Source organism: Schistocerca gregaria, chromosome 2, assembly GCF_023897955.1.
Source record: "Schistocerca gregaria isolate iqSchGreg1 chromosome 2, iqSchGreg1.2, whole genome shotgun sequence".
NCBI lineage: Eukaryota > Metazoa > Arthropoda > Insecta > Orthoptera > Acrididae > Schistocerca > Schistocerca gregaria.
Genome location: NC_064921.1, coordinates 258875776 through 258947864, shown reverse-complemented (window position 1 = coordinate 258947864; position 72089 = coordinate 258875776). Strand labels below are relative to the sequence as shown.

Here is a 72089-nt window from a genome sequence, read left to right as displayed (position 1 = left end):
GGTCGGAATCTTTCCTCATGTCAGCACGTTGTAGGTGTCGCCACCGGCGCCAACCTTGTGTGAATGCTCTAAAAAGCTAATCATTTGCATATCACAGCATCTTCTTCCTGTCGGTTAAATTTCGCGTCTGTAGCACGTCATCTTCGTGGTGTAGCAATTTTAATGGCCAGTAGTGTAATTAATATAGAGTAAGGGAATTTCGGCGATACATTTGTCTAGCTAACATATTTGATTGATTAACAATCCAGGACCACAGCATAATGTAAGTGCGAGATAAGCCATTCCAAATGTGAAATGCTGGTACATTAATAACCGGTGTAACGGCCAGAATGTTGAATGCATGCATGCAAAAGAATATGGATTGCGTTGTACAGGTGCCGGATGTCGGTTTGTAGGATGGAGTTGCATGCCTGTTGCACTTGGTCGGTCAATAGAGGGACAGTTAACGCCATTTGTGGATGACGCTGGAGTTGCGTCTGATGTCCCACGCGTGCGCGATTGGAGACAGAGCTGGTGATCGAGCGGGCCAAGGCAGCACGTTACGTTACAGCAGCGGTATGTGAGCGAGAGTTATTCCGTTGGAAAATGCCCCCTGCAATGTTGTTCATGAATGGCAGCACAAGTCGAATCATCAGATTGTCGTACAAATTTGCAGTCAGGGTGCGTGGGATAACCACGAGACTGCTCCTGTTGTCATACAAAATCGCGCCACTGACCGTACCTCCAGATATAGGAGGTTGTTTGCAGGACCTCAACTGGCCTACATGTAACCAACACACGGCCATCACCAGCACCGAGGCAGAACCAGCTGTCATCAGAAAGCACAAATGACCACCCTGCCCACCAATGAGCTCTCACTTAACACTGAAGTCGCAAATGGCGACGGTTTGGAGCCAGTGGAAGGCACGCTACAGGGCGTCTGACTCGGAGCTCTCCTTGAAGTAACCGATTTGTAACCGTTTGATGTGTCACTGTGGTGCCAATTGCTCCTCAAATTGCTGCTGCACATGCAGCCAGAGCCAGTACGCCGAATACGACGGTCTTCTATTTCTGTAGTGCCACGTGGCCTTCCGAAGCCAGAACTTGCGACCGTACAACTGTAAGTAGGCTGTTTAGGTTTTTATGTCGGTAACGCCACGTAGCGCTCTGTATCAAAATCACTGACTGTGCTGTGTGCAGGCTGTGGCTGGTTTGCATTGTTGGAATATTTGTTCTTGTAGTATTGGGCAGTTGGATGTGAACAGCGCGTAGCGTTGCGCAGTTGGAGGTGAGCTGCCAGCAGTGGTGGATGTGGAGAGAGAGATGGCAGAGTTTTAAGAGCGGGTGATCTGGACGTGTGTCCATCAGAAAGAGTAAATTTGGAAGACTGGATGTCATTGACTGATACAAAAAGGTACGGCCAAACTTTCAGGAAACATTCCTCACACACAAAGAAAGAAAATATGTTATGTGGACTTCTCTTTAAATCACATTAATCGTGGAATGGAAACACACAGCAACAGAACGAACCACTGTGACTTCAAACACTTTGTTACAGGAAATGTTCAAAATATCCTCCGTTATCGAGGATACATGCATCATACGAGCACGAAGAGTCTCTACATTTGATGCCGGGGTTGCGTTTCAAATGTCCCCATAAATGAAAGTCAAGAGGGTTGAGATTAGGAGAGCGTGGAGGCCATGGAATTGGTCCGCCTCTACAAATCCATCGGTCGCCGAATCTGTTGTTGAGAAGCGTACGAACACTTCGACTGAAATGTGCAGGAGCTCCATCGTGCATGAACCACATGTTGTGTCGTACTTGTAAATGCACATGTTCTAGCAGCACAGGTAGAGAATCCCGTATGAAATCATGATAACGTGCTCCATTGAGCGTAGGTGGAAGAACATGGGGCCCAATCAAGACATCACCAACAATGCCTGCCCAAACGTTCACAGAAAACCTGTGTTGATGCCGTGATTGCACAATTGCGTGCGGATTCTCGTCAGCCCATACATGCTGATTGTGAAAATTTACAATTTGATCACGTTGGAATGAAGCCTCATCCGTAAAGAGAACATTTGCACTGAAAGGAGGATTGACACATTGTTGGATGAACCATTCGGAGATGTGTACCCGTGGAGGCCAATCAGTTGCTGATAGTGCCTGCACACGCTGTACATGGTACGGAAACAACTGGTTCTCCCGTAGCACTCTCCATACAGTGACGTGGTCAACGTTACCTTGTACAGCAGCAACTTCTCTGACACTGACATTAGGGTTATCGTCAATTGCACGAAGAATTGCCTCGTCCATTGCGGGTGTCTTCGTCATTCTAGGTCCTCCGTGCTCCCTAAGACGCCGATCAATTGCTTCGAACGTCTTCCTGTCAGGACACCTTCGTTCTGGAAATCTGTCTCGATACAAACGTACCGCGCCACGGCTATTGCCCCGTGCTAATCCATACATCAAATGGGCACCTGCCAACTTTGCATTTGTAAACATTGCACTGACTGCAAAACCATGTTCGTGATGAACACTAACCTGTTGATGCTACGTACTGATGTGCTTGATGCTAGTACTGTAGAGCAATGAGTCGCATGTCAACACAAGCACCGAAATCAACATTACCTTCCTTCAATTGGGCCAACTGGCGGTGAATCGAGGAAGTACAGTACATACTGACGAAACTAAAATGAGCTCTAACATGGAAATTAAGCGTTTACGGACACGTGTCCACATAACACCTTTTCTCTTTATTTGTGTGTGAGGAATGTTTCCTGGAAGTTTGGCCGTACCTTTTTGTAACACCCTATATAATGATGACTTTTGAACATTATTAAGGTAAATACATTGTTTGTTCTCTATCAAAATCTTTTATTTCCTAACAATGCCTATCAGTAGTTAGTGCCTTCAGTAGTTAGAATCTTTTATTTGGCTGGCAGTATTGGCGCTCGCTGTATTGCAGTAGTTCAAGTAACGAAGATTTTTGTGAGGTAAGTGATTCTTGAAAGGTATAGGTTGTTGTTAGTCAGGGCCATTCTTTTGTAGGGATTATTGAAAGTCAGATTGCGTTGTGCTAAACATATTAGTGATGATCAGATTAAGTAAACAGAGAAATGTCTGAGTACGTTCAGTTCTGCTCAGCTGTTTGAAAAACAAATAACGTAAGGTGTTTACCAGCACAGTAATTCATAAATTTTTCTAAGGGGACGTTTCACATTCTCGTGACTACCTCTGCCAGCAGTCATGTACAGTGGCTACATTCCTGCGAGTCTTTCTGCAAATCTCGCAAAGGAAACATCCAGCTTCTCGTAGCCCCATTACACGACGTCATTCACGCTCAGTGAGGTGTTGATAATGGCGCCTTTGTCGCCTTAAAGGCACTCTTGACTAACTTCAGCTCATCATGTCCAGGCTCGGTGCATCTATTTAAAGTAAACCTGATTTGCATCCTCATAGTGGCGCTACTATCACAGTTCTTATGCGAATGGTGAGAAATGCAAGTAGACATCTCAGATGTTGGAACACGCCTACCAACTTTCGTTTATGTCGCACCGCTCCTTCCTGGTGTTGCGATTTTCCAGTCAGTGTATTATGGAGGCTATGCCGATTTCTGCACATATATTGTATTATGTTTGGACCTGAAGTGTTTCCCTTTATTTGACAGATCCATTAGTTTTCGTTCTTTTGTCTATTATTTCCATGCGCTCTCCTGTACACAGCGTCCAATTTTTAATACACTGTGCTGGGCATAATACAGAGTGGCGCACGAAATGTGTTACCATTTTGTTTTTGAATATAAACTTTATTGTCAATAGAATATGAAAGGAACATACACTAAAATGAAGAGCCGTCCATGGAGATTTTTTCTAACTCAGCACATGCTCAATATGTTCACCATTTCGTTTCCTAACTTCCTTCAAACTAACACTGAAGTTAGTGATTACCCTACGGCACATGTCTTCCGTAATTTCACTGCAAGCTTGAAGAATCTTCTGAGCTCCATTAAATTCCACAGCTTCTTGCTACTGCCTTGCCCTTCAACACGCAGTAGTTCATGCAAGATGGAGAAAGGCCTCATACTGCAAACACTGTGTTGGAGTTTTTTCACGAGCGTTTAGACATGCGGATCATTTCACTCAGGTTTCCAAGTCGCTTCAATGACGGACAAAATTGGCCCCCCAATAGTCCAGACTTCAATCCATATGACTGTTTTCTTTGGGAGTACCTAAAGGAAAAATTTTCCCGAAAGGGCCAATCGATTTAATTGAGCTCAGAAGACTTATTCTTCGGGCTTGCAGTGAAATTACAAAAGACATGTGCCATTGGGTAATCACTAACTTCAGTGTTAGTTTGAAGGAAGTTAGGAAACGAAATGGTGGACATATTGAGCATGTGCTGAGTTAGAACAAATCTCCATGGACGGCTCTTCATTTTAGTGTATGTTCCTTTCATACTCTATTGACAATAAAGTTTATATTCAAAAACAAAATGGTAACACATTTCGTGCGCCACCCTGTATTTTCTAGTTTGCTTGTTTTAACTCACGCAAGACGAGTCAGGAGGAAAGTACATCCTTTGAGGGGTGATTGCGCTATGGAATTCAAATTGGAAGAGCGATCAGGCCCGCCATGCGTGCAGTATCTTCCGTTTCCAAGAAAATATCATCTACCCTTGTCCTATGAGGTCGAACTTTATTGTCCATCAATACGAAGTCTAAGCTCACAGCTCTTCGCAACAACCGCACGTGAGGTCCCAAAATCTCGTCACGATACTTGGCAACACTTAAAACTTACCGATTCACCCGTATAGTTTCATGAAGAGCTGTTCAAGTGGTCAGCATAAACCTTGCCCGCACCATTACGGATCCTCCTCGATATCGGTCTCTTTCCACACTGTTTGGGTCTCGAAATCGTATTTCACGTTCCCTCTAGCAGGGAATCCGTCGAGAATCAATCTCCTCCTCCCCTCGTATATCCGTTAACTATGTGCCGTACAACTTTATACACACATAAAAAAAAATTGCCTCGCAGAGAGACAGGAATTGTCGATGACATGCCTCGCTGAGGCCGCCAAAGGGCCACTACTGCAGTGGATAACCGCTACTTACGGATTATGGAAACCTGACAGCAACGCCTCCATGTTGAATAATGCTTTTCGTGTAGCCACAGGACGTCGTGTTACGAGTCAAACTATGCGCAATAGGCTGCATGATGCGCAACTTCACTCTCGACGTCCGTGGCGAGGTCCATCTTTGCAACCACGAAACCATGCAGCACGGTACAGATGGACCAAACAACATACCGAATGGACCACTCAGGATTGGCATCACGTTCTAAACAAACAGTCTACAAGACCATCGAGAACATCGAATTTGCTACAACAGCTGGAGACAAGAAGAATCGTATTCCAGTTAAGTCTGTCGCTGCACAAGCTCTGCTGGATGGTCCTGCTGTTTTCGTCGGTTGTAGACTTAATTTTAGTTTAGATATAAACGATACGTTTGGTCATGGTAACGGATGGTTTACTGTTGCCATTGTTCGAGGAGGTACTGGAGTACCAAGTGTTCCTGGACTTGAAAGTTTTGTTGACAGAGACATTATTGCCTTTCGCACTTACCATATTTGCCTTCAACCAGAAAATCGTCGGAGATGTGTTTGGAGGCAACCTGAAAAGGCTGAACGCTTTAGTCACACGGTCCAGCAAGTGCAGCACGGTGGAGGTTTGCTGCTGTTTTGGTGTGGCATTATGTGAGGCCGATGTACGCCGCTGGTGGTCATGGAAGGCGCCGTAATGGCTGTGCGATACGTAATGTCATCCCCCGACCGATAGTGCAACCATATCGGCAGCATATTGGCGAGGCATTCGCCTCCATAGACGACAATTCGCGCCCCCATCGTGCACATCTAGTGAATGACTTCCTTCGTGATAACAAAATCGCTCGACTAGAGCGGCCAGTATGTTCTCCAGACACGAACCCTATCGAATATGCCTGGGATAGATTGAAAATGGCTGTTTATGGACGACGTGACCCACGAGCCACTCTGAGGGAGTGTGGGGCGGCGAAGAAGTTGTCGAATGAGTTGTTTGAATGTTCATTTCACGTAACAGACTATTGCCGATGCAACATATGTGGGACGGCGAAGAAGTCGTTGTTTAATGTTGAATGAAAGTTGAACATTGCCACCTTAAATCACGCGAGCCTGGCAACTAATTTGGTGGCCAGTCAGAAAGCGAAGGGAAACTTACTGACCTTAGTTCCCAGTCTGCACGGCCACATTCCTGTACAGCCCAGCTAAACGAAAAATATCCATAGTTCTTCACGGGATTAGGGCTGCTTCAATAAAATTTAAAGTTCCAAACAAGATTTTATTATCTTAAAGGCTCACACAAATTACTCGAAACTTCTGAAAATGCTAAAGACATTAAATATTGTTAATTCAGCCAATCGTTTAATAGTTCAGAGGCGACTTCTACAGCAAGTTCCTCCCGAATAGTTCATTACTCTAACTAACGGTGCTCTATTAATAGTTCGCAATAATGTTAAAAAAAAAATTAATGCTCGCCTTAAAAGTGGAGTTAGTCACCACTTGCCACGCGGAATTATACTTCACACGGACGGCACAATAACAGTTTGTTACCGAAGTCTAAACGATCCAGGACGGTGTACAGTCCTCGCGATTTTCAATGTCCGTTTTCATTGCTAAGTACGCGCATGTCACAGCCCGCTATGACGTCACCCGAGGCGAGGCGCGATCGGACGTTAAGCTCGCGTGGACTAGGCGTTGGTCTAATGCGGAGTGAGCCTACTACTGCCTCTGCCGCTCTTTTTATATAGCTCCGGCGCGTACCGCCAAGAGAGCATCTGTTCTTTCCGTTCCTATGCAGATGCCTGCAGCCTCCAAATGATCGCTATCTCAGGCACATAATCTTAAATATCACATTTAATAATAGCTTTACAAACTTCTCAATTTTTGTATACATACATCTGAGCAGTACAGAAGCACGTAGAAAATCTCAGCCCGCTAAAATTAAAACTTTACTCTCTAGAATTTTTACAATGGAACTAACGGTAGATTGTTACCTCTGAACCATAGCTTTATCAAGACTTGTATCAGCTGTTAATTATGCTACAAGACTAAAACTTGGTGTAGCTTTGTTAATTGTCCTATCTGATCATTGGTCTTAAAGAATTTGTTTTATCATTAAAATTTAAAGTACTTAATCTATAATGCTTATGTACATTTTACTCACAAAAGTAGTTTTTACTAAATTACTAAAAAACTAGAAGAGGTAACTGATTGTGGTATTTCCATTATTATTATTAGGGTGAACTGAAGCATCCTACCAATTTTCAATATTGTAGCTCTATTATTTCGCGCCTCTGATTTTTCCGAAAAACGCGGATTCTGGAGTCAATTTTAGTTTTATGGTTTTGGAAACCAGCACCACTCATTAATGACTTCTTACTGCACCTTCTCACCAAATTTTGGCTTCCTAGCGTCATTATTTAGCGCCTCCTATTTTTCTTTCAAAACGTGAATTTTACGTAAACTACTAATTTTATAACATTAAGATTTGTTACCTGAAACATTATTACATAGAACTATACTTTAACAAAGTTTTACACACAAATCTTAATTTTTACTTTTATGTTAAATGTGGTGCAATACTATATGCAGGCGCGTTACGATGACGTGACGCTACTAGCAGTGAACTAGGGTAAGTCCCGTGCACTCGCTCGCCTCTGTATCTTATACATGATACAGCGCTTGCTTTGCTTCATCACCCCCTTTTTAATTTTCGTGAAAATCTGTTTTTGAACAAAATTAAATTTCTAAAAGAACAAACAAGCGATGGATTACTTTAGTATACCTCTTTCAACTTAAGTTGCTTCTTCTTAGGAAATTCCTTATTACTACATACACAAAATAACCATACTCATATACACATAGAAAACCTAGTACAGAAGACATTCACAAATTATTTACATACATTTACATGGAAATATAAATTTTTCAATAGTTACAAAATAGTTATTTTTTTTTTCTTTAAAATCAGTCTCTTCCTGAAAAAGAAAATACACACGACTTTTATCACTGCAACGCACTCACATTTTTCTTTTACTATAATACTCGGCACTGTGGTGGGTGTCCTATTGTAACACTCATTTAATTTCACTGATTGACAAAATTGTGGGAGGAAATTGTATTCACTGTGGTTTGCGTCTCTACTTCCAATCTCCCTACCGCTTGTTGTCAGTCATTCATGCAGCCTGCATGTCCCTGAGAAACAGACAATACAGTCTAAGTTTCTGTTTTCAACTTATATCTAAGGTAGGACAAAGTACATTTTATAATTTATATTCTGGCACTATTTTACTAATTGTGAAGTTGTCAGAAAGACATTTAGCACTAAGTCGTATCTGATACAATAGCTCCTACTTTCTTCTTTCATAAATAATCTTTTAGGTTCCTAAATAGTGAAAATTCTTTTAGCAAATTAATATATTAAGATCTTGCTTCAACTTAGAAAATTGAGTAACCTTTTAGTTTTAATGTACTCTGGCTTAATTATCGTATGGATTAGTTCATCAAAGAAGTCATTTGCTGACCAGCACTTTGCTTTATTGTATGAATTACTAAAGAAATTAGTTATTTTCAGTATACCGATTCCAAATTTCTGCATTTTCCAATATTTGTGTGTTTCTGTTGTCTGTTTAACTATTTATTTGCCTCAAGCAAGATTTAGCGTTTTTCACCATTTCACGAGACGTGAGGGAATTATTCTTTAATCCTACATCATTTACTTCAACTTACTTACTTCACTTCTTCACCTTATTCATTTTCTCCCTTTTCTTCCAGATTCAAAATACTTCATTTCTCCACTTCTTTCTCCCTTTTCCTTTTGTCAGCCTATTGACGTCCTGTTTCTATATATTTGGTGCGATCCTCACACCACTTCCACACATCTCCATTTATTTAATTCTAAAACGCCATCGCTTGCCTCTATGAGCATTACCTTCTTACGCTGTTTTCCTTCAGACAACCTTATTTCTAGCAACACACTACCTTCTGCATAATCTCATGGATTATTCATATTCATACCGTACTTCGTATACTGCAAAGTGTCTCTCTTAGTTGTAGTTTCTAACCCTTTACAATTACATGAAATATTTTAATTTATTTATTTTAGCCATGTTTGCCTCTTATTGGTACTCAGACTTTTGTTTTGCCATTCACTAGGTAGATCCTTATTAAGAATACTTAAAACCTAATAGCATATATACAACATGAAGACATATGTGATTCTTACCTGTTATGATAGACCAGAAGAAGGGAATGAAACTTGAAAAGGAAATAAAGTTTCACCCAGCTGGGACTGCACGGTACGCCAAACCGTGTATCCGCCAAAGAGTGGCAGGCTCCCTACAGTAATTAATTACTGTTAATTTTAAATTCCTTTAGGATGTGTCTCTCTTCAACCTTAGCACTTTCCTCATTCTCACTGAAAACCAAATTTTCCTGCAAGTATCCTTTATTCTTTATTACTCTAATAGGCAGTTCCCAAGTTTCATTACTACCGCCTATATGACTTCCTATAAAAGACTCTCTTATCACTTTAGAGTCAGGTAAAGTTAAAATTAAGTTGTTCTGATCAAAATTGATCTTTCCCTGGTACTTTGATAAGAAATCAGTACCAATCAACATATCAACACTTAAGCCTAGCACAATCAAACAAGGATGATCTATTACTACGTCATTTATACCAATGGGTATCAAAGCTTCGTGTTGAACTGGTCTAGAGACTTTTCCAGTAGCACCTATAATCTTTAAGCCACTTACTTCCATAACTGTTAACTTCTCTTTATTGGGTATGGTGTCAAAAAATGTTTGTGATAAAGCACTTGCTTCACTGCCACTGTCAAGCAGACAACGCACAGTGACTCCTGATATGTTTACTTTGATAACAGGGTGAGTTATTTTACATTGAACAGGTTGCTCACACACCTCGTCTAATAAATCTCGTTCTATGTTCTTCCAGCTAAAGTAATTCTGATCAGTTGCAATTACATTTACATTTACATCCTGGGGCTCATCATGCTCTATAATCCTAGCTGCTTTCTCTAATCTGTCCACTAACTTTAAATCGAAGCATCTGACGACTTTTTCTACTTTTGTTTGCTGCACATCAGCCAAACTATCCTCTACCTCTGAGCAACTGCGTCCCTGCGCAATATTGCTGTTCATAAGAATGTCGTCACCTTCAACCATTTGTGGCACGTTTACACAGCTACTAGATTCTTTCACCTCGTTACTATTTCTACCCCCTTCATTCATCATTTCCTCCTCTCTAAAGTTTTGCAGTACTGATTCTACTTCTGCTACTTCTACTTCAGCTTTTAGATTGCCATTTTCATCGAAGATGTAAGCTTTTACTTCATCATTATTCCCATCAGACTCAAACCCATTATCTATTTCTTCCCCATTATCTACCTTGAGTTCCTGTTCTTCCTTGACCCATTTTTCTAGTGTATCCAAAATACTATCCACTATTTTGTGAGAGTGGCTTAACACATCACTGGTATTATCTGTATTTATTTCGTCATCCATGTTGTCTGTCTGTGTATGTTGGCTGATTGTCTGTGTTTCCGTTACTGGCTGTGTTACTGTTACCGCCTGGTGAGCGCCAGTTTCCTCATAGACGGGATTTAGTTTCCCACACGCGGCCTGTTGTGTTCATCTGTGACACCACTAGATATAGTAGCATCATGACTCCCTTCTTGTCTTAATGGCATAGTATTTACTTCTCCACTTTCGTCATAGTAGTTGTTACGAAAGCGTGGTGAGTATCTACCCCCTCTTCCTCTGCCACGGCTTTGGTTTCGATAGTTTGTTTTGGTGTGCCTAACTTCCATATTTCTAACGTTCACGTTTCCATTATTTTGTACGTGATTGTTAGAAGATTTGTTATTCTGCTGCACCTGCTCCTCAGCAGCAGCTACTCTTTCCACTCTTTCCAGATATTCAATAAATTTGTCTATATTATCTCTAGGGGCGGAAATGATCCTCTTCTGCCAGTACCACGGCAGCTTACCTTCTAAACCCATAATGATCATATCTGGCTTCATCTTTTCTGTCAAATGTGACAGTCTTGAAACCCACTTCCTAGCGAAATCCTTTACTGATTCACGCCCTGGGAAAAACTTCTTACCACTCCAGAATTCCCTTAACACATCATTTTGTTTGTTATGTGACCAGTATTCGTTGAGAAATGCAGACTTAAATTCAGATAAAGTTTTACATTTGATCATTACATCCGCTGACCATCGCAAAGCATCACCTGACAAATGACTTCTTATAAATGAAATTTTTTCTCTTTCTGACCAAGTGTTGGGGAGAACATCCTCAAAGTCATTCCAAAATTCAAGAGGGTGAATGTACTTATCAGGATCAAAGCGCAAAAACTGTCGACACCCTATAAAAGCGGCGTCAACTGAAGTCACATGCTGTACAGTAGAATGACTAGAATTAACAGAGGTTACTCTATTTTCTAGGTTAGCAATGTTAGTATTTAATTCCTCTACTTGTGACTCTACTGCTTCTATCCTGGCAGAACGTCTTTGTTCCACTGCACCACGAATTTCGGTACAGGTTTCTTTTACTTTCTCAATGTTTTTCTGACAAGTATCTACTTTAATTTGTACCTCTTTAACTTTGTCAGGGCAAAGTTTGGACTCGTTGCTCAATCTTTCGGACAACCTCACTTCCAAAAGTTCATCTGCCTCTTGATAATTTTTTTGAATTTGATCTATTTCACATTTGAAAGTACTATGCATTTTAGTTAACTGTTGCCCTACTTTTACTTGAATGTCATGATGAATAGCATCTATCTTATAATTCAAACTATTCCATTTTGATTGCAGTTCTTCTTTTAGTTCTTTATTACTATTTTCAATTTTAGCCTCAATTTTATTTTGGTTTGATTCGAGTTTGGCAAACAGTATTTGTATCCAATCCGGAGCTTCTACCTTGATACTTTGTATCTCTTGACTTGACTGAGCTGGAGATATATTGAGCTCAGTTTCACTACCTGACAAAGTTAGCAACTCTACTGGCTCCCTTTTGACTTCTATTTCACTTATTGATTTCATCCCTGCACTCTCATTTAAATTGAAGTCATAATTTACTGGTGACAAATTACGTTCTAGTTCAATATTTGAGGGATTAATGGCACCATCCTCATTAAACTCAATTCCTGATCCTGAGGATTCTTGGTCAGAGACCGGTTCCCTTCTGAAATGTACACTACTTTCCATATCTTTTAGTTTGTTAGCAGCAGTTAATAAATATTTTAAAAGTCTTTGACTTAACTTAAATGCTTGATTTCGACGAATGATGTCGTCGCGGTGTACCAGCAATCGTGATGCGACGCGTCGCGACGTATTGAAGGCAGCAGCAGCAGCTGTAGCGTCGAGTACCGCCACAGGAATCGCCTACTGCAATAGCTCCAGGGGGGGGGGGGGGGGCAGCAAGGCACCGTTGACCGCTCGGCGCAGCCGGCAGCTGTCTCGCAGATCAGCACAGCTCCGCGATGACGCACCGTCTTCCTTTAGTCTCAGCGCCGTCGGCAGCCGCGATCCAGCATCGTCGCCTTCCTCACCATCGTCACTAACCAACGTACAGCGGTAGACACTTATTGTTTATACACTACATCCGCCTTTACTGGTAACACTGTTCCCACACTAGTTCAATTCAGTGTCCTGTTATTGCCTACCGAGTTCGTTAATTTATACCAATCGCTTTCACACATCGAGCACTTTTATTTGCTTTTAATTCAGTTTTCCCGGCCGATAAGCACCATATGTGGGGCGGCGAAGAAGTTGTCGAATGAGTTGTTTGAATGTTCATTTCACGTAACAGACTATTGCCGATGCAACATATGTGGGACGGCGAAGAAGTCGTTGTTTAATGTTGAATGAAAGTTGAACATTGCCACCTTAAATCACGCGAGCCTGGCAACTAATTTGGTGGCCAGTCAGAAAGCGAAGGGAAACTTACTGACCTTAGTTCCCAGTCTGCACGGCCACATTCCTGTACAGCCCAGCTAAACGAAAAATATCCATAGTTCTTCACGGGATTAGGGCTGCTTCAATAAAATTTAAAGTTCCAAACAAGATTTTATTATCTTAAAGGCTCACACAAATTACTCGAAACTTCTGAAAATGCTAAAGACATTAAATATTGTTAATTCAGCCAATCGTTTAATAGTTCAGAGGCGACTTCTACAGCAAGTTCCTCCCGAATAGTTCATTACTCTAACTAACGGTGCTCTATTAATAGTTCGCAATAATGTTAAAAAAAAAATTAATGCTCGCCTTAAAAGTGGAGTTAGTCACCACTTGCCACGCGGAATTATACTTCACACGGACGGCACAATAACAGTTTGTTACCGAAGTCTAAACGATCCAGGACGGTGTACAGTCCTCGCGATTTTCAATGTCCGTTTTCATTGCTAAGTACGCGCATGTCACAGCCCGCTATGACGTCACCCGAGGCGAGGCGCGATCGGACGTTAAGCTCGCGTGGACTAGGCGTTGGTCTAATGCGGAGTGAGCCTACTACTGCCTCTGCCGCTCTTTTTATATAGCTCCGGCGCGTACCGCCAAGAGAGCATCTGTTCTTTCCGTTCCTATGCAGATGCCTGCAGCCTCCAAATGATCGCTATCTCAGGCACATAATCTTAAATATCACATTTAATAATAGCTTTACAAACTTCTCAATTTTTGTATACATACATCTGAGCAGTACAGAAGCACGTAGAAAATCTCAGCCCGCTAAAATTAAAACTTTACTCTCTAGAATTTTTACAATGGAACTAACGGTAGATTGTTACCTCTGAACCATAGCTTTATCAAGACTTGTATCAGCTGTTAATTATGCTACAAGACTAAAACTTGGTGTAGCTTTGTTAATTGTCCTATCTGATCATTGGTCTTAAAGAATTTGTTTTATCATTAAAATTTAAAGTACTTAATCTATAATGCTTATGTACATTTTACTCACAAAAGTAGTTTTTACTAAATTACTAAAAAACTAGAAGAGGTAACTGATTGTGGTATTTCCATTATTATTATTAGGGTGAACTGAAGCATCCTACCAATTTTCAATATTGTAGCTCTATTATTTCGCGCCTCTGATTTTTCCGAAAAACGCGGATTCTGGAGTCAATTTTAGTTTTATGGTTTTGGAAACCAGCACCACTCATTAATGACTTCTTACTGCACCTTCTCACCAAATTTTGGCTTCCTAGCGTCATTATTTAGCGCCTCCTATTTTTCTTTCAAAACGTGAATTTTACGTAAACTACTAATTTTATAACATTAAGATTTGTTACCTGAAACATTATTACATAGAACTATACTTTAACAAAGTTTTACACACAAATCTTAATTTTTACTTTTATGTTAAATGTGGTGCAATACTATATGCAGGCGCGTTACGATGACGTGACGCTACTAGCAGTGAACTAGGGTAAGTCCCGTGCACTCGCTCGCCTCTGTATCTTATACATGATACAGCGCTTGCTTTGCTTCAGGAGCTACACCGAATCGCCGTTGAGGAGTGGAACAATATGGACCAACAGTGCCTTGATGAACTGGCTAATATGCCACAACGAATACAGGCATGCATCAATGCAAGACGCCATGTTACTGGGTATTAGAGATACCGGTGTGTACAGCAGTCTGCTCCACCACCTCTGAAGGTCTCGCTGTATGGTGGTACATCATACAATGTGTGGTTTTCATGAGCGACAATATGGGCGGAAATTATATTTATGTTGATCTCTATTCTAGTTTTCTGTACAGGTTCTGGAACTCTCGGAACCGAACTGAGGCTAATTTTTTATTTTTTTTGATCGTGTAATTTTGTAAGTATATTCAGTGGCATGTACGGATACTGTGTGCTAAATGTATGTGAATAGAGTTAGTAGCAGATAAATAACAAATTTAAACATCATGACGCCATACCTTATGCATGCTTTACTGCATAAAGAGCGAAAATGTAGTAAGCAATAAACTTTTTTCCTTTAATGCATTGAAGGATTGTCTGCAGTGGCGGGGTGTGAGGCATTCGTAACTGGAATCGCTTTTAAAAATTGTTGAGAGTATCAGTAGTGTTGTAATTATTATCATTATTGTCACTGTTATTATTATTATGCTATTGTCACAATTATCCGAGTAACAGTACTGTTCCTGTAATTATTATTATTATTGTCACTGTAGTTATTATTATGTCCTGGTTTACGATTATTCGTTATTGTGTCAATCGTGCTCGTCGCATAATTGTCACCCTGTATTTACACATATCAAAAAAAGTTTCGCGTCACTTCGGTTCCGAGAGTTACAGAACTTGTACAGAAAATTGGAAGAGAGATCAACATAAACACCATTTGCGCCCTTTTTATTGCCCATGAAAACCACGCTTCGCATATTGCACCACCGTACAGCGAGACCTTCAGAGGTGGTGGTCCAAATTGCTGTACACACCGGTATCTCTAACACCCAGTAGCATGTCTTGTTGCATTGATGCATGCCTGTATTCGTTCTGGCATATTATCCACAAGTTCATCAAGGCACTGGTGGTCCAGATTGTAACCCTCCCCCCCCCCCCCCCCCCACACACTCCCTCCCTCAATGGCAATTCACGTAGATCCGTGAGACTGGTTGTTGGGTCACGTCGTCCGTAAACAGCCCTTTTCAATCTATCCCAGGCATGTTCGATAGGGTTCGTGTCTGGAGAACATGCTGGCCGCTCTAGTCGAGCGATGTTGTTATCATGAAGGAAGTCATTCACAAGGTGTGCACGATGGGGGCACGAATTGCCGTCTATGAAGACGAATGCCTCACCAATATGCTGCTGATATGGTTACACTATCAGTCGGAGGATGGCATTCACATATCGTACAGCCGTTACAGGGCCTTCCCTGACCACCAGTTCCGTACGTCGGGCTCGCATTATTGCCATACCAAATCCGCAGCGAGCCTGCACCTTGCTGCACTCGCTGGACAGTGTCTAAGGCGTTCAGCCTGACCTGGTTGCCTCCAAACACGTCTCCGACGATTGTCTGGTTGAAGGCATATGCGACACTCATCGATGAAGAGAACGTGATTCCAATCTTCAGTGGTCCATTCGACATGTTGTTGGGCCCATCTGTATCGCGCTGCATGGTGTCGTGGTTGCAAAGATGGACCTCGCCATGGACGTCGGGACTGAAGTAGCGCATATGCAGCCTATTGCGCACAGTTTGATTCGTAACACGACATCCTGTGGCTGCACAGAAAGCATTATTCAACAAGGTGGCGTTGCTGCCATGGTTCCTCCGAGCCATAATCCGTAGGTAGCGGCCAGCCTATTGCGCACAGTTTGATTCGTAACACGACGTCCTGTGGCTGCACAGAAAACATTATTCAACAAGGTGGCGTTGCTGCCATGGTTCCTCCGAGCCATAATCCGTAGGTAGCGGCCATCCACTGCAGTAGTAGCCCTTGGGCGGCATGAATATGTCATCGACAGTTCCTGTCTCTCTGTATCTCCTCCATGTCCGAACAACATCGCTGAGGTTCACTCCGAGACGCCTGGACACTTCTCTTGTTGACAGCCCTTCCTGACACAAAGTAACAATGCGGACGCGATCGAACCGTGGTATTGACCGTCTAGGCACGGTTGAACTACAGACAACCCGAGCGGTGTGGTGGAATGACTGTAACTGACCGGTTGTCGGACCCTCTCCGTCTAATAGGCGCTGCTATTGCATGGTTGTTAACGTCTTTGGGCGGATTTAGTGAAATCTCTGAACAGTCAAAGGGACTGTGTCTGTGATACAATACCCATAGTCAATGTCTATCTTCAGGAGTTGTGGCAACTAGTTGATGCAAAAGTTTTTTTGTTGCCTGTATTTCAGTTCTGTTAGTCCATCTCCTCTTTCCCCCTCCTCAGCGTACATCTCCTCTGAGCCGTCTATTAAAGTACAAGGCTCAACCTCGTAAAGATTAGGTCTACAGAGCGATATTGGGTATTCGGAAAATAACTGTTATTGCATCTACACGAATAAGAACAATATTAAAAGTTCCAGTATTCAGTTTCATTTATATTCGCGGTCAATTCTGAGATCCGTCTTGTCGAAAACTTCTATCACAGAGTTGTAGGACGAGTCAAACGGCAATAAAGCAAGTTGAAAGAGTCTGGTTTGCGACTGTGTATTTCGAAGGTCATTTTTTATTCTCTTCAACGTCGAAAATGATCTTTCTGCCAAAGCATTTGTTGCAGGGATGGTTAAAGTTAATTTCATTAGTTCTGCTGCACAAGAGGTGAGATACTCACTTTGTCTAAATACCAGCTGGTTCCAGAATTCGTCTGAAGAATATATCACAGATAGTTACGTTCTTAGTCAAGGGATATCAAAGCGTCCAATGTAGGATACTGGCAAGGAATTAAATGCAGCCTCAGGGAAGTTATCTGCATATTGACTGTACTTTTCATAGTTCATAAATGAAAGAAACTCTAAATTATCCAATTCAGTATACCTGTCAGTTAACCGACGGAAGACAGTATCAACAATTTCACAAAAGAAAGCACGATACGACGTTCTCTGTCAGTCACGCCATCCAAATGCTTTTTTCTTGGAGGCTCACCATCGCTATCTTCTGGCTCGGTTTTAGACCACACTTCTAATTTACCGCGAAGTTCCTGTAACTCAGTCTTAAAGTGGCCTACTTTCTTCAAACAACAGTCCATACCAAGGAGTTTAGTTTGTAGTGTTTTGGAAAGAGCTGCTGACTTTGGAAATATATATTAAGCAAGAAACTGCCTTTGGCACATCCTCGTGTTTCGCAGTGCCATACATTAGAATCGTCGATCACAGACTTGAAAAGCCCCTTTTATTCAGTCCTATAGTTCACCAACAGATCAGTTAAGCTGCATTTTTACAATAGTTGTGTTTCATACTGAAGGGGAAACGTCGTTTCATTAATTCACCCAAAGCGTTGGATGTTTTAGGTGATTTGGAGAAGAAAGAGGCAATACCAGAAATTGTCTGAAAAAATATTTTGCACTCCCTCATATCTTCAACTGACTGTTTCAGTACTAAATTCGGTACGAGGAGAGCTGAGGAGTATTTGCCTATCACAAGTTTTTGTGCGCCATTATGTTGCCGAGCCATAACAGTACAGCCATCGCATGCCTCAGCTACAAGTTTTCTAGCACAATGAAATGCACTTATGCAGCCAAAGACATGCTACGCTATGCTAGCGCAATTCGGTTATCAGTTAACCAATCCGAAAAATCTCTCACACATCATTCAAAACAGCTGAAAGTTGGAACTGGTTTGAAACATCGACCATTTCGTCCAATTGCCGTTTTTTTTTTTTTTTCACTAGAATCGATGACGTCATTCTGTATGTCATTTGAGATACCTTGAAAACAGTTGAAGCCTGCAAGTGATTTCACACACATTCATCTTTTTGTGCTATTAAGTGTGACGGATCAACGTAATTGCTCCGATTATCACTGTCCTGTGTTTCATCGTCTCCTCTGAAAGGAAGCTCTTGTTCAGCTAGGAAACATGTGACATCAGTTAAACAATCCATAACGTGTCTATTTTTCTTCACTTGTTCGTTGTGTTTCTTAACATTTATTATCAAGGCACTATTCAAACAAAAATCTATCCTTGTACTTCCAAATTTAATGATTGTCCACGAAAATATAATGTGGTCCTAGGAATTTTCGTGCCATTTTTTATCCCCAACAATTCAGAAGAAAACAGAACACATGGCTAACAGTACAATTTTTATGACTCTTTACAGCCACATAATCTTTTATAAGAGGAGTATCAAGATTTTTCAAACTCTTGTTACTATATTTAAATGTGGAAGACTTGTTGTACACCGTCCCTGTTTGATCACGGCCGGCCGCGGTGGCCGAGCGGTTCTGGCGCTGCAGTCCGGAGCCGCGGGACTGCTACGGTAGCAGGTTCGAATCCTGCCTCGTGCATGGGTGTGTGTGATGTCCTCAGGTCAGTTAGGTTTAAGTAGTTCTAAGTTCTAGGGGACTTATGACCTAAGATGTTGAGTCCCATAGTGCTCAGAGCCATTTGAACCATTTTGTTTGATCACATAACTTTTTCCCTCAGAGCATGTTTGTATCTTTTGAGGAGCCTGCTACTTCGTCCATATTGCTTCAGAAACCCAACTTCACATTTATGTAAAAACTAATTTAAAATAAAAAAAATATACCTGTTCACTAAAATTACAATGAATAAATAATAATATGCACTACAGCACTATGAAGCACTGAAATATATTCCCTGATTTGCATCTGAACACTTCATCAATGTAGAGCGCAAAATAGTAATACACGGTGTCTTTTAGAAGAACTAGAAAAAAATGGTTCAAATGGCTCTGAGCACTATGGGACTCAACTGCTGTGGTCATCAGTCCCCTAGAACTTAGAACTACTTAAACCGAACTAACCTAAGGACATCACACACATCCATGCCCGAGGCAAGATTCGAACCTGCGACCGTAGCAGTCGCACGGTTCCAGACTGCGCGCCTAGAACCGCGAGACCACCGCGGCCGGCTGAAGAACTAGAGGATCGTCGCGCTACGCCTATTATCAACTGCCTGTAGCCCTTGAGTAATCACAAGGGTTACTTTTTTTTTGTTATGTTGTCGCCCGTACCGGTTTTGCACAGATGTGTATTTTTTTAGCTTCCAGTTCCACTTTAAAGGTCAGTATTTCCCTATTGTTGTGTTTCTATTTCGATACGTAAGTTATTTATTTTTCAATGTTTAATGTCGAAATCATTGAGTTTAAACAAAATATCGTATAATATGCTTAGCATTGCATTTCTATTTCTTACTCTTTTCACATTTTCTTTGATCTTTACAGTTACAATTACTACTGCTAATATTTGGATGTTCGTACCAAATAAAAGAAGGAATGTTGGGATAACTTCAGACCCACCAACATTGTTTGACTGGTTTTACAAACTTCGTTATACAGGGGAGGATCTCATCTTCTTTGATGATAGGTGGTTGATTTGTGCAAGGGGACCAAACAGCGAGGTCATCGCTCCTTCTTTGACGATTCTGAAGGTGAAGAAGACAACGCAGTGCTCAGTGACCACCATCCATCTTCTCAGCAGATGATGTCAGAGGATGAAGAAGAGGATGTTTTAAGTGACGATGCAAATAAAAGCTACTTCTTCGATAAAGATAAGACACAAAATGGCTGAAACATAAGCCCCCAACCAACACAGATACTCGGGCACCCAATAGTAGTCTATCTGCCTGGCTCGCGAAATGTAGCCCTAGAAATCAAACCTGAACCTGGCCTGTTCCGGCTTTTCTTCGATGATAATGTCATTAGAATAATAACCAACTGTAAAATATTTTCAGTTAAACGGTCCGACCACATTTTGGCGGGGGTCGAGATGTCCATTGTACAGAGTCAGAGCATAGTTGAGTTTCTGAATCTTGTGGGCTAGTGGGCACAATGAGACAATCTAGGGAAAACAATCATCAAATTTGGGACAATTCCAAATCATGTTATTTATCAGTGAGTGAACAAAGATCTCGCTTTCTCTTGATATCCTTACACTTTGGTTAGGTAAGAGACAGAAACTTCAGAAAGGAAACTGAAAAGTTAGCTCCCAAAAGAGAGTTGTTTGAAACAATAGTACATAATTTCCTGGAATATTTCTCACCAAGTGAATACCGTACTGGAGAAGAACAAATGTTAACGTTTAGGGGTAACAGCCTTTTCGGCAGTTCATACCTAGCAAACCTGCTAAGTACAGGTTGAAAACCTATGGCGTAGTTGATGCTAAGACAGCATATAAAGTAAATTTAGAAATCTTTGATGGTTCGCAGTCTGATGGACCTTATAAACAAAGCAATAGCCTAAGTGATGTAATAAGAATGGTGGAGCCAAATACAGGTACTAACAGAAATTTAACCGACGGTAACTAATTTTCGACACGTCTTCGTACTGAAAGTCTCAAAGATAAAGGTCTCACGTATGTGGGAAAATTTCGCCGAAATAAACGCGAAGTGCCTCTGGGGTTTCTTCAACGTAAACAAATAATAGAAATCATACTGTCCCAAGAAGAATAAAGCTGTCCTTGGAATTTCTACAGTGCACCAGGGCGATGTTATCGACGGTGACACCAGGGATGCGAAAAAGCCTGAGATGTTAACATTTTACACCATGACAATAGTTGACACGGACTTGGTTGAACAGCTGCCTAAAAAAAAAAAAAAAAAAAAAAAAAAAAGTGATTCGAATTACAATTGTAGTAGTCTACAGTCTATTAAACCTAGCTGCAATAAATGCATTTTCCATTTATAAATTCAATAAAAATGAAGATAAAGCACTGAAGAGAATAACTTTCTTAACTAACTTTACATGAAAACTTACAAAGCTCCAAATAGAAAGGAGGTGTGAGCCACCACCTTTTCTAAGGAGCGTCAGAAGACGTTGACTTCTACTGCTTGGAATGGAAGAGACTGTATACAGGCCGCAAGAGGAAAGAAAGGGGAAAACTGGAAGATGTTACAAGCGTGCTAGATCACGGCACAAATCAGCCAGGAAGTAGCATGTCGGGTGCGATAAGTGGAGCTGTCCTCATCATTTAAAGGAAGTTTGTGCCAATTGTTTGGACAGTTCGGACTGAAATAATACGTAAGTCAGAAAGTAATTTTGGAAATATTTGTTCAACTGCTATATTAGTGAGGCTCATACACAAGTATTGCAGAGTACGGCTCACAAACCACACTTAATCATTTTCACTGTAATAAAAGTTCACTTTTGTTTGTTGTCATATGTTATGTGTGGTTATCATAATTAATATAGTGCATTCAAGTGTAGAGTTGAGTAATTTATTGAATCCCATATCATTACGAAAGCATATATCCAAATTTGTTTCATTATTTTAACAATGAACACACATTTTACAATGAACACAATAACACTGAAAACAATGACGGGTTGCAGCTGTCACCCACGCGACCAATAATGTAACAAAAACTACTGCAGTGGTAACAGCTGCGCAATCCTCCTCCTCTTTCTCTAGCGGCAGCGAGAGAGGGGATGAACTTGCAATGGGATGCGCGCGCAGCGTTAATCCCTGTTACTGGGAAGTTACAGGCCTGGATGTGGTTTTTAGGCGGTTTCCCACATCCCGCTAGGTGAATACCGAGCTGGTCCCCACGTTCCGCTTCAGTTACACGCATTGCAGACATTTGAAACACGTCCGCACTATTTCACGATTTACACTAGACGCAGACAGTTGGGGTACATTGATTCCGTCCTGGGAGGTACGGGGTGACGGCAGGAAGAGCATCCGGCCAACCCTATAACTAACACTGTCATATCCGTTGTAACCACGCCGACCCTGCTATAGCTGCGGGACTATGGCGTAAGCGAAACAATGAAAGACTGGGAAGTTACAGGAGTGTAGCATATAGCTGACCAACCCCTGTGGCACTGACAGCCATTAATCTCTTAAATGTCTGCGGATTAACATTGCTTTTTATAAGTATGCCGGCAACTGGAATTGTAGAAAAAATATACATAAAGAATGTCTAAATATTAAAAAAAAGTGTCTTATCTGTAACCGAAGTCGTCGATTACTGCACTTTCTTGCGCGCCTCACCCCTGGTTGTCAGCGAGAAAAGGTTTCATAAATGTTCCAAATTATGTGTAAAGTTTGTTGCAAGTTAGTAAGTGCTTACTTCTTCAGATACTGGATAGGTTAGAGTAGCCACACATTATGCAACATGTATTAAATGTGCAAAACGAAGTTGACATACGGCGCGGTGGCTGATGGAAGAGACTGCAAAGGCATTTCCCATTTACAGCCCCAAGCATCAGCCGGCGCGCCCAGTGTCAACTTTGTTTGCGCGTTAAATATATTATGCAACAAATTTTGTTGTATGGAGTAAGACAGTATAATCGTATCACGCAACATATATCAACCAAGAGAAGCACTTTCAGAAATACGATGAAGTTCAACAGCTTTTTCAAAGAGAAAATATTTCTCCATAATTCGCGTAATATTCTTCCAATCGATTAAGTACCTTGTACTACACACTTTACACTGAATAGTGCCTGCCTGAAGTCCTACAATCTTTGAAGAACCTATGACCAAAGTCAAGAATGGATACATGGTTCCTCCATAACGACAACGCTCCAGCTCATCGCGCCGAAACATGCATCAAGTATTTGTGGGGTAGAGGACAGAAACTTCTTGAGCATCCACCTTACAGTCCAGACTTCGCTTCTTGTGTCTTTGCGCAGTTCTAGGTGTGAAAAGGAAGCTCAAAGTAGTGCAGCTTTCAAATGATGAGGACCTCCCAAGGGCTTGGTACAACTAGTGTGCCTTACTCCCTACGGAAACTTGAGAGAGATGATTTAGGGATTGGTTTTGGAGGACGGAGAGGTGTATTCAATGCGGCGGAAACTATTTCGAAGAAATTAAAGAAATCAAGCTGTATTGCAAAACGTTCCTAGTTCCATTCGTATATTTAAAAGTTCTGAGTTTTTCACACATCTCAGTGTTCATGACATCATATACTCTGAACTTTGTGTTGTACAATGATATAATTTTGTAAGTATTACATTCATTGGAGATGCAAATAAAAGTGACCTGGTGAACAGAACTCCAGGATACAAAGAAACACAGCAGAGGAATGGAAATACAGTACTAACATGACTACAGCAGGTGTTGATAGTGACCACCATCCATCTGTTGGTGCTTTTGGGGCCTGATCAGCAAGTTGCTGAAGGCAGATCAAGGTTGGACTGCTGGAACTGCTGCAATCTCATCCGAAATGTTCTGCTACATTTCTTAAGACTATTAGGTTTGTCGCAATACACTTAAGACTTGTGGCCACCCAATATAAAATAATCACACACTGACAGATCAGGTGGCATGGGTAGCCAGCTAGGGCTGCGACCACACTGACCTCTGTTAACAACTCTGTCAGGGGTGAAGATTGTGTAAATGTGATTCAAGGTTTGCCTGGCAGTATGGGCAGTTGCTCCATGCTGTTGGAAGTAACTGCAGGTCTTTCCCTGGCACTTTTTGGAGTGTTTTCTTACTTATTCAAAATAGATTCTGTCTGACACCATTTTCAGACTAAGCATTGCATGGCACTCTTCACTGGCACTTTGACACATTAAACTTCCACACCATTTCCACGACTTGGTTGTCACGTAACTTTCCTCAATGGACACCCGCTGCTCCACTGTGAGTATCATCCCGTTTCAACAGCTCCACTCACACTGACACAGCCCACACTACACTCTGAACTGGTGTGAATCATGTGACAGGCATACTGATGGTGTGCATGTTACAGAGAGTGGTTATATGCATACATTCCCGTACAATGGTATCCAATAGTCTAGACTATTGTCATTTGCCACACCTTATCTATGTGAACACTACCTGCAAAATATGCTGCGAACAGTACTAAAGAAGTAATAAATTAAAACGTCATGCCTGATGTGAAAAAATGTATTTAGCGATAAACTTTTTTCCTTTCATCATTATGTGTCTCTCAGCGAGGAAAAGTTTCATAAAGGCTTGAAAATTTGTTGCAAGTCACTTAGTGCTCTCGTTCTTAAATACTGTGTAAATAAAATCTATGTATTTGCATGTCGTGCTCTACACTTCTCTTTCACCACACCCTTACCCCTGTGATACATCCCCTCAGTAATTTTTTCCAGACATTGAGTGATATGTGTACCACATTTGGTTGAAATCAGGCAGATTATTTCGCAGGAGATGTGAAATGTACATACATACGTAATAGGTATGACTGTCTTGTTTCTTGTGATCCAATTTTGATGAAAAATATTGTGTATGGTGCACCTAATTAAACTGAAGTTACCAGTGAAATCCCCACAAAATCTGTGTAGTATTTTTGGAGATTAGCGTGTTCAGAGAGACAGACAAGAAAGTTTTAAAACACAAAGGAATTACAGACATTGGCTGTGGATGGGTAATAATTTAAATCAATGGAGAAAGTTGAAAATTTGTGCCAGACTGGAATTTGGACCCGGATCTCCTGCTTACTAGGAAAATGCACTGACCACTGTGCCATCTAGGCCCAGCAGTCATTGTAGCAGCAGGGACTACCTTATCACAGTTCCCATCAGATCCAAATTCTCAACTTAACCACACACTACCAATTATCAGCATTTTACCAATTCCTGTGAGAATTCAAGCCAGATGTGCATCTGCACTGAGAGATCATTAGCTGTACTCACCTTAATTATATATACACGTGTGTGTGTGTTGTTTCAGAAAACATGCCCATAGGTGCAGAGACCACATATAAAAAAAAAGAAATATAAAAAAAATTGTAAACCTTCTTTAAATCATGGTACCTTCTTTTGTGATTCAGTTTTGATGAACTAACTTCTATATGGTACCCTGACCCACGCTCAAGTTACATTTAAAAACCCACATGAGTTCATCTAGCAGTTTTGGAGATTAGCGTGTCCAAAGACAAACAGACAGCCACAATGGGTTAATTGGTTACAGATTTATTATTAGTATTGATCAATAACACAATGTTTCACTCCAAGGTAACAGGAATAACTCAGAAGGAGTTTAGTTTGAAATATGATGAGTGTTAATTAGCTATCACATCATCTAGGATCTTTCTGTGACTGTAATCAGTTGCATGTACTTGCTTCCTATAGTTAGTGAAGTAACAGAATATCCTTAGTGGAATATAAATAATGGAAGTAGTAAAGGTCATTGTGGTCTGTAGACACATGGACAAAACACAGAAAACTATAAGCTTTTAAACAAGTTCTTTTTCATTTTACGAGAAAACTGCCTTTTGCATGATACTGTTTAATAAAATACTTCTTACATTACGTTTTTATTTATACATTACCTTCAGTAGTCTTGCTATGCTAGTGCTGCAGCATTGTGAGAGAGAGTTTGTAGGATTTGGAAGAAATGTCCTGAAGCATCTGAAAAGTTGAGGATCACCCAAATTGTCCATTATATTCATTGTGCCAGAAGTGCTAGTCCCACAACACCATAGAAGACTGTGGTGTCTGGAAGAAGTATGGAAAAGCTTGTTGAAGTTCCAGGCCACACTGTGATGTATGCCAGGTCACGCAATTGGTTTAACAATGCCCCTGTAATGCATTCTGATGTATTTCAAACTTCCAGAATTCTTGGGTGTTTGTCTGGATCACATTGTAACTTCTTCACACTATTTCAGAAAACAGTCTTGTTGCCATCTTCAGATGGTTCCTAATGACTGCTGCTCTGCTTGCTGATCACTACCCCTGAAAGATGCATTCAAGGTTCAGGTCTCAAACTAATACAGCATTTTAACTAGTCACATGTAACAGACCTAGCATACATTCCATATAATGCACAGAAATTCTACCCCTGTTAATGCACTGTATCTAGAGCAGTAAAATAAACATCTTATTGTGAAATTTTTGACAACAGAAACAAATCCATCTGAAGTTAGTGGCCAGTAGCTTTCATCTGACCTGGAGCAATACATGAACAAAATTACGTTTACAAAGCAATGAAACTATATTTTGTGCTCAAAATCAATAGTTTGTGAGGACACAATTGTTGCAATAAGATGGTGCAAATGATGGTACTAAATCAAACAGGTTTCAGGCTGAAACTAAGAAATACTAATGACTTCTTTTTGATCCTCACAGGATGAAAAATGTGTAGAAGCGCAGTAAGGACACACAGTAGATGACATATTTTAATTCTTTCCCAAAATATTCTTAGAACATTATGAAATGAGTTTTCTTTTACAATGCGTCAGGAAAAATTACAATAGACACTGAGTGATATAGTGACATTACAGGTAAAATTGTTCAGAATGTGTACTGACAGACAAAGAAAGGGTCACTGAAGAACTCAAGACTCTTTGACTGAGCCAGCACTGAACTGCAATTCAACAACACCTGCAGATGGAACCAATACCAATGAAGAAGAAGAAAAAATCGCACATGTTACATATGCTAGAGCTGTTTGTGGGAGGATGGGGGAATTATGATTCCAAATGTATATAAATTTCCAATAAAACTAAGAAATATACTATGTTGTGTGAATTACGTTCTAGGACTCTAAAACCTGGATGCACACCACATGAAATGTCATTGTGATATGTCATGTATTGTACAGACTAAAAGAATAATTGAACAAAGAAGTAAAGAACACAAGCAGTACATCTTTCTAAAGCAGCCAGCTAATTCAAATGTCACTGAACAATCCTAATGGCTCCAGAAAGCAATTGCTGCCCACTGCAAAGCATGTACTATCAAAAATTTGGTTCGAGTCCAAACACCAAGCAGCAAAATCTGAGCTCAACACATGACAAAGACAACTCGAGAAAGTCTTGATATGATAACTTGTTGTAAGCCCCAAAAGAAACTATGTTAGTTTGGATGGAGATACAAGGTTAGGATTCCAAGTACAGATGTCTTAGTGACTTCTGTTCAAGTTTCATTGTTACTTTTAGTTACATATTTTGTAACAGCTGTGACAGAGGAAGTCATGAAGCTTGCAAATGTCATTGTCTTGAATACTTTTTATTTTTATAAGTCCTTGGATTTTCCTTTCCTCGAAACACCTACTATCTGCTGTTTCCTGAGGATTAATGCAATGCTGATCCTGCATTATGGGTTGATGCTCCAGGCTAGCCACATGGTAGAATTTCCTTCACAAGGTACAGTGGTGCTTCTTAACCTTTTACATACAAAACATGATGTTTGATATAAATGGTTGAGCTTTAAAGCATTTTCGTGTAGCTTTCTTTATCTCCAGTAATACAAGTCTGTTGAAAATCAATATTGATTATATCACAGCATGTCATGCTACCCTTTGTCTTGATTTTGTGAAAAATTCAGAGATAACACATTTGTTATCAAGTGTTTTTGTTCTTATTAATATATCTGTGAGTTTTGCTGTAGCAGTGTCAATGAGAAAAGTGTCAATATAGTTGTTTTACATATTTCAGATTTTTTGTGAATATAGAAAAGCATAATAACTGCCCTCCCACCTTTTAATAACAGTAATCTAGTTATGTAAGGTAATGCCCCATTACAGTTTATGCATTTCTGTTTTAATGAAGCAGACTCAAGCTCTCTTAGTAGAATGGATGACTAAACATTCCTTTCTTATCCAAGTTGTTGAGAAAATAAAGGTATTTCATCCCATCGTTATAATCCATGTGGATAAAATAAGGATCACATACTCCAAGATACAAGACACACCTTAAGATGGATGCTGAAGCGACCCCAGCATGCACAGCACAAGAGGACCGGTAGTAAAGACCCACCTGCAGATAAGGAACCCTTGGTGCTTCAAATCCATACCAAGCCATTAATTAAGTTGTCTCAGTTGAGTGCCATTCTGAACAATCCAATACATGCATATGGTTTTGTGGGAGTACCACAGATAGGTTGAACACTGCAAATGATAAATTGTTGGAACATCTGTCCTGTTGGCTAATTTTCCAAATGTTCCCACATCTAAAGCAAATTGTGGCAGGAAAACTTCTTAGTTCAGTGTGTAGGTTATGGAAGATGTAGCTGATATTTTACAAATTTTCAACTCACATATCAAAGATGAAACATACTTACTAGAGAAGCAATGCATGGAATGGATTAAGAAAAAAGGGAACTTTGTTTAAAGAATAATGTTTTTTACTTTAAAACACAGCCCTCCACTGCCAGGCCTAGAACTCTATTCCTTGTCCACACACATTACTTATTGTACTATTCAGACAATGTTGGTTAGCAATCTATGTACACATAACTATCAATTATAACCATTTACATGTCATAAATTACTTTGAATGTTACACAGTATTCAAACCATTCACATGTATCCTCCATGATAATGCACTTTCCTCAATAAGAGTATCATTATTATTATTTCTTAAATACTCTCAACAAACACTCAATTACTTTGCTTATTTATTTACCTTGACTTCAAGTTTGATAGATCACAGCATGAAGCAGAACCTCAAGGTACATGTAATGAATGAGAAAATATTTTAGTATGGATGTCATTTACTATAACTACTTCTAATGTTTTAATTTTTTAAACACACTAACCTATTCAAAATAAATTACTGCTCTGTTAAAGACACTAAGCCAATAGTAAGAGTGGAACGCTTAAACCAAAAGACAATCCTAAGACTGAATAGGATCCAGAACGAGATTTTCACTCTGCAGCGGAGTGTGCATTGATATGAAACTTCCTGGCAGATTTAAACTTTGTGCTCGACCGAGACACGAACTCGGGACCTTTGCCTTTCGCGGGCAGGTGCTCTACCAACAGAGCTAACCAAACACGACTCACGCCCAATTCTCACAGCTTTACTTCTGCCAGTAGCTCATCTCCTACCTTCCAAACTTTACAGAAGCTCTCCTGCTAATACAAAAACAATAATTGATCACAACCCTAAATAGGTATGTAGGAACACAAATGGTATCTCCACCCAAAGATGTTGATCATACAGTCATTTAAAACCTGCTGATAAGAAATCGATAATCGATGACATGCTAGATAGGTATATGAGAAACATAGATGATGTCTCCAGCCAAACAAATAAGAGTTTATAAGGCACAACAGAAAGGGGCTTGTTGCACAACCTTATACAAACATGCTCAGTTTGTTGCTTGCTCTGAGATAAAAGGGTAGCTGTGCAGAGCCCAAGGCATAAGCTTAACCTCGCTCACGTCCTGTAGCTAACTAGAGAAATGGAAGCCATGTTTAAGATATTAATGAAGATGAAAAATTTCTACAGCATTTTGACGGCAATTTTACCCAAGAAAAAAAAATAGGATGAGATAGGGAAAAACATTAGATAACACCTGTGATTGAAGTGTCTGGCAGGCAGAGAGAGTTCTATGTCGCTCAAAGAATAAGCAGTAAAGATGGAATGAAGAAGAATGTCTATTGTGAAATCATACCAAAAATGTAAAACTTTTCTCAACATTTTTAAATAGAAAGCAGATCAAAACAATAGCAGAAATATTATTTAGGTCCTGACAGTTGTGACTCAAATGATATATTACTGACTGCTCACCAAACCCATATACAATCTTGTCCTCCTTTTAACAGTGGCAGCAAACTCTATTACTTATAATACACAATGGCACTAGTATTGCAATCAGTGCAAGCACACATACAGAAACAGAATAAATGGTAAACAATGTCTTTAAAAGTTTCATTGACTGGTTTTCTATTAATGCTCACAACCTTGATTAAAAAAAAGTATTCAGTTCTACACATCTAGCAGTACTATACCAATAGTAAGTATAATATTTGGTGTGAAAATAGAGTAAGTTCTTCTTCAAATTGACGAACCTCTTGAATGGTAGAACCTCTCTAAAAATTGGTGTGACTAATGTAGCTCTTTTTGTCCAGTACATCTGATATATGGGTTTTTTCACAATGCTTTGTAACAATATTACAGCAACAAATATGTACATCTCATCAATTGTTGTTGGCTTCCATGCGTGGATGTTTGTTTATGCTGCATATTGGTTGGTCTTGGTAACCAAAATTTGCATGTATCCGTCATCAGTCAACTGTCTAAAATAATGCAAGGCATCTTCAATACAGGGTTCACAATTAATTTGAGGTTTACCTGTAAAAGGAAAACGTGGTGGAGCAGGTGGCAGTGGCTTAGATGGATCTATCTCATACCACACTCTGGCACTCGCAATGTCACACTCAGAAGAAACTGATTCGTCACTTCCTTCTTCCAAAATCTCTTCATAGCTAGCTTCAGAACTCTCAGACCCACTAAATTCAATATCAAACTCTTCTTCACTCTCCATTTTCATAAAACGTGAGAAAATAACAGGCAAACTGCAAAAACAGATTGTAAAGTGACCGCTAGTACAACTGCCTGATTCAGAGACATCTCTTGCCACAAATATACACTTCAGAGTAACACACCACAGTGACATCTACTGAAAATATCAAGGAACTGCCAAAACACGAGATAGAATGAGTAAATTCGGCCTTTTAAAATGTGTGCCAGTCAGAAATGATAAGCCCGAGTATACTCGACGTTTTATTATATCGTCAGAATTTAAAAAAACGAGTATACTCGGGATTTTATGTTAAGCGGTTAAGGAGTTGAGCATACTGACTACTGCTTCACAGTATATTTATTATTATGAAGCTTATCATCATGAAGTTCTTTGTAAATAATCCACTGCAATTCAAAAGGAACAGTGATGTTCATAATTACAATACTAGAAAGAAAATTGACATTCATTAATTGACTTTAAGGTTGTCTTTAGCAAAGAAAGGAGTGCACAATGGTCCATCTAAAATTTTTGATCACTTACCCAGTGATATAAAATGTCAAACAGACAACAAATCAAAATGTGAAAACAAACTGAAAAGTTTTTCCTTGATAACAGCTTCTATCCCAGAAAAGAATTTCTATTATTGTTATGTCTAAAACGTGTCAGATAGAAGTTATTAACTCACATCTTAATGAATTGTCATTCAAAATGATCCATGGAACATGAGACTACTTAATTAATTTATTAACTCAAAGGCTAATGCAGTGGTTTACTCTAGCTGGTGCTGCATCACCACGAACTGGCTTCTTGTAAATGTAACACACCTTGAGCAGTATGGGAACCACTGGATGGCACAGTCTGTGGAATACAGTATTGCAGAGCTCATCAAAAGTGAGGAGTTAACACCTGCACATTTTCATTCACTCACTGACTGAGCGAATGAATATGACTGATGCAATGCCTTCTACTAAATTAGAGTGTAGCATGGTGGTCATCTGAATGCTTTGGATAAGAGGCTATTTGCATGACTAATTGCCAGAATCAAAAAACCTGACAAAACAGACTTCATCCTGCATAAGAAATTTCCACTGTTGTAACTGTAAGATAAATGAAATTTTCTAGTAGATTAAAACTATGTGCAAGACTAAGACTCAATCCCAGGATGTTTGACTTTCACTGGCAAGTGCTCTACCAACTGAGCCATTCAAGCACAAGACATGACCCAGTCTCACAGCTTTACTTCTGCCAGTACCTCATCTTCTAGCTTCCAAACATATATTTTATCTACCAGGAAGTTTTTGTTATCAGAGCACACTCTGCTGCAGAATGAAAAGGAAAAATTCATTTTGTACAATATAAATGCGTCAGAAAGACAGAGCTGCAGAGTATATATGGGTGCCGTGGAAATAGCTACTAACAAAAACAATATTCCAACTTGGACTGAACTGTGGAACAGGAAAATTTAACATCTTCCATCAAAACATAAGCAATCTTCTTTTAAGAAGATTTAACATGTATATCGATACCCTAATAGACAGAGCATGAGGAATGCCACATGTTTAATGTGCTTATCAGAGCATCCCTTTGAAACATCTGAATTGAAACAGGCAAATCTAGATAGATATAAGCTCAAATTATATTACTGTAGATCAGTAAAATGAAATGGATAGTGAATATGAAAGGTCAATTGAATCTCATCAGCAAATGAAGTTCATTGCTAATACAAGGCACATAGACCACCAAAGAAGGCATTATACATGGACCTCATCAGGAGATAGAACTAGACGCCAATTAGATTACATTGTGGTGCATAACAGACAAGCAATGCAGTGAAAAACTCTCAGGGACTGGCATTAATAGCAATCATGTGATAGTCATGATAGAAATGAGCATAAAACTGTTAGATGACCCAGGTATTTTCACCTCTGGTGAGCAAAATGAGATGTCAGGATGACAATACATTTGTTTAAGTAACTTCTTTACTGTGACCCTCAGCTATTGTACATCAGGAAAAGATTGGAGATGTCCAGTTGCCTCTCATGCAAAATAATAGAGGTCCTGCATTGGTGACAGTGCAAGTGGTGGGGCCGACCTCATCATCATTTGAATGCTGTTGTCAGTGATACCTCTGGCTGCAACTGTGATGACAGTACAGCAGCAGCTGATGATACCACAGAGGCATTCATGACTTCACTTCAGCAATCGGGCAGCTCTCTGCTCCAGCAGCTGCTGCTCTTGTGACTTAGGGAAGGCTGCCACATCCCATGGCCGAATGGATATCCCATACTGCATTCCAGGATGTCGCTCTGGGTGTCAAAGGCTCGTGGTGTAGGCTGTGATACTGAGACGAGAATATTGTAGTACACAAATGGCTGAGTACTTATACATTCCAGACGATGTTCATTTAGGGCTTAAGGCACATGCTCTAAACCCTTCTGAGGTGGCAAATGAGAAAAGACTTCTGTCCTACTGCTAGCATATTGCAGTGTCAGCTGTTCTGTACCTCACTAAGCTGGCTCTGGTTGGCAACACCTGTCGGCTGTGTTTTGCTCCACAATGCGTAACATGCCTGCCCACTTGTGGCTAGCTCTATTGCAACTCACTTCCACTCTAGTGTACTTTATGACCAAACATGGAGTGAGGACATGGAACCTGAACATAATACAAGAGAAGAAGGAATGAGAAAGCTGAAAGAGAAGATAACCCAAACCGAAAAAGATAAAACACGAAAGGAAGAAGTAGAGAAAAAATGGACAAAAATGAAAGGTGCTGTAATTGAAACAACAAAAGAAGAAGTAGGACACTTCCAAGGAACCAGAGCAAAGAAATGATGAGCAACAACAGTAATGATAAAAACAAGGAGGATGAGAATGAACAATGTTCAAAAGACTGTATAAAGAATGAGATAAGAGACACAGAAAGAAAGGGAGCAGTGCTTAAAAGAAGAAATAGCAAGATGAGCAAGACAAGGTTGTCTTTCACCAAGTCTGTTTACCACACATACAAAAAATTTGGCAATGAAAACACAAGAAGTAGGGGAGGAAGGAGTAAGCATAGGAGGCCAGAAGATCAACTGCAACAGATTTCCTGATGGCATGGTACAGTTTGCTGAAAAAGCAATATCCTTTCAAATAACGCTATCCAGACTTGATTGCAAGACTAGACAATGAAAATTGACCAAAAAGAAACTGTACAGATATTAAATTCAAAATTAACAGACTCAGTTGCGTAGTTACCTAGATTTACCTAGGTTTCAATTGGGATAACCCAACCTTCTTCAGCATTACACTTACTAATGTTTGTTTATGGACAAACACTTACTAATGTTTGTTTATGGACAAACATTAGTAAGTGTAATGCTGAAGAAGGTTGGGTTATCCCAATTGAAACCTAGGTAAATCTAGGTAACTCCGCAACTGAGGCTGTTAATTTTGAATTTAATATTTATACAGTTGCTGACAGGGCCACGAAGTGCTGAAAGTATTGACTGTACAGATATTTGGGGAGCATGTTAACTGAAAACTGATCAAGTAGTAAGGAAATAACATTAATAACTGCAATGGCAAAGCAAACCTTCCATAAAAAGAACTACTTATTTTGCAACAATTGGGGTTGCAGTTATGGAAAAGGTTTGTGTGGAATGTTTTTTCTGCAGGACTGTGAGATCTGGACATGGAACAAGAGAGAAAGAGACAAAATTCAAGAATTAGAGATGTGGGTTTGAAGAAGAATGGAGAAAATAAAATGGATGGATAAAGTGAAGAACAGTGAAACGCTGCAAAGAGTAAAGGAACAAAGAACCTTTGCTGTGATGTACATTGCATCAGCTGTGTAATTAAAATTGGCAATATGCTGAGCATTTACATGATGGCAGCTACTTTTCTTTTTAGAGTTCATGATTTATAGTTAACTACTTTCACTTCTGTATCTCTCCCCCTCTCCTCCTCTCTCTAAAAACACTGTGATTAGACATTCAGAAACGCTACTTTTCAGTAGGAGTTTTCAACAAGATATTTCATTTTATGTGTGAAGATTCTAAAATTAGGTGTCTATTACATTCTTACTTTACTGGTTAGATGGTCAAAGATTTTCATGGCTTACTTCAACTCTACTTTCTATATTGTATTTAAGCTCAGTGAAGGTTAGTGTATATCATTTCTTCTTCTAGTATTATATTTATGAATGTTACCGTTGTGTTTGAATTGTCATTGGCTGTTGCCAAAAAACTTCATAATGGAGTTAATATACTGTGATGTTGTTGTCTGTATGTCCTACTGTTCAAAGATCTGTCTACACTCCACTTTTTATACTTATTAGACACTGCTAGACAATAGAAAATTTCTTCCTCAAAGTTGAGTTACCCCAAAATATTATGCCATAAGACATTAGTAGGTAACAATAGGAAAAGTACGTCACCTTTCTGACAGTTTCATTTCCAAGATCTGCTGTTATCCTTAGCACAAAAGTTCCAGAACTCACACATTTCACAAGATCTGTAATGTACGTTTGTAATTTCTCCTTCTAGTAAATTATTTATGAATGCTACTGTTGTTTTAGAATTGTCATTAAGCTCTTGGGAACAAACTTCATAATGGAGTTAATATACTGTGATACTGATGTCTGTATGTCCTACTATTTAATAATCTGCCTACCCTACACTTTTTATAATTTTTAGACACTCCTAGACAATAGAAATTTTCAGAATGAGATTTTCACTCTGCAGCGGAGTGTGCGCTGATATGAAACTTCCTGGCAGATTAAAATTGTGTGCCCAACCGAGACTCGAACTCGGGACCTTTGCCTTTTGCGGGCCAGCGCTCTACCATCTGAGCTACCGAAGCACGACCCACGCCCGGTACTCACAGCTTTACTTCTGCCAGTATCCATCTCCTACTTTCCAAACTTTACAGAAGCTCTTCTGCAAATTATTGTAAAGTCCTTCAGTCTGTTATCTGAAAAGCAGATCCTGTAGTGTGTAGAAAAAATAAAACATTTCAGGAATCAAGGAAAACAAACTGTAACAACGTATGGACACGCCTAATAAACTATGAAATATACCGTAGATAAAGCATATTCTGTTGAGTATACACTATACACACTACTAAGAGGTGTCAGTGTAAAACACTGTACACAGCATACAAAGCCAAAACAAAAATCATTAGTTCACAGACAAACCTGAATAGGAGAGGTAAAGATATGGCTGAGCTTCAGGCAGACAATTTATGCCACCCCTCTACCCCCTACAACCATCACACAAAGTAATATCCCTGTGGTTACTGATTCAGATGGGTTCCTTTATTGGTTAGATAGCAATCAAATATCCTGTTGTGAAAGAAGTTACAATCACTGAGGAGCCACAAAAAGAGCTTAAGAATGCACAGAAGAGTATGGTTACCGTATTTCATCAGAACATTGGGGTCTTGCATAGTAAGGAAGAAGAGCTTCTTGTCTGTTTAAAAAAACTGAGAGACCTCTGACGAGACAGATGTCCTGTAACTATCTAAGAGCAACATATCCAAAAGGTTAGAGAAGTTAAACATAAAAGATTACACTCTGTCACCATATTTATGTAGAACCAATATGGGAAAAGGGGGAGTTGTTACATATATTAAGACAGAACACGAGATAAATTGAAACAAGTTGATTATGTAGTGATCAGCACATATAAGTGTGTGCTTGTGAATTAATACTGAAAAATAGTTCACTTTTAATTATAACTTGTATAGATTGCCAATGGGGAATTTTGAACTGTTTATGAGGCATATGGATTCATTAGTATGCTATCTGTCAAACAGCAGCAAGCAGTTAATAGTTGGTGGTGCCCGCTGTTGATCTTCTAAACGACTCTGATAGGAAAAATAGTCTGGAAACATTATTTGAATCCTACAATTTCATCTCAGTAACTAACTTTCCAACAAAGATGGATAAAGACAGTAGGACTCTAATTGTTTTCTTTGATGAAGCTCAAAGCACAAAAATATTTACCCTGTAACATATGCTCCTACGATCAGGATATTAAGTTATTTAGAATAAATAAAACTCTATGTTACAGCATAGAGACTCCTCAGTGGAAATCTTGTAGAATAATTACTGATTTCAGGGCATACCAAAATTTGTTTGAACATTTTTAAGAATAGTTTGCAAGGGGTGACTTGGGCTGCAGATGCTGACACATAATGTAATCTATTCCGTAATATATTCATAACTAAAGGGATAAAATATCCTGTGAAGGAAAAATGGAAATGTATCTGTTGGCAAAAACAAGTAAAGATCCTGCTGTAGTTGGACACTTCAAAACCTACTCAGCATTACTAACAAAGGTTATTAAAAAATCAGAGACCACACACATTATGTTAGAAATTATTAGTTCCAACAACAGACTTCAGGAACTATGGAATATACTAAAATGACCGATCCATAACTCTACCATAGCCAGTCCCAAGCTCGTTTGGGAAAGGAGGAGGGGGAGGAGTAACAACTCATTAAAAAACCTTGGTTCACCTGGCCTAGGTGATAGTACCTCGTGACGGCCCCTTGCCAGAGATATGGTGTAGACCTCAACAGCAGCAAAGGTGGAGAAGATGGACTTCGGTATGGCGGAGTTGGCAGAAAAGGCAGCCTCTTGTTCAATGCGAAAGTGGACAAAGGGCATGACAGTTCCACATGTTAGTGGCGGTACCCCAACAGTGTCTGTTCCACGTGTTAGTGGCAGCTGAATAAGTAATATTCCAGGCTAACAACCTGGTCTCACTTTGGGAATTCAGGGATGACTTTGCATTCCCTACTGTTTACAATTTACAACTTCAAGTCGTCGCAAAATGGAAAGTTCGCGTAATGGATGCTCTACCCCAGGTGGTAACTCTGATGAGGAATCCACCATTACATCATGTAATGTAATGGGACCTAGGATTCTGGGGAGACCCAACATTTGCGATGACGAAGAGATGGAATATATTGAAAAGCATTCAAAGTTTCAGTTCAAGAAGTACTGCTTTGTACTATTAAATGTAAATTCTCTTCTGAAAATTGGGAAACAAAAGGAATTAGAATTATTTCTGCAGAAGAACGATATAGAAATTAAAGCAGTCTAGGAAACACGATTCTTAGATGAGAATGTAGTTGATATACAGCATTATAGTGTTTATAAAGGGAAACCAGCAGTGAGAATAATGGAAAACATGCTGATGTTTGGAACAGCATTTTATGTAAACAAACAAATTGCAGACAGTGTAATAGAATTTAGATTGAATTCAGAAAGAATATCCATGTTAACAATAAAGTGCAAGAATAAAAGCTACACCCCATATACTGTCATGCACCTATAAACGCAAACAACAAAAGAAATCTGGAGAAAGTCAATCAATTCTGGGATCTTTTAGAATCTGAAATTTCTATCATACCTAAAAAGAACGTTAAAATACTTCTTGGTGACTTCGATATGCAAATTGGGAGGGAAAATAGATTTAGGATAATTGTAGTGAATATCCAGCACACTCAAGAACAAACAGAAATGGCGAAAGACTGATCAATATGTGTAAAATGTTCCAGTTAAAACTCATGTCCACACATTTCTCTAAACTACCAATAAAAGCCAAAACTCGGAGACATCCAAATCCAAACCTAGGAGAATTTCAACTGGATCATATAGCCATATCTAAAAGGTATATCATAGAAATTATGAATGTTAAAATAGTCAGAAATGGGGAATTCAGCTCAGATCATTATCTCTCTAAGATTAGAATAAAATTTCTCCCATCTAAAACAGAAAAAAGGGACCAAGAAAGTTATCAGATACAAAACCACTACAGCTAATATTACAAAAGAAAATATAGAAAAATTTTGAGAAGAAATTGAGACAAATAAAGAAGGTGATTGGCGTGAACTCCAGATGCAAATAACTCAAGAAGCAGAGAAAACTTCAGGATTGGCAAAGAATAAAAAGAAGACATGGTGGAATGAGGAGTGTGAAGAAGCACTAATAGAAAGAGTTCAAAAATGGAGAAAGTGGAGATGTTCTAAAAAAGAGGAAGATCTTGAAAAATTCAGACAACAAAGAAAAGAAACATCAAAAATAATCTGGAATACCAAAAGAAACTTTGAAAATTCCCACTTATTGAAATAGAAGAAAATTTCAGCAAAAATAATACTGGAAACTTCCACCAAACTTTTAAACACATACTTCAAGGATATAAGGCACCAAGTATTTGTTTCAAAGATGAAAATGGCAAATTGGGATTAAATAACAAAGAAAATTGTGAAATTTTAGCAAATTGTTTTGAAAGGTTGTTAAACTGTTTCAACAGATAAATTAGAATTTCCAGTGACATGTCAAGATCTAGAGGAAGATTTCTCACCAACAGAGTTAGAAATTCATGAAACCATCAAAACAATAAAGCAAGCAGTGAAGACTCCATTACAGCAGAATTATTGAAGTGGTCAGAACCAAAAATCATTAAGGATCTACAGTGGCTATCTGGCAATATTTGGAAAACTGAAAAGATTCCAGTTGAATGGAAAGCAGCATTAATCCACTCACTACATAAAAAGGGAGACAAACGAAATGTCAGTAATTACAGAGGAATGTCATTTCTGCCAGTGGCATACAAAATATTATCAAAAATTCTCCTGAACAGAGTGGTAGATACTTCAGACAATCAACTGGGAGAGTATCGGAGTGGTTTTTGAAAAGGAAGATCCTGTGCAGAACAAATTTTTAACTTAAAATCAATAATTTACCATAGAATGTTAACCAGCAAACCAATAGTAGTGTCATTTATTGATTCCAAGAAAGCATTTGATTGTATAGACAGAGAAACAATAGATAAGATCTTTAGAGAATTTGGTATTAAATCAAAATTAGCAAATATTTAATTCATGAAACACTAACAGCTACAATATCTATAGTCAAATTTATGGGAGAAGTAACTCAGTCTTTTGAAATAAAAACCGGTGTTAGACAAGGTGATAGTTTATCACCTTTACTGTTTAATTGTGCTCTAAAAAAAATTTTTAAGGGTCTGGAATTCGGAGCTAACAAATCACAAAAGTGAACCAATAACTCTGGGAAGGACAAAAAATGGAATTAAGGTAAACTGCTTGGCTTTTGCCAATGATTTTGCAATACTTTCAGAAAACCTGACAGAAGCAGTTATTCAGATAAACCTTCTAGAAAAAATAGCAAACAGAACTGGTCTCAAAATTTCAGCTGAAAAAAAACAAAATTCATGACAAATATCGAAAAATGTGCCATTATTCATAGAAACACAACTAGGAAAATTAGAGTGAGTACATAAATTTAAATATCTTGGAGAGACTATACAACAGAATGGACTAAAAAAATCTGCAAGTGATGTAAGATTTACAAAATGGAAAGAGCATATGTAATGACCAAAAAATATTTACAGCAGGAAATGCATATCTAGAAAAACAAAACTAAAACACTACACCACAATGGTATGACTAGAATGTTTATATGGATCTGAATGCCTAACAATGAACTATAACATGGACAGACTAGAGGTACTGGAAACAAGGGTTATTAGAAAAATAATGGGTGAAATAAAAACTGCAGGTGGTTGGAAAATAAGAAGTAATGAGGAGATCTACAAAAATATAGAGAAAATATCTGAAGTAATGGCCAAACGAAGATTAACCTTTTTTGGATGCCTCTACTGAATGGATGTACATAGACTAACGAAACAAATGCTCCTATATTTCTGAAAGAAGAAACCGACAGTAGCATGGAGTCATAAATAAGGAAAGACCTAGAAAGAAACAACATCAAATAATCAGAAATAGCAGAAGGAAACCATTTTAAAATAAAATGGAAAAGCAGAAGAAATAAAAAAAATTGGGAACAACATCGACAGAAGAAAGGAAGAGAATTCATGGGGAGAAAATGAGGGAATACTGGAAAAACAGAAAATAACAACAACAAAAAATGACTGACAGGACAGGATAACACAACTATTAATTTAAATGGAAAGGCTATAAATGATCAGTCACATGTAGCAGATACATTTAATAAACATTTCTTAAAATATGTAGTAGAAAATGTAGGAAAATCAAAAACGTTTTGTTGCTGCACTAAAATTAGTAACTTAGAGTGGCTGGGTAAAAATTAAGAAACCTTCCTCAGTTAATGCAGGAAGTCAGGGAAGCATGTCAAGTCAGATGGTAGGGCAGAGTCACCCCAGAGTTATCTGCTGATGCACCAAGTACTGCTGCCAAAGTGTAAAGGTGGTTACCTCATGTTGTCAACAAGCAGAGAGGCCAGCAGTGTAAATAACATAAACACAGTGGAAAGGCCCCATTCTCTCTGGACCCACCAGCTGTAGTCCAACCACTAGTGCCTAGTCCGATGCCGTGGACATAAGGACCTCCAACAGGAGTGGACCACTTGGGGGACCTACTTCAGCTGCTGTCAGCCTTTCACCATGGAGGTCTGTGGATCTCATCCAGGGCTGTGCAGCCATTCAATTGCCATCACCCTTGTGGGCAAACTCGGTGCCACCTACCTCCGCTTTTGGGTAGACAATGCTGTTGTAAGCTGCTCTTTCTGCACCAGGTTCATGGGATGATCCTGTGCCCCACAGCATGCATTGTCCATTAAACATCTATTTTTCATGTGCAGAATATTACCGGAAAATGGAATTTAAGTCACAGTGAAACAACTGCAATGCAGGTATAAAACTTCTTTCAAAATCGTAGAGCATGAAGTACAAAGTCCCATAAGATTCCATGTTGGAAATACTTCTGATCTAATCCCACAAAAATGATATCCTAATTATTTCAAATGACTGCAAGAAACAGTTGTGTCTGATTATGACAAGTGTGTCACTCAAGAGCCCAAATTCAACCAAACTAAACACAGACCAGCCAATATCTGAATAGGCCTAAATATGATACAAAGGAAACAGTTCAAGCATCAATCTCACCATGACACATACTACACTTTTTGAAACACTAAAACCTATCCAATGCTACCAAAAGTAAACATTAAACATCAGTCACCATATTAAACACATTGGGCAAAATTCCTTGGTTAACAATAAAATGGAGCCACCATGTAAATACATTAATCAAGAGCCACCATTCAACATGTTTCCACACTGCAGGGTATCTCACTGTATTGAGTTGAAGTAAACAGCTTTAATTAATAGTCTGGGGAACACACTCTTTATTCCAAACACTAAAACGAGCTATCAGAATCAAATGCAATCAAAAGGGCAAGATTCATGTTGTCATGTGTCCCCGTATATGAAAGTAGTAGCATATTCAGAAATGAGCTTGTTGATGACGTAGAAATCCTACTTTACCATTCATGTCAAGGTCATGGGGGAGCTGGTTTGCCATTACCTTTCTCCAAGGGCATATCTGTATTGTGGGGTTTATGTTTCTATAGATGAAAGGAAGGGATAGGATGAAACTTGTGGCAGTACATAGCCTATTCCTTTCAAAGAATATATGTGATTTTATCTCCTCTGTATCTTCTATTGACTTGTCCTACATCTATATTAAATGTTGTTTCGCTGATACGTCCTGATTTCTAGGCAAGTTTTAGCATTTTTCCCTGAAAATCTTTCGGTCTAAAGGGTTAGTTAAGATGTAAGTTGACAAACTGTCTTTGCAGTTACAGTACAAGGAACAATATTGAAAACGAACAAATATCTTTAAAAAAAAACTTGCAAGCAGATGGTGTTTCCCAATTTGAGCAAACATCTTCTATAATAACATCAACATCTTTTGTAATGAACTGCTTTAGATGGAGAAAGGAAGCCAAATATTATATGTGTGTTTTGTTAAGACCACTGCTGTCATTTTCTTTCAATAAAATGAAACACATTTGGTGAAAAAAATACATATTTTCTTGGAGTCGCAAGTCAGATTTAAAATACCTTCACTGATTTCATAAATAACCTCAGAGAAAAGTAGGCCTTTTGAAAGAAGTTCAGAAGGTGGGGAGGAATTGTGTAAACCAACACTGTAGGTGACCACCAATAAAATGTTGGTTCTACTATGTTCATTGTAGTCAGTTATTACCCACTGTGTTATAGCTACTTTTTTGCAGGTATTATTATTATTTTCCATTGTTTGATTTTATAGGTATTGTGTAATGTTTCTTTCGAGAAATATATGAGTACATAGTGTACAAACCACCTGCGGCTGACACAATTTTCTTCTTCTTATCATCCATTTCTAACATACAAACTACTTTTAAAGTGCCAAAATGTACTATAACAAATAAAATGTCTACAAAACACCACACTGTACAACATGTTTATGGTGAGGCACTCGCAATTCCTGAAGTCCACTGCCCATGGCCTCTGGTCTGCTGAGAAGCACCGCAGTCCCCAGCCCATGAATAAAGCGCAAAGATCTGGTTCATTATGCCATGCACAAACAGACCCGGTGTGCAGGCAGATGGGTGAGACTAGATCTGATGGGCAGGGCCTGCACATTAGTGAGAACTGAACGGCTTCAGATCGGCAGGCCCAATCCATTACAGATAACCAGAGAAATGACCTGCAGTTTTGGCCCATTGCGGAAATTCACTCATGTGGTCAGTTATTCATGGGCCACAGACAGTATGTTGATGAAAGGAGACCATGGTGATCAATCCATGCAACAGATAACTTGTTCAAATACTCTGAAATCAATAATAATGAGGATAGGTATCAACTTACCGTAAAGACGATTGCAGAGCCACAGACAGGCACGTAGAAAAGTCAATCACACTCACATAACTAAATTTTCGGCCCCAGCTTTTGTCAAAAATGAGAGCACTCGCCCATTTACACAATCACTCAAGGCACAACTCCTGCACACATGGCCACCATCTACGGCCGCTGTGTCTACAGTCTCTGAGAATCATTACCAACAAACTACTCCTCATGTCTTCCTGCTACTCTTCAGCACCTGCCAGGCTAGCAGCAAGAAGTGGTGACAGCACTGTCTGCAAGCCAAGGGGGAATGGTAGGAAGGGGAGAAGCAGTAGTAATGAGAGAGTAGGGAAGCGATGAACATACTCAGCTTCAACCATCCAGCAATGATGCAGGACCCCTCGGTAAACAAACCATTTCATCTACTGAGACAAAAACAAGATTTTTCCAGTGTTTTGTTTCAAATTTCCCTGGTGAGTTTGAAATTCCCAGATTTTCAGAACCTGTGGCAATCCTGGTTATACTCTGTGGTAATGAAAGTGAAGTAAAAAAGGTATTTATTCAGCAAAACCATGCAGCAGGAGTATTATTTGAAGCAGATAACCATATCTCATGATCAGTCCTCTTCAGAGATTGTGAAGTTCCTACCATCACTTGCCATCACCTTTCCCATATAAAAATGTCTCACGTGAGCTGCAGTTCGCACAATCAGAATGTAAGACACAAAGTCTATTTGCATGTAGACTTCACCCTGTTGTCAAAAATCAGGATTAGGTTCTCATATTCAGATGCACAGGTCCTCAACCTTTTGTTATCAGACATAATGGGTGAAAAATTAAATCTCTACAAATAAAAAAGTGAAAAACTTACCTTACTTTTCACTGCTACTAATTACCCCATCTTTTAGATTGAAGAACTGAAAACTTCTGTTGGTTAAATGACAAATAGCAAGGGTTCCACAGTTACATATTTTGATAATGATTAAACTTTGATTTTTAAATGTAAGCTTCCAATAGGACATAAATGCCAGTTCCTTAACACAGGGAAGTGAACAGTTTTACATCTTTTTCCAAGTACTGGCTTTTGTCCTAATTTTACTATCTTGTATTTATTTTGTGTGTAAAGCACATTCACACATGTGGGTGGGTTGTTTGATGTGTGTAAGTTTTTGTGAGCATGTAAGTCAGTAGTCTGTAGCTTCAAGAAGTAGAGGTTAAAGTTCACCTGTTACATAACACAAGATTTGTAAAATACTCTGGTGTACAAATGGACAACGAAAACAAATTGTAATAAATATATAGCCTATTATTAGCTACTCAAAAGATTTAAGCTTACCATACTCAGTACTAATTCTTACTGCAAGATCCTATTAATGTTAGCTAGCCTAATCAATTATCCTCACATCTGACAGTTTCTGTTTACAGGAACAACAATGAAGGTGAACTTCAGGCTTTCACTAGCAAAAAGCTCTTAATTATAGCCACACATGAAATACGAGAACTATTGACTTATGTCCCCTATTTTGATTATGTTTATTTTGATGTATCATTTCTTTTCATTTCCACTTTTAATCATCAGTGCCGTTATTTGTATCTGAATAATGACTCCAGATCGCATTATTTATTAATTGTATATGTTTTGCAAGTGTAAAAAGGGTACTTGCAAGTTATTTGCTACTTTTATTATAAAGGCACTGGGCCCTATATATGTTGTTGCAAATACAAATTCATTTTTCTAGTGACTGACTCATGTTACCATACATTTTAGGTCCACAAATTACATAAAGGACATTACTTTTTATTTATTACTGAAGACATTTGACTTGTTTATTTGCTTTTGTGAAATGACATCCATCAGTCATCACTATTGCAACTGCAGTGATCCTGTTTCACATAGATTTCTGACAGATCATAAAATATGTTAGCTATAGTAATTATTGAAAGACTTTATTGAATGATTATGAAATTAGAATGATACAATCCATGCAGCTTATAAATATAAACTACATTATACATCTGTGCAGCATCTCAGTACTATTTCAGTACAAGGAGGAATGAATTTTATTATTCTACAACAGTCTTAAACATCATCACACTTCACACATGATTAACACATTTTCATTATCCTGCAACACTCTTTAAACATAACACTTCATATGTTCTTAAATGTCAATATTGTTATTATGTTTTTCACAGTTAATGGAGTGAATAACTGATCATTGTTTAAAAAATCATAGGCCTTATGACATTTCAACAAAATATATACTGTACTGATTATTTTCACATATTTCTAACACTGAGGTGAGAGAAAATATAAAATACATTTAGCAATAATAGGCAAGAGTGTGCCAGTTCCCTAACAAAACATGTGTATTCTGAAGTTTAGCACAAAAGTGTTGAACTTTGGATTTCTGATATGTAGCCTAGTAATAAACAATACTGGTAAAAAATGTACTGATGCATACGGATATTCACAGGAATGTGGTAGGCAATGTCAGTTGTGCAAACGTTAAGTTTCTTGTTTGTCGATGAACAATCACTAGAGTGAAAAAAAAGAACCTGACATCTCAAATGAACACTGACTGTCATTACAATGTGAAGCAATTTTATCTTCATAAAACAGCTCGAAATGGCTACTTTTCTGATTACAAAATCACTAAAACTCTATTCACAAAACAATTTACAAAGTTCATTACACCCATTATTAAAAGCTATTTGTGCCAGAGTTGCGTTATTTACATTTTTGCATTTTTTAATGGCAAGAAATACAGCATGTTTTACGTTCTTTAATTCATTTAACTCTTTCAGCACTGTGTTATTCTTTTTGCTTACTCTAATAAACATAGATTCAATCAGTTTTAGAGTCTCTGTAATTTCTTTTTTACCTCCTTCTTGAGCGAAATGTAGTGGTGTTTTTTTGCCTGTTTTGGTTCTTGCATCGTACACTGCACCATGTTGCAATAAGGCGCACAATATTCCATGATGCCCAAATTTTGCTGCATAATGTAGCGGAGTAACACCATTACTGTTACTCAAAGTAATACTGGCCCCATTTTTAAGCAAAACGTTAACAACGTCTAAATGTCCTTTCCATGATGCATACATAAGTGGAGTACCATACTTCACGCTTCTGCTGTTGACTGGTGCTCCTTCTTTAACACATTTTTCAATTTCAACACACTTGGCTCTTGTCACAGCTTTAAACAGATTTTCAACAGCACACAATAAAGCATTTAATTCTTCGTTTCTTCTCATCGCAGCAATTTGTGAAACGGAAATGTTACCAAAGAAAGATACGGTCGTCACATCATAATACGCACCGTTCTGTAACAGGTATCTAGGGGTTGCTAAATCGCCATACTTAACGGCTACGTGCAGAGCTGTTTCATCGTTGCTTCCCTTTGCATTTATATCAGCCCCGTTTTCGATGAGAGCTCGCACAGTATTCATTTTTGAGTCCTGCGCTGCTGCACCCGAGTGTCCCGACGCCCCTACAGGAACTAGGGTGGAACCCTCATCTGCTGCAAAGTGAAGTGCCGTCCAGTCTGTGTGATCTCGAGCATTAACTTCGGCTCCTTTTGCCAAAAGGTATTTAACTACTTCGACATGCCAGTAGTCTGCTGCAAAATGCAGTGGTGTAGTCTGATTTTCAGTCCTCGCATCAATTTTAGCACCGCTGACAGTTAGAATTTTTGTAGTATCCAAATGGCCGTCGTAAGCTGCGCTATGCAATGGCGTCCACATCCGATCGTCAGTCGCATTAACATCAGCTTTGTTTGTGATCAGGATGTTCACTACATCGGTGAAATCAATCGCTGCAGCAAGGTGCAGGGGTGTTCGTCCGATCTTTTCCCGCGCATTCACGCTAGCACCTTTCGCAATCAAAAGTCTAGCGGTTTCCGCTGGGTATCCACTGTGTGCTACATTATGCAAAGGGGTCCATCCCTCTTCATCTGTCGCATTCACATCTGCTCCACTATTTATTAAAAACTGACTTACTACGGCATGTCTGTTTTGTATAGACACGTGCAATGGAGTGAAGCCTTCCAGATTCTTTGCATTAATCGCGGCCTGGTTCTGAATCAGCAGCTTTGCTATGTTAACATTTCCCATTTCTGCTGCGAAATGCAGTGGTGTCGCACGTTCTGAATTTCTAGCATTTACAACTGCACCGTTCTGCACAAGAAATTTGGCAACGTCTTCAAAATTCTGGGCCACAGCGGAAACAAGTGGGGTGACTTTTATGTTGTCCTCAGCATTTACGTCTGCATTCGCAGAAACTAGAGCCTTCACTACCGACAAATGGCCATGTTGTGCGGCAAGGTGCAGTGGAACCACTTTGGAACTATTCTCGGTGTTCACTTTAGCGCCAGCACTAATCAAACAAAGCGCGAGGTTTGGGTCAGCGTTTCTGACAGCAAAATGTAACGGTGTCATTCCCCGCTCCAGCTGATTGAACAATGGGGTAGCGCAAGCCGCGAGTGCATTTACGTTACAGCCCCTTGCGATAAGCGCTTTAAGAATGTCCAAGTGGCCTTCCTCCGCAGCAATATGGATCGGTCGTACCTTAAAAATGTCTGCGGCTTCGACGTCTGCTCCTTTCGACAGCATTTCCAGGACATCTTGCAAGTTGCCGGTTCTTACAGCACCGTGTAGTGATCTGATGATGTCGTTTGCATACATGGTTTACAGAGTATGTCACGGACACTTTACGGAGAAACACCGCACGTACCTCCACACTGGTCAAGACTTCACACCGAACTGCTACCAGCATTCACTGTTGCATCAGCAATTGTTTGCAACACAGTCCACCACATGAGCATTCAACTCAAATGCGCCATACAGGTACTCCAACATCAGAAACATTAAACAACGTTGGTAATGCAGAAGCAAGAAAAAAATTGTCTACGGACGTGGTCAAGATGATACTGCCGCAAAATAATACTGTGATCACTTAACAGCTTCATTGAAATATTAATGTCATAAACTAAATAAACTACCCAAATATGAACACTACTGCGGATTGGTCGGTTCCTTACCAAAAAGAAAAATGTACCCGGTGAATCCCCGTTCGCTACACTAAAAAGACGTACTTTATGCGATTAACAACTATATAAAAGTTCCCTGTCGGTAAGCAAACAGTAATATCACAAATCTGTAGGTGAATTCTTGATTCATATATGAGCGCGGAAACTACCGGACGCTGTTGCCAACTGTCGGAACGGAGCTGTCTCCTCTGGTCTGCGCCAAATGTCTTACGCTTCCCCCATCAGATGTCGCGCGTGCTTCTTATCCCATGACTTTAATTGACAAACTGCGGAACGGTACCTAAACAAAAGGAAGCTAAATTAGCTTAACACCTGTGGGCAATCGGTGACCAACGGGCCGGATCTAGCTTCAGTCCAGCCCACGGAAGAAACTCGTGGGAGCGAGAGCGAGGAACTGCAGCATTTTGCCGCTATTCTAAAACTTAGTAAGTAAAAAAAAAACGATAGTCATGTCGCCGAAATACATGTAGATTGGGGTGAACATAAAATGAATGTACTCTCAATAACTCGTTTTTGAGGCACAATTTGTTTGCGTATCGTGTCGAGAAAGGTGTGCCATTAATAGCGGCTCGTTACCCGACAAAAATTAAACGAAACGGACGCTATAGCTGTGAGTTCATGCGCTAAAGGTATGACCACATGATGCCTCTCTTTTGTCGTCCGCAATCGCAGAAGCACGACAATAGAAAGGCATGCACAATAAATTTGTGGAAAGAACGCACGCATTCTCGTGTCCACTCGTTGCCTCATTGTGCAAGCAGTCTCCTATAAATTCCCTTCTTTGGTTGGGAGCTTCTGTTGCGTTTATTGTGTTGAAAAGGAGACAAAAAAAGGAAACACAAAAGCGGCTGTAGGTAAGAAAGTATCTAAATAACAGAGGTACGAGCAATAAGACGTGATGACAGTGTTTTGTCTGCAAATTTCAAAAAAGGTCACAGCGAGATTTTAGATTTTCTGCTTGGGAAACTGCAGCGATAAGGCTAGCAAAAAAATTTCGTTGGCTAGTAAATGGCGATTTATATACCAGTTTCAATTATTTATTCCTCATTTCATAACAAAGCACTTCAGTGATTATTCCTGAAACTGAGAAATATTGAAGGGAGGCTCTTAGTCGCTACCTGAAGATTATTCAACGTTCAATTCGTCGCTTTTTATTTGTTTACATAACTTTAATCATGAAAGATGATGTATAGATTAACATCGTCGCACTCGATAAATATGGGAATTTCATTTTATTTTATTTTTTTATTTTTTTGCATACTGAATGTTCTTCATTTCAGTTTGTAGTAGTTTTATGAGGAGATAAACATACCCCATCACTTCTTTTGTTCAAATGTCAGGCTTTCCAGTTGTCGAGCTTTTAAGTCGCCATAGCATGAATATTCGTCCACAGTTTTCATTTAGGCCCACACTTTTCATAAATATTTGGCTTATTCTTCTCAGTTTTCTACTTCTAAATTTACAGTTCTTATTCTTTACAAAAATATGATCGGAGACCTTTCTTGTAATACTTGATGCTCAGGCCAATAGATCTCGAATTTTTATTTAAATAATCTTCAGAAGGGGCACTCAGTACGACTTTCTTCTTTGTCTGCAACTGTCCTTAAACTTAAGCATCTGTCCTTTGGAGTCAACAAACATTATTCGCTTCACCGGGTAAACTCAACACATTACACAATCAAACACACACGAGCCTCAGCTACCTGTCGCCTACTAAAAATCGCAAAGATTCCAACCGAACGCATGTAGCAATGCGCTGTTGGAAAATTACGTTCATGTGCAATGTTGAACACGAAAAAGGTATTGTATGGACGCACTTTATGGACGCTACTGTGGCGTCACGTGACGAAGTGTCCCGCGAGTATCAGTAACTATGTGAATCAGGCCACCCCCCCACAGAATTCCTCTCCTGTGCCAACCTCTTCATCTCAGACTAGCACTTGCAACCAACGTTCGCAGTTATTTACTAGATGCATTCCAATCTTTTTTCTTCGTCTAGAGTTTTTACCCTCTACAGCTCCCTGTAGTACTAAGGAAGTTATTCCTGATGTCCTACCATTCTGTCCCTTCTTCTGGTCAGTTCTTTCCATATATTCCTTTCCTCGCCGATTCTGCAGAGAGCTTCCTCATTTCTTACCCTACCAGTCTACTTAATTTTCAACATTCCTATGTAATATCACATTTGAAATGCTTCGATCCTCTTCTTTTCTGGTCTTCCTACAGTCCACGTTTCACTACCATACAATGCTGTGCCCCAAACGTACATTCTCAGAGATTTATCCCTCAAATTAAGGTCTACGTTTGGTACTACAAGACTTCTCTTGGTCAGGAAAGCCCTTTTCACCAGTGCTAAAGTGCGTGTCATTTATGTTGCCGGCCGAGTTTAGGTTCGTTCTGCGCATCTGACGTCAAAAAAACACAGCCAATGAACAGAGAACGACTGGAGAACAGAGCACGGACGAGTGTCTTCAGTTTTAGAAACGTTCAGTCGTAAATAAAGTAATTGAACACAAGCAATGTCTTGATAGCAGACTTTGTTTTATAGAAAGTTTGGAAAAAGCATCCTTTAGACCTATTGCTTCATATTCTATTAATTAATTAAACCAAACAAGCAATACGACTCCTAATTCAGGTGATAGCAAGGAAAGGTCTTTGTATCAATTTCACGAGCCACTTTTTGGCAATAACGAACAGCGGTAATTGTTTATTTCCTATTGTACTTCGAAAAAGTGCGAGTAATTCGTAGTCATACCAACAGTGTTTGTCAGTATTTTGCGTGACATGTTAGAGTCCTCATTTCGTTGTATAGTAATGCCAGTTGCGTTAGCGTAACGGTTAAGGTGTTGGGCTTCTACGCGGAAGGTTCTGAGTTCCAACCTTGTGTGGTGCTTAATATTTTCATTATTTCGAATTTCGAAGTGCCTTTCTTCGCGAATTATATTCGTTTGAATGCAATTTTTTTGAAATTTCTAGTGCTTTGTCTCTTCATTAACCCTTTCGCTGCTACAGAGACTTGCTCCCCGCATTCGGCACTGTGCGAATTTTGTCAACATTGTGCTGCTCGCCTGTGCTGACACATGGTGTTCCAACTACTTTGACACTCGTATTATTCGATTTCACAAAAACTAGATTTTTACACATCTTCTTGACTGATACCTTCCCCCCATAAATGACTTAATTTTGTTTCGATGTTCAACCCAGTTATTGTGCAGCATTAAATCTAGTAAACCATTGCACGAAATTTTGAAGAGTTTGCAGAGGTAAAAGTCGATAGCGTATACTTTTTGTATGGTCGATTTTAGTTGCCACAATGTTGAGAATAAAATGTGGACAAGATACCTAAATTTCATATAAAATTTACTGTATAACTATATCTCATTTAAGTACCACATAGGTGTCCTATGTAATATTGAGAAATATTCCGTCTTTCCCGACTATAATAAAAGTTTTATTTACACTGGGCACGTTTGGCTTTATTTTAAAGCACTTCAATCAATGAAAGACGGAATATTTCTCAATATTACATACGACACCTATGTGGTACTTAAATTAAACGAGATATTGTTATACAGTAAATTTTATATGAAATTTAGGTATCTTGTCCACATTTCATTCTCAACATTGTGGCAACTAAAATCGATCATACAGAAAGTATGTTCTATGGACTTTTACCTTTGCGAACTCTTCAAAATTTCGCGCAATGGTTTATTATATTTAATGCTGCATAATAACTGCGTTGAAAATCGAAACAAAATTAAGTCACTTATGGGGGGAAGGTATCAACAAAAGGAAATGTGTAAAAATCTAATTTTTGGGCCAAATAGTTTTTGTGAAATCGAATGGTAAGAGTGTCAAAGCAGTCGGAACACCATGTGTCAGCACAGGCGAGCAATGCAGTGACAAAATTGCGCACAGCGCGGAATGCGGGGAGCACATCTCTGTAGCAGCGAAAGCGTTAATGCGACCGTGGTGGCTTTACTTCATGAACTGCGCGCTCCCCCCTAAACGTAAGCTTGCGTACTATGCTATACTATGGCGCTGCTTCTCTTGGCGCGTGCGTCGTGTGCAACTGGCAACGCAGCAATCTCCCGCGTCTGGGCGGGCATGCGCGAGCCGCCAAGATAAAAGAATTGAACTATAGTCGGCTTTTGATATCCTCCTTGTTCCGACTGTCATGGATTATTTTGCTGCTTAGCTGGCTGAATTCCTTAACTTCCTCTACTTCGTGATCACCAATCCTGATGTTAAGTTTCTCGCTGTTCAGATTTCTGTTACTTCTCATTACTTTCGTCTCTCTTCGATTTACTCTCAGTTCATATCCTATACTTATTAAACTGTTCATACTATTTAGCAGATCCTGTAATTCTTCTCACTTTCACTCAGAATAGCAAAGTCATCAACGAAACTTATTACAGATACCCTTTCACCTCGAATTTTAATGCCATTGCCGGCCACGGTGGTCTCGCGGTTCTAGGCGCGCAGTCCGGAACCGTGCGACTGCTACGGTCGCAGGTTCGAATCCTGCCTTGGGCATGGATGTGTGTGATGTCCTTAGGTTAGTTAGATTTAAGTAGTTCTAAGTTCTAGGGGACTAATGACCACAGCAGTTGAGTCCAATAGTGCTCAGAGCCATTTGAGCCATTTAATTCCATTCTTGAACCTTTCTTTTATCTCCGTAACCGCTTCTTCAATGTGTATACAAAACAAGAGGGACGAAAGACTACATCCCTGTCTTACACCCTTTTTAATCCGAGCACCTCGTTCCTCGTCTTCCACTCTTATTATTCGCTCTTGATTCTCGTACATATTGTACATTACCCTTGTTTCTCCTATTTTTCTCAGACTTACGAACACGTTGCACCATTTTACATCGTAGATCGCTTTTTCCAGTTCGACAAATTCTATGAATGTGTCTTGATTTTTCTTCAGCCTTGCTTCCATTATAAACCGCCACGTTATAGTTGCCTCTCTGGTGCCTTTACCTTTCCTAAGACCAAACTGTTCCTTATCTAACACACACACAGTTTTCTTTTCCACTCTTCTGTATATTATTCTTGTCAGCAACTTCGATGCATGAGCTGATAAGTTGATTGTGCGATAATTCTCGCGCTTGTCAGCTCTTGCAATCTTCAGAGTTGCGTGGATGATGTTCTTCCGAAAGTCAGATCGTATGTCGCCAGACTCATACGTTTCATACACCGGCGCAAATATTCGTTTTGTTGCCACTTTCCCCAATGGTTTTACAAATTCTGATAGAATGTTATCCATCCCCTTTGCCTTATTCCATCGTAAGACTTCAACTTCCCTTCAAATACTGGATCCTATATCTCTTCTATATCGACTCCTTTTCTTCTCCTATCACGTCATTAGAGAAGTCTTCCCACTCACAGAAGCCTTCAGTCTCCTCGTCCCACGTATCCACCCCCTTCTCTGCATCTAACAGTGGATTTCCCATTGCACTCTTAATGTTACCATCCCTGCTTTTAATTTCACTGAAGTTTGTTTTGAGTTTTCTGTGTGCTGAGTTAGTCCTTCCGACAATCGTTTCTTTTTCGATTTCTTCACATTTCTGCTGCAGCCGTTTCACCTTAGCTGCCCTGCACTTCCTATTTCTTTCATTCCTATCTGACTTGTATATCTGTATTCCTGAGATTCCCTGAACATTTTTGTGCTTCTCTCTGTCATCGATCAGCTGAAGTATTTCTTCTGTTACTTGTTTGTTGTTTCTTTGCAGTTATGTTCTTCGTACATACGTTTTTTCTTTCCATTGCCCTTTTAGAGATGTCGATTCCTCTTCAGCTGAAATGCCTACTGAGCTATTTCTTGTCACAGTATCTACAGCCTCAGAAAATTTCAAGCATATCACATTCCTTAGCACTTCCGTATCCCACTTCTTTGCGCACTGATTTTTCCTAACTAGCCTCTTAAACCCCAGTCTACTTTTCATCACTAGTCAATTGCGATCTGTGTCTACATCTGCTTCTATGTACTCCTTACAATCCAGTATTTGATTTCAGAATCTCTGTCTGGCCACGATGTAATCTAACTGAAATCTTCCCATATCTTCTGGTCTTTTCCAAATATACCTCCTCCTCTTATGTTTCTTGAATAGAGTATTCGATATTACTTACTGAAATATTGTAGAACTCAATTAGTCTTTCTCCTTTCTCATTCGTAGTACTTCGCTCTCATTCACCTGTAACCCTTTCTTCTACTACTTTTCCTACAACCACATTCCAATCCCCCATGATGATCAGATTTTCATTTTCATTTACGTACTGATCTACCCGCTCAGTATCCTTTTATGTTTTCTCTATTTCTTCATCTTCTGCGTGTTACGTTTGCACATATATCTGGCCTGATGATACTCATAAGGCAAATTTGTAGTATTTTGAACTCCTGCCCTTACTGATGAAATGGGAAACCCGGAGACCCAGCATGATCACGACTGGGTACGAAAGTAGTGAAGCAATGTCAGAGAAGATGGAATTCGAGTGTTGCGAGAGTTAATAATACAGTACGTGCGTCTCCGTCTCTGTTCGTAAGTAATTTCACTAGATGTCGGGTTCGCCCAGTAACTCGCGAAGTACACCAAATTAATCTGTGAACACTGACGTCGCTGAAGGAAGAAGCGCTCTCTTGTCAAATTAGATATTTTTCCGCCTCTGCTCCTTTGTTTGCGTTTGTTACAAGACTATTTGCGGACACTTACCACCGGAAAATCTTGTCAATTGCGCGTCAGGGTCCTGAACAGAAATATCCTTTTGCGGGAGCGTAGCTGCCGCTAAAATAACTTTCCTAGACCGACAAAATGGCACGTAAGCACTGAATTGAAACTGTGCCGTGTGGACGAAAGATGTTGACAGCAGCATGTTCTATGCACGTGTATCTGCGTAAATACCTGCGCAGACCGATCCATGAGTAAGGACCGACTTAACCGTAAATATAGTTGGTCACACATACTTTTGAATTAAATATAACAAACTGTCTAGTACTTGTCTATAGAATGCTCGCGCGACGTCATGTTTTCAGCTCATGTTTTCCATTCGAAAGCGATGCAATCCATACGATCAAATTCAAGGTGGTATTTTCACCTTTATTTCACAATGACTTTCAGTAGGTGGTACTCAAATTCAACCTCACACGCTCTTGTCGGAAACCTAAACATTGTTTACTAATCTTTCTTCTCAATATAGCACAGGCACGGTTTCAAGCGTGAGGTCATGAGGTGCACAACCACAACTCTATATTTTTTGTAGTATCAAGTTTGCTTCAAATTAAATAGTTCTAAGTATTTTCAAATTTGTCATTTAATAAAATTTCATCATTCCTATTCAGATATCTGATTTAACTCCTGTTATACCGGGTGATTAAAAAGTCAGTATAAATTTGAAAACTGAATAAATCACGGAATAATGTAGATAGAGAGGTACAAATTGACACACATGTTTGGAATGACATGGGGTTTTATTAGAACCAAAAGAATACAAAAGTTAAAAAAATGTCCGACAGATGGCGCTTCATCTGATCAGAATAGCAATAATTAGCATAACAAAGTAAGACAAAGCAAAGATGATGTTCTTTACAGGAAATGCTCAATATGTCCACCGTAATTCCTCAACAATAGCTGTAGTCGAGGAATAAAGTTGTGTACAGCACTGTAAAGCATGTCCGGAGTTATGGTGAGGCATTGGCGTCGGATGTCGTCTTTCAGCATCTCTAGAGATGTCGGTCGATCACGATACACTTGCGACTTAGGTAACCCCAAAGCCAATAATCGCACGGACTGAGGTCTGGGGACCTGGGAGGTCAAGCATGGCGAAACTGGCGGCTGAGCACACGATCGTCACCAAACGACGCGGGCAAGAGATCTTTCAAGCGCCATCTGTCGGGACATTTTGTGAACTTTGCTTTTTTTGTTTTAATAAAACCCCCATGTCATTCCAAGCATGTGCGCCAATTTTTACCTCTATATCTACATTATTCCATGGTTTATTAATTTTTCAAATTTATACTGACTTTTTCATCACCCTGTACTTTTCCACTGTTGTGGTTGACAGGAGAGCAACACCGTGTTATTAAAGGAGGCCGAAATGCACACGTTTTAGCTCACGCAGGCTGGCGTGAGGTCTGGAACATGACAAGGGAATTTGAATGGAGAAAAACGGGCGTAGCTGGTGGAATACTTAACTTTAATCCATTAATGACGAACGTCGCTCTTGATGGTACATGATTTACAATATCAATAGAAACTGATCATGGCGCCTTGCTAGGTCGTAGCAAATAACGTAGCTGAAGGCTATGCTAACTATCGTCTCGGCAAATGAGAGCGTAATTTATCAGTGAACCATCGCTAGCAAAGTCGGCTGTACAACTGGGGCGAGTGCTAGGAAGTCTCTCTAGACCTGCCGTGCGGTGGCGCTCGGTCTGCAATCACTGATAGTGGCGACACGCGGGTCCGACGTATACTAACGGACCGCGGCCGATTTAAAGGCTACCACCTAGCAAGTGTGGTGTCTGGCGGTGACACCACATTCACCCCAATAGTTTTAACGAAAAAGGACTAAAGCTGTTGAAAGATTGTGTAAAAGCAATATGTAGTTACGGGTGTTTACCTTCGTCGTTTATGAATATTCTTTCCTCGTTTTTAAGATTTTTTGTTCCTTTTCCTGCCACCTTTGTGACGTATATTCAGCATGCTAGCGTTACCATTCTAGAAAAATACGCGCTGCTTGAATGTGTCACAAACTCTGGTACGTCTTACCGGAAGTTGCGCGTGAAAAAATTGCGCAAAGTAATCAAGAACACTTCTGCACCTATCTTCTTCAAGTCGTATTGGAGTGTGTGGTGGAGGGTACTTGATGACATTTCTTCTCTTTCCTGTTCCAATCGCTAATGGTGCACGGGAAGAAGGTAGATTGAAAGCCCCCATTAGAGCTCAAATCTCTATAATTTTTCCTTCATCGTTTTTTTTTTTTATGAGAACATGTAATACGAAGCCATATGTTGGTTGGCTCCTGGAGGAACGAACGCTCTAGGAATTCTAACATTAAATCGCATTGTGATGCCTCTCTTGCAGCGTCTGCACTGGAGATGGATGACCATATCCGTGACGCCGTCGTGCTTACTGCTAGTAAACGAGCTGGTGGCGAAAAGTGCCTCTCTGCTTAGGATATTCTCTGTTTCTCCTACCAATCCTACATAGTAAGGACCTTAGAATGAGGACCAAACACAAGTGTGGGCCGGACGAGAGTTTTTTAATGTACCTCGCTGGTGCGTGTATTACACTTCCTGAAGATTCTTTCAGTGAATGTCACCTTGGCACCCGTCTTCTGAGCGATTAGATTTAAGTGACAGTATCACTTTATATCGGGGGTGTGCAGACTTGCTAACTACGCAGGCAGCAAACCCGCTACTATGACTACATTAAGGGCTGTAAAAACAAAAAATAAAAAACCATATGATAATTAGTTCACAACATTTGTTTCACAAAAATTAGTTTTATTTAACAAATATAAGAACGACAATGTTCGAGAGGTTTTCACCGCGCAGGATTAGCCGAGCGGTTTAAGGCGCTGCAGTCAGAGACTGTGTCGCTGGTCCCGGCGGAGGTTCGAGTCCTCCCTCGGGCATGGGTGTGTGTGTTTGTTCTTCGGCTAATTTAGTTTAAGTAGCGTGTAAGCTTAGGGACTGATGACCATAGGCAGTTAAGTCCCATAAGATTTCACACACATTTTGAGAGGTTTTCAATGAATAACGAAACACTTTTTTTTCTCAGCCAATTTCAGTCGAAAAAAATTGTTGTGGGTCTTCGTGGAACATTCCCGCTTCAATCCCTGCATCTGACGCTAGACGTAGCCTTCAAAATGAGGTCCGTGACGAAGGTGCGTTCCAAACAGAGAGCTCTCATTGAGTTTCTCTTGGCGGCGAATCAGAGCGTTGCAGATATGATTCGCGCTTGCAGAATGTCTGCGGGGACCTGGCAGTGAACAAAAGCACGGTGAGTCGGTGGGTGAGGCATCTATCATCATTGTAAGAAGGCCGCACAAACCTGTCAGATCAGCGGCGTGCCGGAGCGCCTCGATAGCTGAGTGGTCAGCAGACGGAATGCCATACAAAGGGGCCTGGGTTCGATTCCCGGCGGGCTCGGAGGTTTTCACCGCTCAGGGACTGGGTGTTGTGTTACCTTCATCATCATCATGTCATCCCTATCGATGCGCAAGTCGCTGAAGTGGCGTCAACTAAATCCCCAAGCAACCGGTCTACTCGACGGAAGGCCCTAGCTCAAAAATGGTTCAAATGGCTCTGAGAGCTATGGGACTTAACTTCTGAGGTCATCAGTCCCCTAGAACTTAGAACAACTTAAACCTAACTAACCTAAGGACATCACACACATCCATGCCCAAGGCAGGATTCGAACCTGTGACCGTAGCGGTAGCGCGGCTCCAGACTGAAGCGCCTAGAAGCGCTCAGCTACACCGGCCGGCAAGGACCTAGCCACACATTTCATTTACCCGTGTGCCGGCTGGCCGCACACAGGTATGACACCCGTGAAGTCGGAACGTGTGTACGATCTCATTCGAGGTGATAAACAGATCGCAATCAAACACCTCGCTGTACAACTGGACGTCTGTGTTACTTGTGCAGGCACTGTCGTCCACCAGTTGAGGCACTCAAAACGTTTCCAGAGTGAGATTTTCATTCTGCAGCGCAGTGTGCGCTGATACGAAACTTCCTGGCAGATTAAAACTGTGTACCGGACCAAGATCCGAACTCGGGACCTTTGCCTTTAGCCGGCAAAGTGCTCTACCAACTGAGCTACGCAAGCACGACTCACATCCACTCAAACTGCGTGTGCTAGGCCTGTTGATAAGATATCGATATCTCGAGAAATCGATATTTTTTCCAAAAAAATATCGTCGTATGTCTGCGTTATTTTTTTCGCCGATACATCAATGAAAGAGGAAGCCGCCTGGTAGAGTTTTGCGCACAGCATAACTTAATCATAGCTAACACTTGGTTTAAGAATCATAAAAGAAGGTTGTATACATGGAAGAACCCTGGAGATACTAAAAGGTATCAGATAGATTTTATAATGGTAAGACAGAGATTTAGGAACCAGGTTTTAAATTGTAAGACATTTCCAGGGGCAGATGCGGACTCTGACCACAATCTATTGCTGATTAACTGTAGATTAAAACTGAAGAAACTGCAAAAAGGTCGGAATTTAAGGAGATAGGACCTGGATAAACTGAAAGAACCAGAGGTTGTACAGAGTTTCAAGGAGAGCATAAGGGAACAATTGACAGGAATGGGGGAAAGAAATACAGTAGAAGAAGAATGGGTAGCTTTGAGGGATGACATAGTGAAGGCAGAGAGGATCAAATAGGTAAAAAGACGAGGGCCAGCAGAAACCCTTGGGTAACAGAAGAAATATTGAATTTAATTGATGAAAGGAGAGAATATAAAAATGCAGTAAATGAAGCAGGCAAAAAGGAATACAAACGTCTCAAAAATGAGATCGACAGGAAGTGCAAAATGGCTAAGCAGGCATGGCTGGAGGATAAATGTAAGGATGTAGAGGCTTATCTCACTAGGAGTAAGATACACTCCGGGAAATGGAAAAAAGAACAAACTGACACCGGTGTGTCAGACCCACCATACTTGCTCCGGACACTGCGAGAGGGCTGTACAAGCAATGATCACACGCACGGCACAGCGGACACACCAGAAACCGCGGTGTTGGCCGTCGAATGGCGCTAGCTGCGCAGCATTTGTGCACCGCCGCCGTCAGTGTCAGCCAGTTTGCCGTGGCATACGGAGCTCCATCGCAGTCTTTAACACTGGTAGCATGCCGCGACAGCGTGGACGTGAACCGTATGAGCAGTTGACGGACTTTGAGCGAGGGCGTATAGTGGGCATGCGGGAGGCCGGGTGGACGTACCGCCGAATTGCTCAACACGTGGGGTATGAGGTCTCCACAGTACATCGATGTTGTCACCAGTGGTCGGCGGAAGGTGCACGTGCCCATCGACCTGGGACTGGACGGCAGCGACGCACGGATGCACGCCAAGACCGTAGGATCCTACGCAGTGCCGTAGGGGACCGCACCGCCACTTCCCAGCAAATTAGGGACACTGTTGCTCCTGGGGTATCGGCGAGGACCATTCGCAACCGTCTCCATGAAGCTGGGCTACGGTCCCGCACACCGTTAGGCCGTCTTCCGCTCACGGCCCAACATCGTGCAGCCCGCCTCCAGTGGTGTCGCGACAGGCGTGAATGGAGGGACGAATGGAGACGTGTCGTCTTCAGCGATGAGAGTCGCTTTTGCCTCGGTGCCAATGATGGTCGTATGCGTGTTTGGCGCCGTGCAGGAGAGCGCCACAATCAGGACTGCATACGACCGAAGCACACAGGGCCAACACCCGGCATCACGGTGTGGGGAGCGATCTCCTACACTGGCCGTTCACCTCTGGTGGTCGTCGAGGGGACACTGAATAGTGCACGGTACATCCAAACCGTCATCGAACCCATCGTTCTACCATTCCTAGACCGGCAAGGGAACTTGCTGTTCCAACAGGACAATGCACGTCCGCATGTATCCCGTGCCACACAACGTGCTCTAGAAGGTGTAAGTCAACTACCCTGGCCAGCAAGATCTTCGGATCTGTCCCCCATTGAGCATGTTTGGGACTGGATGAAGCGTCGTCTCACGCGGTCTGCACGTCCAGCACGAACCCTGGTCCAACTGAGGCGCCAGGTGGAAATGGCATGGCAAGCCGTTCCACAGGACTACATTCAGCATCTCTACGATCGTCTCCATGGGAGAATAGCAGCCTGCATTGCTGCGAAAGGTGGATATACACTGTACTAGTGCCGACATTGTGCATGCTCTGTTGCCTGTGTCTATGTGCCTGTGGTTCTGTCAGTGTGATCATGTGATGTATCTGACCCCAGGAATGTGTCAATATAGTTTCCCCTTCCTGGGACAAGGAATTCACGGTGTTCTTATTTCAATTTCTAGGAGTGTAGATACTGCCTACAGGAAAATTAAAGAGACCTTTGGAGAAAAGAGTACCACTTGTGTGAAAATCAAGAGCTTTGATGGAAACCCAGGTCTAAGCAAAGAAGGGAAAGCAGAAAGGTGGAAGGAGTATATAGAGGGTCTATACAAGGGCGATGTACTTAAGGACAATATTATGCAAATGGGTGAAGATGTAGATGAAGATGAAATGGGAGATATGATACTGAGTGAAGAGTTTGACAGAGCACTGAGAGACCTGAGTCGAAACAAGGCCCCCGGAGTAGACAACATTCCATTAGAACTACTGACAGCCTTGGGAGAGCCAGTCATGACAAAACTCTACCATCTGGTGAGCAAGATGTATGAGACAGGCGAAATTCCCTCAGACTTCAAGAAGAATAAAATAATTCCAATCCCAAAGGAAGCAGGTGTCGACAGATGTGAAAATTACCGAACTATCCGTTTAATAAGTCACAGCTGCAAAATACTAACACGAATTGTTTACAGACGAATGGAAAAACTGATAGAAGCCGACCTCAGGGATGATCAGTTTGGATTCCGTAGAAATGTTGGAACACGTGAGGCAATACTGACCCCACGACTTATCTTAGAAAATAGATTAAGGAAAGCCAAACCTACGTTTCTAGCGTTTGTAGACTTAGAGAAAGCTTTCGACAGTATTGACTGGAATACTCTCTTTCAAATTCTAAAGATGGCAGGGGTAAAATACAGGGAGGTAAAGGCTATTTACAATTTGTACAGAAACCAGATGGCAGTTACAAGAGTCGAGGGGCATGAAAGGGAAGCAGCGGTTGGGAAGGGAGTGAGACAGGGTTGTAGCCTGTCCCCGATGTTATTCAATCTGTATATTGAGCAAGCAGTAAAGGAAACAAAAGAAAAGTTCGGAGTAGATATTAAAATCCATGGAGAAGAAATAAAAACTTTGAGGTTCGCTGATGACATTGTGATTCTGTCAGAGACAGCAAAAGACTTGGAAGAGCAGTTGAATGGAATGGACAGTGCCTTGAAAGGTGGGTATAAGATGAACATCAACAAAAGCAAAACGAGGATAATGGAATGTAGTCGAGTTAAATCGGGTGATGCTTAGGGAATTAGATTAGGAAATGAGACACTTAAAGTAGTAAAGGAGTTTTGCTATTTGGGGAGCAAAATAACTGATGACGCTCGAAGTAGAGAGGATATAAAATGTAGACTGGCAATGACAAGGAAAGCGTTTCTGAAGAAGAGAAATTTGTTACCACCGATTACTGATTTATGTGTCAGGAAGTCGTTTCTGACAGTATTTGTATGGAGTGTAGCCATGTATGGAAGTGAAACAAGGACGATAAATAGTTTAGACAAGAAGAGAATAGAAGCTTTCGAAATGTGATGCTACAGAAGAATGCTGAAGATTAGATGGATAGATCACATAACTAATGAAGAGGTATTAAATAGAATTGGGGAGAGGAGGAGCTTGTGGCACAACTTGACTAGAAGAAGGGATCGGTTGGTAGGACATGTTCTCAGGCATCAAGGGATCATGAAGTTGGCATTGGAGGTCAGCGTGGAGAGTAAAAATCGTAGAGGGAGACCAAGAGATGAATACACTAAGCAGATTCAGAAGGATGTGGGCTGCAGTAGGTACTGGGAGATGAAGAAGCTTGCACAGGATAGAGTGGCATGGAGAGCTGCATCAAACCAGTCTCTGGTCTGAAGACCACACAACAATAACAACAACATCAATATATCGATATCAAAACAACAGTTTGAGTGCCGAAATTTTTATTTTATGTTATATTTTTTTCAGAATTTTTGGTAAATACTTGAAGTTGTGGTAGATCATTATTTACTTTCACTGTGTGAAGGAGTCTTAGTACTTTTTGAGCTTTCAACAAATATCGAATTACCGTAATTTTTAAAAATTTTGCAGTTCTAATGCGTGCCCGCTGGGTTTCTCGCCTCCTAACAGGTCACAAAGAGGAACGAAAGATTATGTGCGCGGAATTCCTTGCTCGCTTCGAGGCTGATGGTGACCATGTCAAACATCGTCACAGGCAATGAAACATGAGTTCATCATTTCGAACCCGAAAGGAAACGCTAATCTGTGGCGCCATACCATCTCTCCTCCGAAGAAAAAGCTCGATGCCGCACCCTCAGCCCGTCAGGTCATGGCGACTGTCTTCTGGGACTCTGAAGCGGTTATGCCGCACCCTCAGCCCGTCAGGTCATGACGACTGTGTTCTGGGACTCTGAAACGGTTATCCTGTTTGATGTTCTCCCTCATAGTGCAACGATCAACTCGGAAGCGTATTGTGCCACCCTCAGGAAAGTGGAGAAACGGTTGCAATGAACCGTCGCCACAAAAATGCTAGCGAACTTCTCCACGTCAACGCAAGGCCTCTCTCAAGTTTGCGCATCCAAGACGATAGTTCTTCCTCATCTTCCCAACAGCCCGGATCTCGCGCCTTCCGACTTCCAGCTGTATGGCCCAATGAAGGATGCACTTCGCGGGAAGCAATACGTGGATGATGGCGAGGTTATTATTGAACCACAGACTCTCCCAGTAAGGTGGCGTAAGGCTGTTGCACTGAATAGACGTTATGTATCCAGAAGAGTGGGGAATGATGTGGTGTATTCTTTTCACAAAAAAAAAGTGTTGTATTATTTACTAATGGCCCCCCGCACGTTTACAAAGACATTATTTACACAATTTGATTCGAAACATGGCACTCCATCTACACTACTGGCCATTAAAATTGCTACACCAAGAAGAAATGCAGATGATAAACGTGTCTTCATTGGGCAAATATATTATACTAGAACTGACATGTGATTACATTTTAACGCAATTTGGGTGCATAGATACTGAGAAATCAGTACCCAGAACAACCACCTCTGGCCGTAATAACGGCCTTGATACGCCTGGGCATTGAGTCAAACAGAGCTTGGATGTCGTGTATAGATACTGCTGCCCATGTAACTTCAAAACGATACCACAGAATAGTGACTGGCGTATTGTGACGAGCCAGTTTCTCGGCCACCATTGACCAGAAGTTTTCAATTGGTGAGAAATCTGGAGAATGTGTTGGCCATGGCAGCAGTCGAACATTTCCTGTATCCAGAAAGGCCCGTACAGGACCTGCAACATGCGGTCGTGCATTATCCTGCTGCAATGCAGGGTTTCGCAGGGATCGAATGAAGGGTAGAGCCACGGGTCGTAAGACATCTGAAATGTAACGTCCATTGTTCAAAGTGCTGTCAATGCGAACAAGAGGTGACCGAGACGTGTAACCAATGGCACCCCATACCATCACGCCGAATTATACGTCAGTATGGCGATGACGAATACACGCTTCCAATGTGCGTTCACTGCGATGTCGTCAAACACGGATGCGACCATCAAGATACTCTAAACAGAACCTGAACTCATCCGAAAAAATGACGTTTTGCCATTCGTGCACCCAGATTCGTCGTTGAGTACACCATTGCAGGCGCTCCTGTCTGTGATGCAGCGTCAAGGGTAACCGCGGACATGGTCTCCGAGCTGATAGTCCATCCTGCTGCAAACGTCGTCGAACTGTTGGTGCAGATGGTTGTTGTCTTGCAAACGTCCCCATCTGCTGACTCAGGGATCGAGACGTGGCTGCACAATCCGTTATAGCCATGCGGATAAGATGCCTGCAAGACAACTACTAAGTTTTGTTTGGACACTTTAGGACAATTGCAGATTCCATTATATAAATTAATCCCTTTTTGTGGAGACAATACCAACTTCGGAGGGCTTCATCACGCGGCCAGCCGAATGTGTTTCACCAGATTAAAGAAAAACTAGGATAAAATGTAAAAGGAATTTCATGCCTAAGCGCTGCTGGAATGTTAACTGACGACACTGAGATAATCGTCATGAAAATATTTAATTATTTCTCATTATAAACGGTAAGGACAGGGAAGTTCAAAGAGTTATGCTTATACGTTCATGTCAATCATCAAGAGTCTTCTATCTCACTCAAAAACAAGATGGCTGTCCTTACAATTTTGTTGACGCCGAAGACAGGCCACTCAAAGTAAATGCAGATTTTTTCAGTAGTCCGATCAGTGAACTTTACTTCATGTTTCTGCACTCAAACTTGGCTCTATTTGAAATAAATATAAAAAGCGCGAAGAAAAATGAAGTCTCGATAACGGAAATGAGAAACATATCAATCAATATCAAAGATGTCTGAATGAAAGGAATACTGCCAATTTTATTGGCATGCAAACCAAGATGAGTTTGAACAAATTAAAGAATCAGAGCCCTAACCATGAAATAATTAATTTTATTTCGAAATTTGAGGAAGAGACAATGGCTTTCTATGCCACAGCATTCAATTACGTAGAGAAATTGGCTATTTATTTTAATAAACATGAAGTATTTGACTGGATGACTCTGTCTGAAGCCCCAGATTGGGTGATGACTGAAAACACTTCATATACCTGATTAAAAAATGATGTGAATATCTCAGGCGACTACTGTTTTTAGGAATATATGTATCTGAAGAGCTTTTTAGAAGCTAAGTATGACTCGGAAGAATGGAAGTCTAAACACTTCATGGAAGAAAGGTGGATTGGCTTTCTTCAGGAAACCGAAAATTCTGAACATAATTGCCAATTTCTAAAATTGTACGAGTGTTATTCTATTCGCGCATACAATGACACTGTGGAAGGAGTATTTTCGGTCATGCCGGCCCAGTGGACTGACGAAAGAAATTGACTGTTGCCAGGGACTGTGGAATCAATCTGGCAGTGCCAGTTTAACTACGAACTGACTTGCATGGAGTTTTACAAATACGTAAAAGGGAAAAAAGACTTACTGAAAAAGGTAAAATCTTAAGAAAAATATGGCTCCACTACTACTGGCGCAACACGTTCTATGTAATTGTGTTCTAAATAAAAAGTAATTACATTAAATACATTTTTTACTTCATTTCTACAAATCCATTTCAGAGCGTTCCGACGAGACCCCAGCTAGATATAGCAACCTTAGATGGGATAGAAGCTACTTAGACCGGTAAACCAAAGCTTGAGGTAAAATACAGTATTGCCACTGTATTCATTGGAAGTATTGCTAGATAATTTGTAAAAATGTGACCTTCCACATATCTTTCAACAAACTGTCTCTCCTTGCAACGATATATAAGCTACCCAGTTTCACTCATTGTCTCTTTGAGGACAGATGTGTCTTCTAGTGCCTGGGTAAAAAATACTCCGAGCGTGTGATAGTGTAGCTCTGTAAGCGCTAAGCTTTGGGAACAGACTGCACGTTCGAATATGATAAAGACATGGCATCTCGTATGCAGAACGTTGTACAAACGAATATCAGATAAGGAATGAGTCTGAGAACGGAAGTAACTACATTTCAGAGAGTAATCGTATACAGACGCTGAGTAAGAGGTCGATAGTGATTGTTTAGAAGATGTGGCAGCAATATCTGAAGCAAGTTATTAAGTAAGGGAAAAAATCTGCACTACAAGGAAACATTTGTCCTCAATTATCAAATCTACTGTAAGGTTCATCACAGGAGTGGAAGAGCAAAGACACAGCAAAGCTATATTTTCTTCTGAGCAATGTGAGGTGTGTCCCCATCTAGCGTCCGTCTGCCGTCGTAATTTAATATATTATTATTGTTATTATCATTTTTTGATTGTTGCCGACTTACATGGTGGGCCTTAATAAAAATGATATTTCATTTAATTTTGATTTACGATTAAATGCTTTCCTGAAGTTCTCCTTTTTAACAATATTAATCTCAAATTATTTGTTACGTTAATGAAAGATAGACTCGCTGAATCTTAAAACATGAGTATATAAGCTGAACAATGTAATAAACTTTTCATATTAATTTCCTCGGATAGTCAGCTCACTTTAAAGCAAAAAATCTTTAGTTATTCATTACAATTGCGGCCCACACACACGCGAGAGTATTTTCTCTTACTTCCGTTATCCATTGCCACGTAGTCGGAGTCCTGGCTCTGGCTGTCGGCTATGGCACTGAAAATAAGAATCTTAAAGCTACGTATTTCTGCAACTTCGTGCAGCTGTGGAGAAAAATTAATATTATGTTAATAGCGGGCGAGTATTTCGCTTCCGCCAATTTTTCATAAGTTAATATCGCCACGTAATGGCGCCGTTGGCTGCATCGGCCGCTGCGATTGTTGGAATGTAAATTACTTGAATGCAGGTTAACTCAAGGAAGGCGGACATGAAATCGGGATCACCTCTTTCAAATTAAAAGTGCACAATAAGATTAACTCTCTCTCTCTCTCTCTCTCTCTCTCTCTTTCTCTCTCTCTCTCTCTCTCTCTCTATATATATATATATATATATATATATATATATATATATATATATATTGCTTAACTCATACAAATATGCTTACATTTACCAGGACTCGCAAGATGCCCGTCTATACACAATCAAAACAAGAGAAGAATTGAAGGCGACTAAAAAATTGACAAAAGAGCGTATCTTGTCACCTCTTTAGATCATTTTGTCATAAATTATTTCTTTGCAATCGAAACTTACATAGAGAAATTATTATTTTACGGCTACATGATAAAAATCTATTATTCAATTTTTAAATGTCTCTTCTTTATAAATACTGTTTTTTAAGTAATATAGCACTGGGGACGCTATACCCAGTAAGAGGCCCACAAAACTAAAACTATGTGCAAGGCTTTCTCTAGGTTTATATATAGGGAACGTTAATAGTCAGTCTGCAAAGAATGTAGTGGTTATGATATTGATTAGATATAAAAGAGAACCACCCCCCCCCCCCCCACCCGTAATAAACTGTCTTCGTGAGATTTAATTTTCGTCATTATAAGAAGCGTGTTTTACATCTTAATAGTAGTTAAATACACTTTCAAAATATTCTAATGTTGTGATGTATACACGCACATTCCAATTCCCTGAAAAGTTTTATGAAAATGTTATTTTCTGAATGGGGTAAAAAACACCCAACGTCATGAAAATACGAGCATGTGGTTACGGGTTAACCATCTGAAGATTTCTCTCCGTTAAGAGCGTCATACTGCGCTCTACTTTCGAGGAATTTTTCAGTCCAATCTGGTGTCTTGCTCGCTCGTATTTTTTTTCCTTCTGTGAGGTAACTGCCGAATATTATCGAAAGCACACTTGTCTTACAGTTGGTGGATGGCTAAGAGGAAGGGCAGGACATGATGCTTGGCCTCAACCTCCTGAATCTGGAGTATAGAGATTTTATTCGTTACAGGACTCTCGTACGCTTCTAGAGATGACAGACTATGTTTCGCAATGGTGCAAGTTCAGGCATTTTAACGTACCGTAGACGACGACAGTGTAAAATGCCTTTAGCAATTGTTGCATAACTTATTTATGTTTGGTTGTCGCATTGCTCACGGAAAATTACGCCGTTTCTTTCGGTGCAGTTACGTTTTTATTCTAACCTTAACTTGAAGCAAATGCCGAACAGTGCTGAAACAGAGTCCCAAATTTTGTTTCTAAAGATCCCATACCCGACGCAAAGACTATCAGGTTTACACGGTCGTGTAAAGTGTTTTACAGCAATTGTACTTGTTTCAGGGCCAACAACGCTTTTGTAGAAATTTTGCAGTCGACTGAATAGTAATACACATTTTTATCTATCATATAGTCCATACTTCGCGCAAGATGGCTGCTTTGTACAAAAGCTTTAATTTTTCTAGTTTCCCAGAACAATCTGTCATTTAAAACTTGATGTATATAGTTTATTTAAGTTTTCTGTGTGATTTAACTTTTTTCAAGTGCAAAACTATCGTTTTTTGCTTTATTTAGTGATTTACAAAGATTGGCGAGAGCCTGGACGAGCCCTGCGGAAGGTCTCACCGTGCCCTTTGTTTTGATTACAGAAACAGCCAACTCCATATCTTCGTCAACTTTTAAAGGTCTGTAGGTGGACTTGTGTAATAATTTCAACAAAAGAAGCTATGTTTTATTACGTAGTATTGTATGTCATTTAACAATAAAAATTGAGTATGCGCACACTCTATCTCGCAGGCGATTTGCCAACAATATATTGAACATGGAGCGTCAATCATCCTGCTTCCCTTTGTTGTGCGGCACAACATCCGGTCCATTGTTGAGAAAACATACTTTTTTATTGATTGTTGCAGTTGCCGCGAAGTACTGAAAAATGAATTGAAAGCTGCGCAAGTCCTTGGACTTGGGATGTTATTTCATTTATTTGAAAATGTATTGTGCCATTTTAAGAGGAAAACGCTGGACTCGGAAAGTTCTTCTCGGAAGGCACGTAGCTGCAGGCATGTATATTCAGTTTCACATTAAAAGTGAAAATTGACCAAATGTAGACTTGGGATGTTTTTCCATTCAGGTCTTCATGTTTGCTGGTCACGGGACAACTTGTCATGTGACGCGACAGCAGCACTCCTAGCACATAAATTCAAACTAAAGCGCCCTTGACCTTGATGTTTATGGGTGACGCATCGATATGAGTAAGGCGGCCGCCCGTCCCACATTCTGTACTTGATACTTGTAATTCCACACTGGAAGAATTAACAAAAAAAGTCCCACAAAATGCCTAATACGTTACGCATGTCCCCCATTCCGGTAATTTCACATTCATCAATCAATTTCCCCCCCCCCCCACCTATGAACCATGGACCTTGCCATGGGTGGGGAGGCTTGCATGCCTCAGCGATACAGATGGCTGTACCATAGGTGCAACCACAACGGAGGGGTATCTGTTGAGAGGCCAGACAAACGTGTAGTTCCTGAAGAGGGGCAGCAGCCTTTTCAGTAGTTGCAGGGGCTACAGTCTGGATGATTGACTGATCTGGCCTTGTAACATTAACCAAAACGGCCTTGCTGTGCTGGTACTGCGAACGGCTGAAAGCAAGGGGAAACTACAGCCGTAATTTTTCCCTGAGGGCATGCAGCTTTACTGTATGATTAAATGATGATGTCGTCCTCTTGGGTAAAATATTCCGGGGGTAAACTAGTCCCCCATTCGGATCTCTGGGCTGGGACTACTCAAGAGGACGTCGTTATCAGGAGAAAGAAAACTGGCGTTCAACAGATCGGAGTGTGGAATGTCAGATCCCTTAATCGGGCAGGTAGGTTAGAAAATTTAAAAAGGGAAATGGATAGGTTAAAGTTAGATATAGTGGGAATTAGTGAAGTTCAGTGCCAGGAGGAACAAGACTTTTGGTCAGGTTAATACAGGGTTATAAATACAAAATCAAATAGGGGTAATGCAGGAGTAGGTTTAATAATGAATAAAAAAATAGGGTTGCGGGTAAACTACTACAAACAGCATAGTGAACGCATTATTGTGGCCAAGATAGACACAAAGCCCACGCCTACTACAGTAGTACAAGTTTATATGCCAACTAGCTCTGCAGGTGATGAAGAAATTGAGGAAATGTGTGATGAGATAAAAGAAATTATTCAGTTAGTGAAGGGAGACGGAAATTTAATAGTCATGGGTGATTGCAATTCGTCAGTAGGAAAAGGGAGAGAAGGAAACATAGTAGGTGAATATGGATTGGTGGGAAGAAATGAAAGAGGAAGCCGTCTGGTAGAATATTGCACAGAGCATAACTTAATCATAGCTAATACTTGGTTCAAGAATCATAAAAGAAGGTTGTATACATGGAAGAATCCTGGAGATACTAAAAGGTATCAGATAGATTATATAATGGTAAGACAGAGATTTAGAAATCAGTTTTTAAACTGTAAGCCATTTCCAGGGGCAGATGTGGACTCTGACCACAATCTAATCTGTAGATTAAAACTGAAGAAACTACAAAAAGGTGCTAATTTAAGGAGATGGGACCTGGATAAACTGAAAGAACCACTTGTTGTAGAGATTTTCAGGGAGAGCATAAGGCAACAATTGACAGGAATGGAGGAAAGAAATACAATAGAAGAAGAATGGGTAGCTTTGAGGGATGAAGTAGTGAAGGTAGCAGAAGATAAAGTAGGTAAAAAGACGAGGGCTAATAGAAATCCATAGGTAACAGAAGAAATATTGAATTTAATTGATGAAAGGAGAAAATATAAAAATGCAGTAAATGAAGCAGGCAAAAAGGAATACAAACGTCTCAAAAATGAGATCGACAGGAAGTGCAAAATGGCTAAGCAGGGATTGCTAGGGGACAAATGTAACAATGTAGAGGCTTATATCACTAGGGGTACGATAGATACTGCCTAAAGGAAAATTAAAGAGACCTTTGGAGAGAAGAGAACCACTTGTATGAATATCAAGAGCTCACATGGAAACCCAGGTCTAAGCAAAGAAGGGAAAGCAGAAAGGTGGAAGGAGTATATAGAGGGTCTATACAAGGGCGATGTACGTCAGGACAATATTATGGAAATGGGAGAGGATGTAGATGAAGACGAAATGGGAGATAAGATACTGCGTGAAGAGTTTGACAGAGCACTGAAAGACCTGAGTGGAAACA

The 72089-nt window shown here is 40.2% G+C and overlaps 1 protein-coding gene across 1 annotated transcript; it reads right to left on the bottom strand.

The window, feature by feature from the left end:
* Positions 1-45367: 45367 nt before the first annotated feature.
* Positions 45368-48748, bottom strand: LOC126336119 (ankyrin-1-like). The gene has a single exon (XM_049999599.1). The coding sequence runs from the start codon at positions 48220-48222 to the stop codon at positions 46204-46206; it is 2019 nt and encodes a 672-aa protein (XP_049855556.1). The 5' UTR covers positions 48223-48748; the 3' UTR covers positions 45368-46203.
* Positions 48749-72089: the final 23341 nt, after the last annotated feature.

What these genes read in the sequence shown, in the direction of transcription:
- LOC126336119 (XM_049999599.1), bottom strand. Translation starts at nt 48,222, where the DNA reads ATGTATGCAAACGACATCATCAGATCACTACACGGTGCTGTAAGAACC.